Here is a 72,089-nt window from a genome sequence, read left to right on the forward strand (position 1 = left end):
CCACCATTTTTTGTAAATATTGCATTCATGTTAGTGTAGGTGCATGGTAGTTACATGGATTACTCGGGGTTATCATCACTTGGAGTTGCGGTTGGAGTTTTGGAGGAAGTCTCATGGTTTAATTATGTTTGGGAGAGTCGATTTTTGAAGTGGACCGTCATTGGTAAATGTTTGATGCTTGAAACACAAGATATGCCCAAAGTGGATCTGAGCATGTAGACAGGCGGCCTGTCTAGGACAGGCTCAAAACCCGTTGGAACTTTTGGGCATAATTCAAGTAAGAAAGAAATGAAAAAAAAAGAGAGAAAAGGAGTCCCAGTCGGTTGACCGGTGGACGGTCCATTCCCGGCTGGGAAACTCCTGTATATTTGGTGAAGTTTTGATGGAAGAAAATGAGGAAGGACTTGTTGGAATATGTGTCCTTCGACAATAATGCAATCACAACTGTCGATCATGATGATCACATGTTTAAATCTCATTTTTAAGAATACATGTGGGATGTAATATTTTACAGTCAACTGGTCCACACATATCGGTAATGATTGGCTGACTAGAGTTTGACATTACTGTCGTGCGACGGTGGTGATCAGTTGATCCCCTTAGGTCATACCTAAAGGGTAACACTCTTAATTGAATATTTAATTGATCGTATGACAATACGAGTTAATTAAATTACTTAAAATTGACGGACGATTTGGAAGTAATATTTACGTGTCTCATTGTAATTTGATTAAATAAGTTACGGTCTAAGTGATCGAATTGTTTTATTACTTAGATGAAATTATTGTTTACAGAAACAATTGAAACTGAATGAATAATTTATTATAAATACAAGATGTTGTGATTTATAATTGGTAAACCGTTTTAGTACAAGTAATTATGAATTACTAAGTCGATTTTGTACATGACGTATTTTTATTAATACGTTGATTTTAATATGTTAAATATGCATGACAATTTTACATGACTTGTGACATGTGACAATTGATAAATTTACAAAGATAAAATGGAACCCATTTTATCTTATATGGACCGAAATAATGGAGGGAGTATGAGGATTAATATTGTGTTTTTTATTTTAAATAGGAACATGATTATTACCTCTAGGGACTAGCCTTGCATGCCTATATTCTTGGTTAGAGAATCAAGCCCATGCATAGGGCACCCTTCCCACACCCACCGGTTTTTCCCTCCAAGAGAATCAAATGGGTTCTTTCATTATTCATTCATATACAATTCTAATTTTCTAGTGTAAGAAATAGAATTTTCTCTCAACATCTTATGAAAAACTAGAGAAATAAAATCTCCAAAATCCTTCCCTCTTGGCCGATTTTATTCAAGAGAACATACAAATTTTTGGGTCAATTTTAGTAAGATTAATATTGTTCTAGTTCAAATAATGTTAGTCTCTTAAGAGGTTATCTTGGGTATTCATCTTTGGGAGGGATTCTAAGCTTGAATCTTTGTTCATCCATATAAAGAAAGCTCAAGAACAAGTAAGAAAGAGATCTTACTTGTGCCCTTTGTCCGAAGTTTTATAGTAAGGAAAACGATTTCTTCTCTATTCTTATTCATGTTTGCATGCATAAGATCTAGATTTAATTTTATGACTAAATTAAATGTCACATATATGAATATGTTAAATAATGAGATTCATATTTCTAACAAACGGTATCAAGAGCCTTAGGTTGTTTGCATGCAAATCGGTTATTGTTTTTCCGAGTTATACGATTAACAAATAAAACTTATAAATTAGTGTTTATTATGATATATCACGAAATTTATTTGCATGTTAAAGTTTCTGGTCCTAAAATGTATTTAGGATATTTGGGTTTATTTATGGATTTTATTGTTCATTTTATATAATAATGACATTAAAATGTGATTTTTATGATAAAAATGTCATTTTTGGACTAAAAATAGCTAAACTTTATTTGTTCCAATGGTTTTTGGATATGTTTTCTCATATATTATCTACTGATGGCCTGTAAATTTTCATAATAAAATGAGTTGTTATGCTCGAGATATGGATTTTTCAAGATTAAATCGTATTTAAATGGGAAAATAGGTTAATATGAGTTATATTTCGAAACACTAAACCTGTCTAACAAAAATGTACGAAATAAGAATAATAAGGAAAGAGAGGAAAAGGGGGAGGGGAATTATACTAAATATGAACTAGTACTCTTGAATTAAAAGATAATTTGAAGTTGGATTTTAAAAGATTAGATCCGGAGGCTAATTAATAGCTAAATTTTAATCTAAACTAAACACATGCAAAAAAAAAAGGAAAATCCCATAAGAGAGGAGGACTTTCTACTTTTCTATACTAATAGTCTACTATCTTCTGTCAATCGTTGCCTCTCCCTTCCCTAGTATCCCCTTTCATTTCCATAAAAACCCGAAACCAAAACGAAGCACTTCTTTTGGCAAATCCCAGGGCCATCATGGTCTTTAGTGGCACGTGAAAGTTCCTATGAAATGCCAACAAGATGGCATTATCCATTTTGCATGTGAAAACTAAAGTCTAATACACGTGTATGTTGGCTAAGGGGTATACAATTAGTTAGCTGCATTGTTATTTCTTTGGGTTAAAAATGATTTTGCTTCCATGGTCTTACTTGATTCATTCTTGACTTGACACGTGCATTATAAAACAACAAAAAATAGTATGAACCTCTCAAAAAATACAGATTATTCGTAATAATTATAATAAAACTAATAACTTCTAATTAAATAGTAAAATGAGTTATTTAATCACTTAATCGCACAAGACCGAGTAAAATAAAGGATAAAATCATGGGTAAAATTAGCGGTATTAAAATTATACTCATCAATGTTACAAATAATTATAAAGAGGACGAAGCATCAATCAAACCAGAAGTAATAAAGGACGATTCTTATAGATACTACAGTCCATCATGTCTGTCACATGCTCCAACTTCTTCGCCGTACAATGATCCTAAATAGTAGTTACAATACAACCATCACATAATTATGAGGCTGAAATATGGCCACAAGTAAGACGTGAGACATAAAGAACTCGGTGAAGAGTTAACTAATTACTAAGTTTAACCGTCCCAATTTTTTAGGCAATAACTTTCTCAGCATCCGGGAGGCTGACAGTGTAATATAAGACATTTTCTAAGTCGGATAAAGCAGATAATAAGCATCGGTGGCATGATTGGAACAACCTGTGACAATTATCCATTTACCATGAAACCTAACTATCAAAGTGTTAAAGGAACCGCAATCGACGGATGATCCATTGGTGAGTGAAAAGCGCAAACTTGGCAGTAGTATTTATATAATCAAGAGTGGTGTGGGTTGCACAGGTTAAAGCACCTATGGCATATTCAAATGGGGTGTTGGAGGTGGTTTTTTTCATGTTTGGTCACAACATTCTTAACGTCAGTCACATCATACCTCTCACTATACCATAGCACCAGCCACACAATACCTCGTAATGTACCACCAAGGGATGTCATATTATTCGAAGCAAGGGTGGTGTCGTGTCTTGATTTATTGCAATGGGTGCATGTAATTTTTTTTTCCTTAATAGATAAACGCTGCTGGAAGCATAGTGATGTCTGAATAATGAACCCCATAACCTTGGGGGCTCATCTTTTACACGCATAATACCCCCAAACCAGTTCCTCTTAAGAATATGTCTGAAACGCATGATTTAATGTCGGTAATGGGTCATAAGATAACAAAGGGGACCATAATGACGCATAACATCAGAATTGAGACCAAGTAGAAACTAATGTAAGCGGTCTTTCTTACGACAAGTATGTAGACATGCCACGCGCACGCCAAACTATGGACGTACAACGGTTTAAAGCCACCTCTGGGGGCGTAAATGCTTTGACCCGATGTTTTAGATCGGTTGGTTTCGTTCTCGATGAAGGTTTCGAGACGAGATTTGCGATTCTATGGAGTCTCCACCAAGCAATTATGGGTTGCTTGAAAACCGTTCGAATCCACTCTATTCCTTGGTCAAACAAAACACAAAGCAGTGCTGACATAAATACTAAAGACAAGGACTCTTCTTCCTTGGCATTCTATGTTTAGAATGACTCTCGTTTTGCCATGGATACGATCGTCCACTATTCAGAAATCCGACTAAGGGGCAAGGGTATGTATTGAGAAGCTCTTTAATTGAACACCCAATCCCGCCCGCTCCAGTGGCCCCTACTAGTCAATCGTGGTGTTAAGTGCAAGAGTTGATAAAATGGGTTAAATGCATGAAAGCGCATCCATCAGTACTTTAACCTAACATATGAATTTGATTAAGTCGGTTGTTTTATGCATGTATAAGAGGTTGATCTTCGACATGGGATTTACATTGATTTGCATGTGAAACGGAAATTAAATATTCATTTACCAAGTTGGGTTATGATGCTTAACATGATATATTTATTATTCAAATGAGTAAAAGAATGAAAGAATAAAAATAATAAAATGTATAAAAGAATAATAAAATGTAAAAGTGTGTGCTCGTTCATTTAGTCCGCGATATGTTCGAATTTGACCATAATCGGAAACGTCTTAAACGAGTGTCAAAAGAAGAGAACAAAGGTATATGACATCCTATAGATGTGCGGGCCATGCTGCACCACAATGCCTCTGGTCAATGTTGGAAAGAGTGAAAGAGGCACGGGCTACCACGCTTGACAAGGGGTGTCTTTTGTTTCTCGAAAAGTTGTAGAATGTGGAGGTGCTTAAAATGGACGAATCCGAATGTTGTTTGCATGGCTCGGGATAATCGTTATTGTATAAGCAATATCCGATTTCAAGCTTTGAATTAAGTCGTTGATTTGCAAGCTTGATAAAAATAGTTTGAAATATTGACATTTTCTGATCTTAAAATAAAACCGTCTAAAAAACCCAACTCTAACCCTATTATCATCTATCAAGCTGCGATTTTAATCCCTCTTACTACTAAGAGAATAAAAACTCTTAGTAGTTGTCCTGCCTAAAAGAATAACTCTCAAATGGGCCTCTTTAACTGGATACTCACTTGGAATGAGATAAGGAATGAGATTATTAACATCCCACTATATTGAATTTCAATTATCACGTTAAGCAAGTGCCCAGAACTATATATGGAAACAATAACAAATTTATATTCATTTATATTTTACCTCTTTTACAAAAAACAATCACTATCCATAATTTATTATACAATCATTTATATTTCCATAAATATTATTCTTTATCAGTCGCACTCTAAAATTACGTAAATATGCTTCTTATATTATCCTTCATCAGTTACACTCTAAATATGGTGTATTTTTTAAAGAATGTAACAATTTTTATGTATTTTTTATTAGAAATAAAAAAAATATTAGTTTAATTATTCGTAAATCGTCTTTTCAAATGCGTGGTATACTGTTTTTACCTATTTCCGTTACAAGGTTAATACGCGTTTTAATTAGATTTTACATCACTTAATTGTATTTTTATGTCATAAATTAGTTTCATGCAAAGTAAAGTAAAAATAGTTTAAGACAAAAATAACTTAACTTATAAAGTGTCTTTTGATGATAATAAACTTTCATTTTCTATCTCTTACTAAGATTATATTAGTATATTATAACATCAAACTACAAGTACGGTTAATTTATGCAATTAATTTAATGAGAATATCTCTTTATAAAACAAAACTAAAAAATAAAAAATACCGTACCGTAGCGTGCGATGGTAACCGTGCAAGTTGCAGTTGGGTTTTGGCACCAACCACGAAGTAAAACAGAATTACCCATTTGGACAAATTGGCTCAACATCAAAATATCAAAATAAAATACAAAGTACACCATTCCCAATTCCCATTTAAGTCTGCCCCTCTCAATCATTTCCATTAAAACCATCCTCTTCCCTCATCAGTCATCTCTTCCCAAACCCAAAAAAAGCAATAATCAACGATGGCATCCTTCCTCCATCACCACCGCCACCTAACCAAATCCAAATCCCTAACCAACTTACTCCGTCCAATCACCACCACCCCTTTCCATCAAATCTCATCCACATCTTCCGAAACCCTAGAAATCGAAACTAGTATCCCTTTCAAATCCCACATCATCGAACCACCTTCCACCACCGTCTCCACCTCCGCTTCCGAACTCATGACTTTCTTCAAAGACATGGCTCTTATGCGTCGTATGGAGATCGCCGCCGATTCCCTTTACAAGGCTAAACTCATTCGTGGTTTCTGTCATCTCTACGACGGCCAGGAGGCCGTCGCTGTTGGTATGGAAGCCGCTATTACTAAGACTGATAACATCATTACCGCCTACCGCGATCATTGTATCTATTTGGCGCGTGGGGGTACCCTTGTTAGCGCGTTTGCTGAGTTGATGGGTAGGCAGGATGGGTGTTCCCGTGGGAAAGGTGGGTCTATGCATTTTTATAGGAAGGATTTCGGGTTTTTCGGAGGACATGGGATTGTTGGGGCGCAGGTTCCGTTGGGGATTGGATTGGCTTTTGCGCAGAAGTATAATAAGGAAGAGGCTGTTAGTTTTGCATTGTATGGTGATGGTGCTGCCAATCAGGGACAGTTGTTTGAGGCTCTTAATATGGCTGCTCTTTGGGATCTTCCTGCTATTTTGGTCTGCGAGAATAATCATTGTATGCTTCATTTCTTGAGTTTTTTGTTTGGTTAGTTGAGTATATGCTTTTGCTGTTTTCTTATGTTTTGATGCTTTTAGATGCTCATCATGTTAGTCACTCCAAATCATTTATGGATTATGAGTTTTTTTTTTTTTTTTTTTTTTTTTTTTTTTTTTTTTTTTTAATGAAAACTCGTTTGAGAGTTATGATTGGATTGGATTTTTTTGTCACGATTCGCAACTATGGCTCTCATCAGGCTTTGTATGTGAATGTTACTTTTGCTTTACTGAATGAACGGTGAATTATTATCGAATTTGAATTTGTAAGCAATTCTATAAAGGAACAAAGACTCACTATTGTCTGGTTTTGGATGAGGGTGAACTAAATCAAAATGACTCATTAGACTCTATTTGTTTCTTGTACGGTGGAGCAACAGCAGCTTGATTGTGCTACCCTTGATTAATCATCATTATTGGGTGTTGTGAAAAGAGTGTCGCGGTGTTTCCTTACATAGTGGTAAGGTTTTGCATATTTGACCCCTCTTATCCATCCTCAGGCAAAACCCTTTTCATTAGGGCAATTTTGCTGTATACTAGTTTGTGAACCTCAAAGTAGTTTTTCTTTCTTTCATTTTATTTCCTTTTTTAGGCTTAATAGGTTGGTCTGGTGGTGTTTTAAATGGAAATTTTGTTTCACTTCTCGTGGTCCATGGCCCATGGGGTCACATTTCTCTGCATAGTTCATCGACTAATATTCGGTTACCCCTGAATTTTTCATTGATGCGTGACTTCTCCTTTCAATTTAGATGGAATGGGGACTGCAGAATGGAGAGCTGCAAAGAGCCCAGCCTACTACAAGCGTGGAGATTATGTTCCTGGGTTGAAGGTACAGTATTTGATTTGGATTTCCAAGCGTTACTTGATTGGGATGTTTTGTAATCAGAATTGGTTAGTCGTATTTCATTGAAGGTGTTAGGACTTCATTAATGTATTATTATCAGGAGTCATCTGTTTTCTTCTCCCTGCAAAATGGTTTTGTATTATTTGCCTAAACCTCAACTTGTACATCGACGGTTCCATATGATGATTTTTGTGATTCAACACCAAATCATTTTTGGGCTAACACTTAATTGTTACTAAATCTCAGCTTTTAGAAACTTTCGGAAGCTGATAATATTTTGCACACAAGTTGGGACTAGTTCAACAAGTATACGTTTTTTTTTTAGAAAATCACTGGCAGCATTTAGCCGTTTTCAAGGGAGTGGCTTAGTAGGATTTAGAAAAGCATGTGCTGTGTGTGATTGCAATTACGTATTTGGAAGTTGTAGGGTTTGCCCTTCAGAGAAAAAAAGAATGAGGCTTTGATTCACACTGGAGGGTTTTGAAGCATTAGTTGTGATGTGAGTTTAATTTATATTTTTTTCTTCATTAATTTTAGACTGAAAGGCAAGTTGGGATGGGCAAAATATAAGTTTTATGACAAAAAGGCTCTACTCGTCCGCTGTTTTGGCCATTCATTTAGGAAATGAGCTTATTATATTCTTTTATGTGTTTTACGTGATATATTTTTGGAGAGGAGATATTTTGTTACATGGGACAAGTAAACTTTACGTAAAATTGGAATGCCGTTGCAGGTTGATGGTATGGATGTACTGGCAGTTAAGCAAGCGTGCGCATACGCCAAGGATTATGTCTTGAAGAATGGGCCTATTGTAAGTAAATTTCTATATCAGGAGTTTGTTTAGAAAACGTTTCTTTACCAACTGCACAGTGATACATGATTATTTTCAGTATTTATTACCATGATAGATGTAATATTCACCTTTCTTTTCTTTCTGTTCTAATGTCCATTAGATCCTTGAGATGGACACTTATAGGTACCATGGTCACTCCATGTCTGACCCTGGAAGCACCTATCGAACACGTGATGAGATATCTGGTATAAGACAGGTAACGAAGCTGTTTTGGGTTTGTGACTTTCCGAACTACATATTCACTTAAGGCCTTATCTGATTTGTTGATGTTCTTTCTCAGGAACGCGACCCCATTGAGAGAGTGAAGAAACTGTTATTGGCTCATGATATTGCAACAGAAAAGGAACTGAAGGTAAAAGTTTCTTACACTGCTAAGTTATACTCCCTCAATCCCAATCATTTGTTTACCATTTATACTCTTTGTAAAGGGGGTATTTTAATCAAAGGTAACAAATAATTAGGACGCAGGGAGTAGTTATTACAAATAACTTGTGTTGTTTCTCCACATCATATTGACTTCTCTTATCCTTTTTTCTTTTGAAATCTTTTCGGTTAACTTTTGTTTGCTAACAAATCTCATCATAACTTCTCCTCAAAAGTAAACTAAGGCAGGAAATATATGTGCTGTAACGTGGAAACGTTTTTCTAAAGAAAATATTTTGCTTTTCAATGTAAGGCTATGCATGACTTATTTCTTGTTCTCATAGGATTACGAAAAAGTAGTCAGGAAAGAAGTAGATGAAGCTATTGCTAAGGCCAAGGTAAGCAATTTATTCCCCACAGTGGGACCAAGAGAAGTTCTCTCTCTCTCTCTCTCTCTCTCTCTCTCTCTCTTTTTTTTTTATTATTATAATTTTTTTTTCTCTGCTCCACATTATGGTCCTGAGATCCAAAACTTTCTGTTACTTTTTTCAGGAGAGTCCAATGCCTGATACTAAGGAGCTTTTTACGAACATATATGTGAAAGGTTATGGGGCTGAGGTAATATGATTGTACATTTTTCCGTTCATGTTGATAAACTGTAGGACAGTTAAATCGCCACTCTTTCCCTTGCTAAATGAATTTGGTAATTAGATGTGACAAGATGTGAGGTGTTTGACCCAAGTCTCATTAGTCAGTAGGAGGCAATGGTTGCAAATATGACCCCTTTTTTTTGCTTATAAATGATAATCTGTTGGGCTCTAACACCCAAATTGATTTGTCAATGATCTAATATGATCTGTTGAGATGGTTGATCTTGAGCGAGAAATTGAGCTGTATTATCAAATGGCTTACCACTCATCTAGTTGGATCTTGTTAATAGTTGGTAGGAAGGTTCCACTGCAAAACATTTGGTTCTTCGTGTAAAATAGCACTTTAGAAGACAGGTGATTGTTGTGGCATAGGTCCTCAAAGGTTGCTTTTTCCTCCCACCACCGGCAATTTCAGTAGGTGGGTTGCCAAAGAATTGTAATCGTAAATATTAATGCGGTTTACGGGAATTAGAGTGAATTTAAGTGAGGCTGTAGAGGAATATAAGTCTCAAGAAAGATACTTTTTATTGTTTTTGAAACGTTCTTAGGAATCAACACTATTGGCATTAAAGTTTCCGTTGGATTGAATTGTACTATTTGCTTGTGATGATAAAGGTGGAGCCTTTGGCGCTCAAGTCCATAGGATACAAAGTGTGGATGATAGATAAGGAAGAGATGGATGGAGATTGGAGGGTAGTGGGACTAAATCCGAGATATAGGATTGAGAGTCCCTTACACTAGTTTTTTTTTTTGAATATCCATACTTAGGTACCCTAGTTTCGTTCCAAAATATTTCCGACCTATTTGAGGGAACAAAGATTGGAACCCGTTGAGAGCCACCAAAGCTAACTCATAGTTCATCAGCATAGATACTGCTAGGTAATAGCTAGATTAAGGCTCACTCTTAGCATCTAAGAACGCTATTACACATGGGACTTTGATCAATGAATTCTCCTAACATTCTTTCGGACTTGTAAAATAATTGCGTAACAATTAAGCTGGAATAACTTCTCAGCCTGGGTCTGTTTGGAGACACCTTTTTAGCTCAACTTCCCTGACTGGCTCGAAATGTGCCAAACTCAAAACTCAACAAAGCAACCCGGCCAAAATCGATCCAACAGATGGAACTCGCCAGTTTACACCTCTACTTTGGGGAGCACTCTATTAAGGAATCTAGTGCTACTGAGGGTGAATGAGTGTAGTACGCTTTAGTGATTATGTGAATGGATTGTGGGTTACTTTGCTTTTAGTGAAGCCACGGTATGTTGTTCAATACTTGGCAAAGTTATGGTTGTCCTAGGATAGTATATCTATTTTTTTTTTTTGGTACAAGGGATAATATATCTATTGGCATGGTTTTCTATTGCACACTACTTATTGTGCGAGTCATAACCCCAAATTTACTTGATAAAAATGTTATTTTAATTGAGTAAGTATTTGACCTATACTATCGATCCATTGGTTTTTTTAACACTTTCGTATTTGAGTTGTTTAATTGGATTCTGTATACTTATATTTATGCAAACAATTGAGTGTGATCACATAAGGTATATATATTGTCACCCGTTTACACCCTCTTTTACCAAATAAAGTGTAAAGACTAAAGAGAATTCCTTGGATAGAGGAAATAATTGGTAAAATATGTTCAAGAATAAGACAATCCCTAGACTATTTTCTCTGTTTTTTTTTGAGATCATTTTCTCATTTGTTCTTATCATGTACCTGAATTTTCTTGTTCCTTTTCCTTCATTTGTGTGTTTGTGTACCAGTGAGTAATGCACTCCTATTTCTTGCAAACCACTTGTTCAAAAATGCACCCTGTTTCTTTTCATTTTATTACGTTTTCAATGATTCCAGGGGTAGATTAGGTGAACCTTTAGCTCTTAGTTTTAAAAAAACATACCTTGAGTGCGCCTAAGGCGCGCCTTGGATGAGGCACTAGCCAAAATGCCTTGGTGCATTTTAGGTGCGCCTTTTAGACTAGGCTCACCTAACAAGGCTAACTAGTATGCACTTTCCATATGATTTAGACAAGGCTCACCATTTCTTTTCCCCATTATTCCCAGCTTTACTCCTTAACATGTTAACCCACTTGAAAACTCTTAAAAAGGCTATTGTTGCCCAAAGTTTTATTTGGAAATTACAAATTTGTTCTAAAAAATAAGGCGGCACGCGCGTTCGCCTTGTGCTTCCAAGATTCTTTAACAAGAAAGACACAAAATTTCATCTATGGTTTGTTATGCTTATGGTTCTTCTGAGAGAGCTACCATAAGCAAAAGAGCAGATGCACTTGATCATATTTCCTTACGGAGTAAGAAAGAGATAGATATAGAGAAAGAAAGGCCTACACATAATTTATCATAAAACCTTTTCCTTTTAGCAGTGTTTGTTTACTGTTTTGCTTGTAATTTAAGTTTTTATAACCCCTCATTTTGCTATTATTTGCAGTCATTTGGTGCTGACAGGAAAGAACTTAGAACTACTCTACCGTGAGCCAATTGTTTTTTCCCAAGAGCATATGACATTTGAAGAGAAGATCAAAATCTGAAATAAAAAAAGGTTTTAACCCGATTTTTTTACCGGCGAGTGCAACTTTGGAAGTGCTGTGTAGGTTTTTATGTGGCTGCTGGCTTTGTTTATTATCATCTTATGTGTTGATATAAGGAACTTCATTTCATTGATTGAAGCTTCACTTTGCTTGTGCCACTACTTGCTATGGTCTTAGCTTCACCCAACATAATGCGATTAGCATATAGTAATGGAATTAGTTTTGCTAATTTTGAAGTACACAAAAACGAAATTCAAAATCTTTTATGAAGCAACAAATTGTGGTGATTGTTTCTTAGTCGCTTTGCAGTATGCCTTTCTTTCTTGTTTTACTTTGTGGATAATATGCGAAATTATACTGTGCAAATGAGTTTAATATATTGGTCGAGTTTAAGCCTTAGGAATGTAGACGTGTTAAAACATAGGGGGTTGTCATTCTTTCTGGATTTGAATTCTGATTAATATCTGATGATTTAAGCTAAAACAAAAGTGGAATGTATGACAAACGTGAAACCCCACCAATTATTTTATATTTTAGATTTTCCACCAATTATTCAATTTACTTTTCACCTGTTTGTTGTTCCAAATATGTGAATAGAACTTTAAACAGATGCATGGAATTGAATTGAATGGAGGGGTAGATATTAAGAGAGTAAATCAAATATATCTAAGAGCGATAGTTAAAAAAAGTAGTCGGGTTTCTTTTAATTTGTTCTCTCAAAAGGAAAGGGGTCATCAAATATATGTAAGAGCGATAGTTAAAAAAAGTCGACGAGTTTCTTTTAATATGCTCTCTCAAAAGGAAAGGGGTTAGGTGGTTGGGTGTGTGCAAGAGATTGTTGGTGTGGGGAAGGGGTTTGAGATGGCAAGAGGCGGGCATTTGAGGTGGTCGATGACAATGGTGAGTGGGAGTTTGTAGGGAGGCGCGCACGTGTAGGGTGGTGGCACGGACGCCGTCTATCGAGGAGGGGGTGGTCGGCAGCAAGAGAGTGGCCAGTGGGTGAGGGAGGGATCCTGACCACCTGGACCTGGGCGGCGTGTCAATCAATGGGGCAGAGGAGGGGCGGTGGGGAAGGTGATTGGGTGGTGGTTGAAAGGCGGAGTAATAATAATTAACATGAGAATACAAAAAAGAAGGGTTAAAATGGGAAGGGTAAATAAAAGAAGGGTTAAAATGGGAAGGGTAAATTGGGAAATTGCGTATACATTAAAGTGCATAAGCCAGTAAAATCTCATTTGTATAATAATAAAATAACGGAATTACTTTTTCACATACGAACTTTACTCTTTCACATACACTTTTTCATTAATTTTCCATATCATATCCTTTTTTCCTAAATCTAACCAAATTATATCTCATATGTACTTTTTTTTTTTCTAAATTCGAATCTAATGTTTTACAAACTTGAATCTATATATATCAATACTATATATTAAATCCAGAAACCAAGGGATTTCAATGTAATTAAAGAAAGTTATACAAATTAATTATACTATATAGTTTTAAATCAATAAGATCTAGTGTGATGAATAGATTAAGGGATCTCAATGCAAATATTATATAATTTGGGTTAAAATTAAATTATATAGAAGCTTGATAATTTTCCTAAACATTTGAAACATGGTCAATTTTCTTAAAATAAAATAATTAATTAAGATGATCAATTTCCTTAAAATAAAATAATTAATTAAAATGGTCAATTTCAAGGAGAAGATGCTTGGTAACTTTCTTAAATATTTATAGAAGACTAGAAGATGGTCAATTTCCTTAAAATAAAATAATTAATTAGTATAAACATGCACACTTATGGTATTAATTATTATCATCATAAAATTATATACTAAATTTAAAATCTATGCAATTTTATTAAACTTTATAGTTTATTAGATGTATAGAGATGTTAATTATTTAACATACCAAAATATAATAAGTAGGTTATAAATAATTCAAGTTAGATTCCATAATATATAATATTGCATAATTTTTTCGATTTGATTTAATGCATATATGTATTATATTTATATAAATATATAATCCTCTTAAAATTGCATGTCTAAGTAGTAAAAGTAATTTCTTCAGTAAAGAAAAGAATTGTAATAACATTGGATATAGTTATATGATAGTAATCACTCATTTGAATAGTAAAAGTAACAATATTATCAGCGAGATTAGTGAAAGTGGTAGAAACAACAATGGGAGTAGTGAAGTAATCAATATTAATACGACAATAGTGAAAGTAACAATAATTACGGCAGGAGTAGTGAAATTATCAATATTAATGCGGCAGTAGTGACAGTAACAATAATTACGGCGGGAGTAATGAAAGTAACAATGATTACGGACAAGTAGTGAAATGTGAAATTATCAATATTAATGCGGCAGTAGTGACAGTAACAATAATTACGGCGGGAATAGTGAAAGTAACAATGATTACAGGCAAGTAGTGAAATGTTATTACTATTGTTTCATTAATAAGAGTAAAATATTAATAGCGGGAGACCGGGAGTAGTGAATTTGTCTCAAAATTTATTTCATCGTAATTTTAGTATATGTCGTAGAAAAATATATTAATGATAAATTTATGGGTTATGCAACTTTAAGTAATTTTATTTAATGGAAAAAAAAAATTAATGGTAAGTAGAGGTAGCCCGGGCGAAGCCGGGCACCAATACTAGTATATAAAAGAGAGTTTTTTCGAGCGATTTGAGAGCGTCCACATCATCAAAAATCAATTTAGGAAAGTATAATTTTTGATGTAAAAAATAAAGTGGAAAATCTTTTAATTATTATAATATGTATATTTCCTAAATTATATTCAAGTGATATTTCCAATTTTTATATCAAACTTTTACATTTCATTTGGCAAAAAAATATCGTTAAAAAAATTATGAAAATAATATAATTAGCTTTGTGTTAAAAAATGCTATCATTAGAGTATAAATTTCATATTATTTGCACATATTAAAGATGGTGTACTTCTTAATACGTAAAATTGTGTACTTTTTAGTATGTTTTGTCCCACATTGAAAAATAAGTAGGTGTGGTGAATATACTACATATAAATAGTATAATTGTCCCACATCGAAAGATTAGTATAAGGTCATGTGATCCTATGATTATAAATAGGATGCATATTTGGAACTTATGTATCCACCCAAAATTTTTTGAGTCTCATAAATATTATTTTAAAGAGCTCTTAAGATTTTCTATCATTATCTACGATATGATATAAAAAATAAAGTGGAAATCGTTGGGAACTACCCGGGAAAGAGTTAAGAACATGAACAAGAAAATAAAAAAACTAAAGATTTTACTAATGGTTGTCTTCTGAATGCAGTAATAGAGCGTTAATGAGTCGTTACATGTACGATGTAGAGATCCATATCTAATGATCGAGACTAAGTGATTTTACCTTCAAAGAAAAATAATATGTATACAATAGTGGTTTTTTTTAAGAAGAGACATATATTTCTTGGTATGTTATATCTTTCACATTGAAAAATAATGTACGCATTATGAACATACTACGTCTAAATAATTAAATTATGTATCTCACATTGAAATAATAGTATACGGTAGGGTGATTCTATAAATATAAATAGGAGGCATCCTTGAAACTTATGTATTAATCCAAAATTTTTTGATTTTTTGATATAAAAGATTTAGACTTTTTAGTATGTTATATGTCCCACATTGAAAAATAATGTAGGTGTTGTGAATATATTATGTATAAATAATAGAAATGTCCCCTATATATACATTTTCTATATTATATTAAAGTGATGTTTATAATTTTGATATAAAAACTTTATATTTCATTTGAAAAAAAAGTCTCGTATGAAAATTATATAATTAGATTGTGACAAAAAAAATGCTATTATTAGAGTGTATATTGTATTGTATTTTCTCATTATTAAATGGGGTTGATGTCAAAGTAGGTGCCAAAAAAAATGGTGTACTTAGTATGTTATTTGTCCTACATTGAAAAGTAACGTAAGTGTGGTGAATATACTATGTATAAATATTAGAATTGTCTCACATCGGAATATTACCGTAAGGCATGGTGATCTTATGATTATAAATAGAAGTCATAACCCAAAATCTTTTGATTCCCTTAAGTATTGTCAGAGATAACTCTTAAAAGAGTTTGTATTACTGTCTCTGCAATAATGGTTTCTAATCTAAGTTAATGTTTGGAAAATCTTTTAGTTATTATAATATATACTATGTATTTCTTATTTTATATTCAAGTAATGTTTTTAATTTTTATAGAAAAACTTTTAAATTTCATTTGACAAAATCATGTAGGTAAAAAAATTATGAAAATAATATTATTCGATTCATGGTAAGAAATGCTATCATTAGAGTATATATAGATTTCATATAATTTGCACATATTAAAGATGGTGTATTTCATAGTATGTTATATCTCCCACATTGAAAAATAATATAGGTGTGATAAATATACTACATATAAAAAATAGAATTTTCCCACATCAAAATAGAGCATAAGGTTGGTGATTCTATGAGCATCCTTGGAACTTAAAAGATCAACCCAAAATCTTTTGAATCGCTTAAGTATTGTCTTGGAGAGCTCTTAAAAGTTTATATCATTATATTTTCTACCTATAGATTTTATATGTCCCATATTGAAAAATAATGTAGGTGTGGTAATAAATATACTATGTTTAAATAATATAATTAGAATTGTGTTAAAAAATATTCTATCATTAGAGTATAGGTTCTTATCATTTGCACATATTTTAATTATGATAAAAAAAAAAATAGAAAACAAACGTCCATGGTAGCATGTGTAATCTATCAAAGTTCAAGGTTATCATGAGAAATTTCCAATATTATAATGATATAGTTAATTAAATTTGCTTTTGAAAGAGAGATATCCGTACCAATAAAACAATAAAGGGGGTATTATTTTTTAATTGTTATTTTATTGTCACGCCATCAAACTTAACGTCCATTTAACAACCTTTACATTATGGGGTACCATGGGCAAAAAAATGGAACCTCAAGGGTACCATAGGCAGATTTTTAAAAGTAGGGGTAACATGGAAAATCTAACAAAATTAAGGGGTACCACGAGAAATTTTCGTATCTCAACTATGTTAATTTTTTTTTGAAGAAAAATAACGTACAAATATTAATGGAGAGTACTTGATCATAATATTAAATTTAAATATAACTATTAGATATAATAAGTAGCAATTGTCTGTAGTTGGTATTCGAGATCTGGTTGGATGTCGAACTAAGTGCAGAAAAAGATGGAGTAATTCTGAGTATGTTATTTGTCCCACATTGAAAAATAATGCAGGTTTGATAAATATATATTACGTATAAATATTAGAATTGTCCCATATCAGAAAAAAAATCCAATTTTTGTGAATATTACTTATAAATAGTAGAATTGTCCCACATCGAAAGATTAGTATAAGGTGGGGTGATTATATGATTATAAATAAGAGTTAACCCACGTATATATTAATCTTTTATTTTTTTTGAAAGAGAGATTTTAATAATATGTAAACAAATCATTAGACATATAATGTAAACATTAAACGCTTATAACATTTTTTTTTTTGCATTATAAATAAGCTAATTACCCCGTTGCAACGCACGGACATTCAAACTAGTAATGCATTATAATCCTCCATTGTTTCACCCTTCTAAATAATTTCCAATTATAATTGATTCCATTGCCAGTACTGAACAATAACTCGACTCATCATAGTTACAACCATTGCCATCTACGCATTATTGAACAAAAGTAATTCAGCCATTGCCGTCTACGCATTATTGAACAAAAGTGAGGAAAACATGATGCTAGAATTCAAGTGTAGTACCAATTTACCAAACAACTTGCTTGGAAAATTTCAAGTGTAGCAGAAACAATTAATTAGATGAGAAACCACTGAATTAATTATTTTTTTTGCTGCAAGTGCAGTACCAAACAAATTGCTAGGGAACGCAGGTCTGGGGAGAGAGGGTCGGGGAAGGACGAGAAATGGGTGGTCGTCAGAGGGAGCGGGGTGTCGGACATGGGGTGGTCAGACAAGAGTATGGTCGGCCGAAGCACAGGTCATCGGAGGGAGGTGAAGGGAAGGGAGTTGAAAAAAATCAATTGTGTGATGGAAAAAAATGACAAGGGTATAATTGTAAAAACCGTGTATAAAAGAGTAAAATCCGTATGTGAAAAAACATAACCCTAAAATAATGCCACAAAAAATTTATCAAATTTGCATTGTTGTAATTGGTCATTTTGTTGGATGATTCTGACTATCAACAACTCCGAATCCTAACTAACAAAGCCTTCTAATATAAGTATATAACCATTACTTAAAACTAATCATTTATTGTGCTCTCATTTTATAGCAATAACAATAGAAGAACTCTATATTAAGATTTTCTCCCGCCATGTCATATTTCTTCATTCCCAATATTTAAGAACTTTAATCCACAATAGATGGACGTTTTTTTCCTTGAAAATGGACAAAGTTTAAAGATATCTCACATTTTTTATGTCATGATCAATGATCATTGGTCATCACATTTCCGTAGGCTTACAAACCCAGTTATTATTTTAGACCTAGACCTTGGTTCTTAAAATTAAAGAACAAACTTTATTATTACCTCATATCCAATCCATTGGTAACATTTACTTTTGGCTGATCTTCGAGGTAATACTTTGACATTATTTTTCTTCATTTATACGACTTTTTTTTTTTTTTTTTTTTTTACAAAAAATATATTTTTTGTGATAAGACTTTTCATTGTAAATCCAAATATGTCAGTTTCTTTCAAAGTTTCGAAACAGTCAAAATTTTCTAAGTTTGACCTTCAAAAAGTAGATGTTACCAATAAATTGGATAGAAGTATTTTGCGAAAGTGGCGATTAGAACCCTTAAGTTTAGCTAATGGTAAAATTAAACCCCCTAACTTTTTTATGTAGCAATTAACCCCCTTAAGTTTAATTAGATGTGAAATTTAACCCCAAATCTATTTCTCCTCAAAATCTCATGAGAAAATCAACCACTACTTTATACTCCTATAATAATTAAACCGCGAATGTGGCAATTATAACCCTTAAGTTTAACTAATGGTGAAATTAAACCCCCTAACTTCTCTATGTAGTAATTATCCCCCTTAAGTCTAATTAAACGTGAAATTCAACCCCAACTCAATTTATCCTCAAAATCTCATAAGAATGTCAATATCTCGTCAATATCTCATCGTATTTTCATCATTGAAAACTAATAACACACATGTTAGATAATAAAAAAATATGAATTCTCCATGACAATACGGGGAATATTTTTCACTATAACCTCTTTTTCATCCTCTTCTAAAACTATTTCTTTTGCAATTATCTTTGTGATTCACTGTTAACTTCTTTTGTTCAAGGTAATTCAGTATACTATTCTCTTACTTTATTCATTCAAGCAACAAGTTTCTTCATAAACAAAATCATGTACAGTCGCTACCTACAAGATTGATGACTAATGCAAACATCATCAATTAATTGAGACATGAAGATATGAGTTTTTACCCAAATATTTGTTGAAATTTACGTTTCTATCGCCATTTGATTTTGATCTCGATTAATATTATATACTAGAGAAATTGTAGTTATTTAATCAAGCACATGAAATATATGTAGTGGTTTTGATAAATAAATAGGATATTGACAAAGACGAAATTGCAGGTGTATCGAAATGGGACTAATGGGTGGGATTGCTTCGTTTTTTTTCTGAAGAAAATGATTTGCATTGTTTAATTATCGCGAAAGTGGCGATTAGAACCCTTAAGTTTAGCTAATGGTGAAATTAAACCCCCTAACTTTTTTATGTAGCAATTAACCCCCTTAAGTTTAATTAAATGTGAAATTCTACCCCAAATCTATTTCTCCTCAAAATCTCATGAGAAAATCAACTACTACTTTATACTCCTATAGTAATTAAACAATGCAAATCATTTTCTTCAGAAAAAAACGAAACAATCTCACCCATTAGTCCCATTTCGATACACCTGCAATTTGATCTTTGTCAATATCCTATTTATTTATAAAAATCACTACATATATTTCATGTGCTTGATTAAATAACTACAATTTCTCTAGTATATAATATTAATCGAGATCAAAATCAAATGGCGATAGAAACGTAAATTTCAACAAATATTTGGGTAAAAGCTCATATCTTCATGTCTCAATTAATTGATGATGTTTGCATTAATCATCAATCTTGTGGGTAGCGACTGTACATGAGTTTGTTTATGAAGAAACTTGGTGCTTGAATGAATAAAGTAAGAGAATAGTAGACTGAATTACCTTGAACAAAAGAAGTTAACAGTGAATCATAGAGATAACTGCAAGAGAAATAGTTATAGAAGAGGATGATAAAGAGGTTACAGTGATAAAAGTATTCCCCGTATTGTCATGGAGAATTCATATTTTTTAATTATCTTACATGCGTGTTATTAGTTTTCAATGATGAAAATACGATGAGATATTGACAAGATATTGCCATTCTTATGATATTTTGAGGATAAATTTAGTGGGGTTGAATTTCACGTTTAATTAGACTTAAGAGGGTTAATTACTACATAGAGAAGTTAGGGGGTTTAATTTCACCATTAGTTAAACTTAAGGGTTCTAATCGCCACATTCGCGAGTATCTAATAGATGAACTTTTAAAATAAAATTATTGATGACAATCTCAAAACTAATACTTAACTAGTATTGTAATGCTCTTAGGTAGTAAACAATGGGAGCAACCTACGACTATTACCGAGGCCAAAATCGGATGGTACTTGTACAACTTGAACTACTTGTTATCTACTCCGCAATCCGTTCCGGTCAATTGTTATCCTTTGATTTTGTTACAAAGATCAAGAGAAGAGGAGGGGACCAATTATAAAATGACAAGTGTACCTGATGAGTAGTATTTTAGTCGCTTTTTACCCCGCATTTATATCTTATTCCGACTCGATTTTGCGTGCTTAATTGTTTAATTAGCTCATTTATCTACTAATTTATAATAATTAGTCGTATTAGTTATATTTAATAATTAGTCGTATTGTTATTATAATATTGGTATTATTACTATTACTTTATTAATATATTTAATATAATTTGTAAGCAAGGCGAAATAATACGGAGATCGGGAGAATAAAGACGGGTTAAGGCAAGGTGGAATAATGAGACGGAAGCATGAACCAAGTTGAGTGAAGACGGAATTTGAGGAAGGGTCAAGGCAAGAAAATAAAGTGGAAGTCAACCATTGACTTATCAATTGACCATCATCTTCAGTCGTCACCCAGTACTTTTCATCATCCCCTACTGCTTATACATTGCTTCACCATTCACGAATTCGAACTCGGAATCGAAATCCGAGTTGATTCGTGCAATCATCATGCACCTCGTCACCACCATTCATTCATCACCAACTCTAGCAACAGCAATAGTAGCAACGACCATGGCGCGAAACCCGACACCCGCGCATTCATCATCAACATCCCCTTCATCACCATTAAACTCGACAACCACCATTCCGCCATTACCTGCACCAACCCCGACAACACCATACAACCTCCATCACCATCACCTGCATCTGCAACCGTCATTCACCTCCGTCATCCTGCGCACAACACCATTCTAGCAACAACATCGACAACCCGTCCCCTATGCTTGACCATGTCCCTTAATCTCCTCCACCAGAAGCAAACCGCCACGATTCTAATCACCTTCACTTTACCACACTTCAATCACCACCAATCAGCTGCCCATCATCACCAACGGCAGCAACATCCCCACCAGGCGACAACCACCATCATTGATGCGTACATTTTATATAGACTTTTTGTACCGTATTTGCACGCATTTCTATAAATATTTCGTAGTATTAAGCTACAAATGTCCCCCGAATTGTCTACTTTGGTTTCTCTTGTCCTATTTGCAGGAATGAACCAAAGAGAAGCGGAATCAAGCTTAGAATATGTCCCTATGCATGCATTTAGGAGATGAGTTGAGTCGGAGCTTGGAAACTACTATTTGGTGATGCGTGTAGAAGTAAAGAAGCTAGGCGAGCAAAAGAAGAGCTTCAAATTACTAGTGCCTACTTTGAAGAGCCATATCTCGAGTTCTACAACTGATATTCAAGTGATTCCAACTGGAGGTAAAATCTTATCCTCTTATCTTCCCAACGCCACAAAAATCGCTTGTTTCGGACAAGTTACGAAGAAATGGCGGCCGTATGAAGTTCAGTGCGCGAAGTAGGAATTACGCGCTGAAACTACTCGATCGAGTACTTTTTGTACTCGATCGAGCACTTTGGATCTCTCGATCGACTACCTTGATTCTTACAGTACTCGATCGAGTGCTTTTGTGCTCGATCGAGAGCTTTTGAGGAAGAAATACTCGATCGACCAACTTTATGTTACTCGATCGAGTAAAACCAAGTCTGACGCGCAGGATTTATGTCGAGACTTATTATATTTAGCGATATTATATTATTAGTTAATAAAATCTCTTACTATATAAGAGAAAAACATTCATTAGGTTAAGGGTTTAGAACTTTTCACTGCTTGAACCTCTATTACGTTGCTTTGTTCTCTTATTTTCCGGATCTTAAATTCTGTAATTTCTCTTCCTTTCTCTTATTCCCTTAATTTCTCTTCCTATAATCTCTTTGTTGATTTAGTTTATGTTATTTAGTTTCTTCCCTCTTTTTATTATGTTGTTATTGATTATTGCTTTAGTTGTTATTAGTTTTGTTAATTTCATTATGCATAGCTAATTCCCTCGCTAGGATTTAGGGGAACCAAGAATGAATGATGGTAGTTAAATAGGTTTGCAGATCTGATGCTTGTTCCATGTCTTTGTTGTTATAAGTAGCTTTTAATGATGATTAGACGGTTAATGCGCATAATTGTTCTAGTTATTTTTGGCAAACTCTAACCTAGATCGGAAGATTGAAAGGAGTGAGACCTGCTACAATTCTTTAGGTTACTCTAATGTGGACGGAAGCTAAGTTAGTAGTATTTTAGGGTGAATAGCAGACCGGAAGGACCTTTTCATTACCCCTTAGACCGACGCATGTGACTAATCTGCGATCTAGACTACGACCATAGAACATTCATTGGTGACCCGACAATCCTAGTTCCCTTTCTCTCTATTGTTAGATTTATTTACTTCTCGTTGTTTAGTTAGATTAGTTAGTTATAAATTCAACCAAAAACCCCCAATTGTGACATCTGACAGACTTAGTTGAGCAAGTAGACACAATAGCCTCCCAGTGGATTCGACCCCGACTTCCCTAGCTGCATTAGTTAGAGACCTTTCGGGTTTATCTTTGATAGGATTGCGACAGCCGTGTCAAACTTTGGCGCCGTTGCCTGGGAGGCGACGCTTTTTACTTGTTTTATTTGCGTTTGTCTTTAGCCTCAAGGAATTTATTCCTTGAGGCAATTCTTATCTTCTTTTCTAGTGCTGTTTTGATAGGTCCTACAGGTCTAGCTGAACAGGATTATTGGGAGAAGATTATCATAAGGAAGGCTTGAGTACCTTTGATCTTCTACTTATGTTCCATCCCATGGCGCAGCAGGTGGCATTTTGTGAGAGATGTGGTTCTGCGGGGCACAATGCTGTTACTTGTTATGCGGAGAATGATCGAGTCTATGCTTATCAGCAGTATAGACAAGGTCGTTATGGTTCTCAAAGTGGGGGTTACCCAAAATATTCTCCACTTCCGCCGCAGAATTACTATGTGCCGCCACATCCGTTTCAGCAACAAGGCTCTCAAAAGCCTCCATTTGTTTGGCCACCGCAACAACAAATCCCTTCTGTAATACCCTGTAATTTGATAGAAGTTATATTTATGATTCGAACATTTTTTTATAGTTAATTATGACGTTATAATTAATAATTGTGAGTAAGACGGAATAGTTTAATAAAATAAGAATAATATAATAAAATAAGAATTTAGGTCGGAAAGGTGTTATGAGCCATGTGGACCTCGGATACGTACTCGGATTTCCGAGTAGTAATATAATAATTATAGCTATAGTAATAATAATAAAAAATAATAGTAATACCAATATTAATAGTAGAATACATATTATTTATTAGTAAGTTTCCTAATTAGGAAATACATGTCCTTAACCTAGCCTATAAATACAAATTAATGGTGTCTAACCTAGTTTATATATTCATCAAATCTGAAAATAATTCACAAAAGAGAGAGAGAATAAGAAGGTGAATAGCAAGGAAGTTATCGTCTTTTATTATCGTCTCAAGGTAAGACCGTCTTATTATATAATATATTGATTTTTGTAACAATTATAATACGCACCCTAGATACCCGTATGAATTGCCTTGACCATGACCTCAACCCAAGACCACCGTGACTGACCCCGGACTTATTTTGACCACCGTTGACCGGCTGGGGTTAGGGTTTTATAGGGTGATTGTTGTGGTTGCGGTTTCGGTGGCAACCGAGGGTTATACACGGGTTTAGACCTTTCCTCGCCTATTTTAAGACCAAACCTGGGTTGAGGTTGGTCCGTGGTGGTGCGTCTACCTCGGTGGGTAGTCGGGGGCTGTCAAGCTGGTGGTTTGCGTGGTGTTGGCCGGAAATTCGAAGGGTGTCGAGTTGTTGTTTGGTAATGTTAGGGCTGCGGTTTGCTTGTGTTTTGGTAGTGTCGCAGGTGTGGTTTTGGGCTGCTGCACCACCGTGTCTGGGCATGGTGAGGTGGTAGTCCACGGTGGTGAAGCTTGGGTGGTCTTAATGTCGAGCATTGAGGGCGAGTGGTAGTACTCTGTTTTAGCGCCGTCTCGGCGAAGGTTCATGGTTGTCGGCTGGGTTGTGTTGTATGGTGTCGGGGTCGATGGTTGCTGTTTTTGTCGTGTTGGTGGGCTCGTTTGGGAGTGTCATTGGTGCTAGGTTGGAGTGATGGTGGCTCACGGTGGTGGTGAGTGAGTGGTGGTGTTGGTGTCGTGTGGTGTGCTGTGTGCAGGCCGCTGTTGTTGTTGCTTCTGCGGATTGTTTTTGAGACGGTTGCGGGGGTGTCGGGTGAAGGTGGTCCTGGTCAGGGGGCCACCGTGGCTGGGTGGTTCACGGTGAAGCTCGTGCAAGGAGGGGGCTGCCGAGAGGGTGTGTATGTGTGTCTCATTAAGTCGTGTACGGGTTTGTTGTTTTATCAGTTAGTCTTAATTAAGTTAGTTAGGAGTGTGTTAGTTTGTGAGGGAGTGAGTTTTTATACTTTCCATAAAATATAAAGTGTTTTTAAAGCATGAGAAAAAGAATCAAGTCCAAATCTCGAATAATCAATTTATAAAGATTTTTACAATTCAGTGGGTCGAAACAAAACCGATCAGCAAAATGTTAAAAATTTTAGGTCAACTTGTAAAAATCACTATTAATTGTCAAAAATTCACCTTACAACGTGGCTTTTCAATTTGAAAACATATTTGAGTCCTTTAAATAGTGGAGTTGGAATTAGGTAAAAATATTATGTACAAATTAAATGAGAAATTTTACAAAATCGTTTGTCGAAAACTTCACTGTACAGGAACTTTCTGGCCACTGTCCACTAAATTATTTATTTCTCCCAACCCATTAAACTTTTAAACATGAGACCAACGGCATTGGTAAGCTAACTCACTAGGTTATCACTCATAAAAATATCAACCTTGTATGATAAACGGAGGTGAAATGGAAACTAAATCAAATAGGGGTAAAATTTGACGAAATAAAGTTCAGCTCTAGGTTCCTTTTTACTAGGTCACAAGCCTTTATTAACACCCTCCTACTTCTATATCAACACAACTTGGTCAATAAACTTTCACACACGACTATTATATACTCTAAAGCATTCATATCACAAGCTTAATCATTTCATAATATATTTTAAATAACATGGCTTTGGGATTCACACAACCGCATATCACTAGACATGATACTACTATCACACAACATCCAACCACATAATCAATACAAATTCGACAATTACTTTCATGCTCATGATCAAAACAGTTCAACATCAAAGCCTTATTTCATCCATACCACTCTTCTTAAAAATCAAGGTTACGTCCCGTAACCTCGGTCATCGGCGAAAACAATACATATCCAAGGCAACAACGACTCCTAAGAAAATAAATAACATTCATTTTAAATTTACCCACTCTTCATTATCTCTCAAGGTAACCGGTTCAAAACCGGAAGGGCCGGGGTTCGGAGTGAGGGTACCTTCTCATCCTAAGCCAAAAAGGGCTCCTAACAGTTTCTACCCGGGTTCATTTTATTAGACACATCCTACATTCATTATTAGATTCATTGGTTAGGCCTGAGGATCGTTTTGCTCTGATACCACTTTGTAATTCCAACTCCACTGTTTAAAAGATTCACATATATTTTCAAATTGATAAGCCACGTTGCAAGGTGAATTTTTTTACAATTAATAGTGATTTTTACAACTTGACTATAGTTTTTGACAAATTGTTGATTAGTTTCTGTTTCGACCCACTGAATTGTAAAAATCTTTATAAAATGATTATTCGAAATTTGGACTTAATCCTTTTTCTCATGCTTTAAAAATTCTTTATATTCTCTGAAAAGTATAAAAACTCAATGTAAAATGTAAGGTTGTTTAATGGTGATTTTTGAAAGTTACAGCTTAACTTTGATTTCTGAAAACGCGAGTTTTACCGAAAGTTTAATATAAATGTTTTATCAGTTATTAACCTATGATAATTGGGAGGTGAGAGTGATGATAGGAGGACCTATGGAGGGGGTAATAAAGGATAGAATTGATCAGACCTTATCTTTGTAAGTATAGAATATTTAAAATGTTAAGCCATCTTTACTCGGGTAGAAACTTATGTTGTCTTGTTTTACTTTTATAGAACCATGCCTCCAAAGAGATCTACACCTACACCCTCTACCATGTCCCAAGAGGAGATTGACCGTTTGATATCTATGAATGAGGCTTTTGACTGCGCTCACGAAGGCTAAAGGGTCAGTTCAGGATCCAGCAAAGATGAGTGCTAATATTGCAAGACATAACCCGACGAAGTACGATGGATTAGGTGAACCATCCTTACTAGGATATTGGCATAGGGAGTTTGATAACCTTTTTGAGTTGCTAGGATGTCCTGCGGAGCTGCAAGTAGACCAAGCTGCTTACTATTTGAGGGGAAAAGCGGGTTTGTGGTGGAATCGTAGTAAGGAGGTATTAAGGGAAGCTTGGAGGGAGAGTGATGAACCTTTTATCACTTGGAAGGGTTTTAAGGAGACTATGAGAGCTGTATTTGTACCAGAACTATTAGGAGTAAGATGAGAGCTGAATTTGATTCTTTCAAGATGACTGAGGAGATGACAGTAGAGACTTATTATAACAGGTTTATGGAATTGTCAGAATATGTAGCTGATTTGAATTTTAGTGATGAGATGTTGGCACTCAGGTTTGAGAAAGGATTAACAACTACTATTAAGAAGAGGCTTGCAGCTGGTCAGCCAAGTACCATGGATGTTGTTTACCAGAGAGCTGGGCATGCAGAGAGGATTGCAGATATGTTAAAGGAGGAGAAGAAGGAGAAGGAAGGGAAGAAGGAAAAGGGGGAGAAAAGGAAGACTGAAGCTGTGGGTGATGAGGGAAGTAAAAAGATATATGGTGGATTTGGGTATGGTGGGAGCGTGGGAGCTGTTTGTGGAGGTGGTAACTTGATGTTTCAGGCATGCTACTCTTGTGGCAAATACGGACACAAGGCAGGGGAATGCAGATTGAAGGCAAAGTCTAGTAATGGAAGGGGAAGCTATGACAATGGTAATCGTGATGGAGGTTACTATACTCCTATGTCAGGTTATGGGAGCAATCAAAAGTCAGCAGGTTGGAGTAACCAGAGAAGCCATGACAATATACAAGGCAATAGAGGTGACCAGAGTAGTGGTGGAAAGGCATTTGGAATAGCTAGTACGGTACAAGGGAATGAGGAGAAGGATAACTAGTATTTGTTGAGAGACTTAAAGTTTTATCACTTAAAAAGTATTTAAGTTGTTGGTAGTTTTAGTAAGTAGTAGTAGTTCCGAAACTTCGGGACGAAATTTATTTTTAGGAGGGTGGAATGTGATAGTACAATTATTTTGAGTTACTAAACTTTGCTTATGTGATTTTATACGGATTTTATCAATGCTTTATATATTATACATGTGCGATTGTCCTTATAAAGTAAGTGTGTGATGATAGCATTTCTGTTGAAGTGTATGGAGTTAATGTTTTGGGTAGTCTCGGAGAACTTCGAGGACGAAGTTCTTTTTAAGGAGGGAAGACTGTAATACCCTGTAATTTGATGGAAGTTATATTTATGTTTCGAGCATTTTTTTATAGTTAATTATGACGTTATAATTAATAATTGTGAGTAAGACGGAATAATTTAATAAAATAAGAATAATATAATAAAATAAGAATTTAGGTCGGAAAGGTGTTATGAGCCATGTGGACCTCGGATACGTACTCGGATTTCCGAGTAGTAATATAATAATTATAGCTATAGTAATAATAATAAAAAATAATAGTAATACCAATATTAATAGTAGAATACATATTATTTATTAGTAAGTTTCCTAATTAGGAAATACATGTCCTTAGCCTATAAATACAAATTAATGGTGTCTAACCTAGTTTATATATTCATCAAATCTGAAAATAATTCACAAAAGAGAGAGAGAATAAGAAGGTGAATAGCAAGAAAGTTATCGTCTTTTATTATCGTCTCAAGGTTAGACCGTCTTATTATATAATATATTGATTTTTGTAACAATTATAATACGCACACTAGATACCCGTATGAATTGCCTTGACCATGACCTCAACCCAAGACCACCGTGACTGACCCCAGACTTATTTTGACCACCGTTGACCGGCTGGGGTTAGGGTTTTCTAGGGTGATTGTTGTGGTTGCGGTTTCGGTGGCAACCGAGGGTTATACACGGGTTTAGACCTTGCCTCGCCTATTTTAAGACCAAACTTGGGTTGGGGTTGGTCCGTGGTGGTGTGTCTACCTCGATGGGTAGTCGGGGGCTGTCAAGCTGGTGGTTTGCGTGGTGGTGGCCGGAAATTTGAAGGGTGTCGAGTTGTTGCTTGGTAATGTTAGGGCTGCGGTTTGTTTGTGTTTTGATAGTATCGCAGGTGCGGTTTTGGGCTGCTGCACCACCGTGTCTGGGCATGGTGAGGTGGTAGTCCACGGTGGTGAAGCTTGGGTGGTCTTGATGTCGAGCATTGAGGGCGAGTGGTAGTACTCTGTTTTAGCGCCGTCTCGGCGAAGGTTCATGGTTGTCGGCTGGGTTGTGTTGTATGGTGTCGGGGTCGATGGTTGCTGTTTTTGTCGTGTTGGTGGGCTCGTTTGGGAGTGTCATTGGTGCTAGGTTGGAGTGATGGTGGCTCACGGCGGTGGTGAGTGAGTGGTGGTGTTGGTGTCGTGCTGTGTGCAGGCCGCTGTTGTTGTTGCTTCTGCGGATTGTTGTTGAGACGGTTGCAGGGGGTGTCGGGTGAAGGTGGTCATGGTCAGGGGGCCACCGTGGCTGGGTGGTTCACGGTGAAGCTCGTGCAAGGAGGGGGCTGCCGAGAGGGTGTGTACGTGTGTCTCATTAAGTTGTGTACGGGTTTGTTGTTTTATCTGTTAGTCTTAATTAAGTTAGTTAGGAGTGTGTTAGTTTGTGAGGGAGTGAGTTTTGATTTTATGAGTTAGTTATGCGTTAATTAGTTTTATCAATTAGTTTTAGTTATGGTTCGGGATTTAAGTTGGGTTTGAGACGGTATAATTAATATAACTAGTTTATAATTGATTTAATTATTTTATAATTTGTTTAGCTAGTAATTGTGAATTATTATTTGTATTAGGTGACGGTGTTATTGAGGAACTTTATTTGTTGATTGGATTACATTATTGGAATGCGTAATTGGAGTATTTGCTTGTCAGGTAGGATAACTACTCAACTCGTTTTCTTTTGTGGGATTGACTGGATGCGTAAATTATTATTGTTGGATTATTGTGGTTGTTTATTATTGGATTGGATTATTCGTATTGGCATACTATTTTATCGGTTATCCTCTGTCTCGGACTGAGACGACATTTGTGTTTATATTGCGGGACATGAAATTGTTATGAGATTATCCTCAGTCTCGGACTGGGACGACAATGAGTTATGAGATTATCCTCAGTCTCGGACTGGGGACGACAATTGTGCTTATCCGGGCCGGGGAGTTGGCGGGACGTCGGTGTGGTGGAGCCTCGGTCACGGACCGGGACGACTAGTGTGGATATGATGGGAATCGGTGGTGGTATTTATTCCACGTGCTTACATCTATTAAGTTTGTATATTTAATGTTGTGTGATTATCCTACTCAATCTCGAGGTTGACAGTGTATTCGTGAACACCTGTGATGAACCATAACGGGGAGCAGATTTGACAGGTACTAAAGATTAGCTGACTTGGGAGCATTGGGATGTGAGCTCGACTTGGACCATAGTTGCTGTCTAGATCACTTAGTTGACTTATACAACTTTATTTATGTAATTTCATTGCGTAGTAAATTGTAATGTTAAGGTTTAAATTTAATCGGTTGGCAATGTAATAAGATCGTTACTTCAGTTAAAGTTATTAAAGTACTTTGGTTTGTTTTAATTTGTATCATTTACCTCGGGCAACCGAGATGGTAACAGTCCTATTTATTGGGAATGTCTTGCTAAAGACTCCTAAATAAATGGGGGTGTTACACCTTCCCCTGCTAAAAATAATGGAGAGATTGTTGAATTGACATCTATAGTGAAGACACTTGTACTGCAAGCGCAAGAGATTATGCAATCTAGAGAAGCTTATTTCAGCTATTTAAGTCTGGAATAGCTCAAGTAGTTGCCGAGTTGGATTTTAGGCAATCAGAGACGGTATATGCTATCTATACAGAAAGCGGTCTTTCCTATGAAGGACCTAAGTTGCCTATTGACGATGATGACATGTATGACTTGGGTGCTGACTTCGCTGTGCAAACTGACTCGCCTTTCGAAGACTCAAGTGCTGCCACACGAGAGAAACTCGATCGAGTACATAAGGATGGTCGATCGAACATTACAGCCGCAGAAACACTCGATCGAGTGGAAATTGGTGCTCGATCGAGCACTTTGCACGAGGAGCAACTCGATCGAGCAGCTATGTTTGATCGATCGACCAGTATTCACAAGGAAAGAATTCGATCGAGTGCCATTTTTGCTCGATCGAATACAATGGCCACGGAGAGCAATGCTACGTCATCTAGGTCCGTTTCGGATGACGATATGAAGGAAGACAATGGTTATGGTGAATCTCCCATTTGGAAAGCCGAGCTGGATGCTTTAGAGGCTGCAATATATGAGACAGAACCCATAAAGGAGGGGAACGAGAAGGTAGATGAGTCAGTGAATACACCTAGCACGGTAGAGGTAATATACTCTTTTGCCACTAATTTTGACATTTGAAGTAGCAGGTCTCCCGACCGATCTGAGGTAATTACTGACGATAACTTCATAATTATTGGTATGGCGGATAGTAAACTACCTCATGTGACTTCTACTTTATGTTTCGATGCTCCACCCTCTCCCGGTTGGACGAATAATTTAATAATGTTTCACCATACTTCTCATCGGCAATTTCTTAAGTTGAGACGGTATTTCATATTGCCCTTATATGCTACTTTTGTATTTTGGTGCTACTTATGCTTTTGTGTAGCACATGCGCAGATTAATGATCTATTGCTAAGAGCTTTGAATTGCTTTGATTGTGACCAACTAGAGTAATTGAGATGAAGACAAAAAGAGGTCGTGCGGGACCTATCTGAAACCAGCGCTGACCGGGAGGCAACCCGGATTTTCATGTTTTGTTTAGATTTCTTAGACATTCTTTTATTTAGTTTTGTGTGCTTAATAATTAGTTTTCTTGACTATAGATTGCGGAACATTTTAGATTTGTTCTTGGTAGTATTTTTGGGGCGCTATTTGCGTAAATGCAGGTACACCTGCATTCTTTTCGCGAATTGAGTTGATCCGGTGCTGCTTGCTACGACCTCCCATGTTGCTGGCTGGTTTAGGGAGGTCCGTCTATGTCACGCTATTTTGTGAGTTTCTTGCTCTTTACCTTCTTTATTTCCTTTAGTTTGCATTTTCCCTTTCCCAATATAATTGCTGCTGCTGCTAGCTGTTGTGTACAATGAGGGTATTGTACAGTTTGGTTTGGGGAGGGTATATCCATCCATATCTGTGTCTGCATACTGTTTTTATTGCATTTCAGTTTGCACGATTATTTTCGCATGAATTGTTTATTTTAATTTCAAAAAGAAAATTGAAATTTTTTTTTAAATTTTTTTTTAAAATTTCATGTTTATTTTTGCATATAGGTTGAGTCGGAACGGTAGATTTCAATGATGAAATTGCACTACACTTAGTCATTTTGCTTAAGCCTTGCAGTTTTAACATCTTTTAGCATAGTCATATTGCATAATCTACGAGTTTATGTTGAAATTTAGCTGAACGAATAGACTTGACCTGAAATTTTGGCAACCTACTCATAATTTCTAAGTTTTAGAGCCTTAAAACTGGTGTCATTCATGACCAGTTCATGTAGGATTGTGAGTAGTTACTCCTTGCATAACATGTATCATTAATTTGCACAAGTATCAAATTCAATTGCTTATTGCCTGCATAGATTCGGGTTAGTGGTTGGTGTCACATGCAGGGAGGTGTTTATATTCCCTTTTCTTCCGTTTTTACCCGTTAACTCCACATTTAGCCAAATTTGCCTTTTGACCCCTTAACTACACCCAAACTTAGCCTTCCTTGTCGAGCTAGTTTAGTTTGTTTTTGTGGGTATATTGTTTATCATGCCAAATTTGGTTTGTATTGAAAGTTGAAAGTTGGTATTTTGGAAGTTGATAAATGAAAAAAAAGAAAAAGAAAAAGAAAAAAATTGAAAAAGAGTTTGAATGATATCGGTTTTACTCCTATGCTATCATTTTATCTTATGTGGAGTTGTTTGATATTTGGTTTATTGAGCTTTTATGCCAAACAAAGGCATTTGTGCTTATTTTTGATGGTCTTGAAGCGGGTTTGGTTCATTTGTTTTTGTTAGGATACTAGTTTGGCTTATACCCTCACATTCCCAAAATGTTTTGCCCCTTCTTACCCATTACCTCACTATTCCATACTTTTGTAAGCCCTCGGCTGTGACAGGACCTTGTTTGGTTGGAATGTATGTGTACGGTAGCTATAATTGTCTATCATACTATATTGCATGCATGCTTATGTAGGTCGTAGTCTAGGTGAGCGACTTCTTATTCCTTCTCTCTTACATATACTTGCTTACCCTTTGCTTCATATGAGAAGAGTGACCCGTGAGAGTCCATTTTCAAAGGTCTTGCAAGGTCGATGGTTCCGCTACTTCTATAGACGTCTCTATAACTCGCCTGCATTTGACAATTTAGCTACTAGTGTTAATTCATTTGCATTAAATTGGTTTAGGTGGACGATTTGTAGCTAGCTCTTTGCTTTACTCCGTTCCATTAGTTAGTTTCATATAGTTTGCTTGGGGACAAGCAAAGGTTTGGTTTGGGGAGGTTTGATGCGTGCATTTTATATAGACTTTTTGTACCGTATTTGCACGCATTTCTATGCATATTTCGTAGTATTAAGCTACAAATGTCCCTCGAATTGTCTACTTTGGTTTCTCTTGTCCTATTTGCAGGAATGAACCAAAGAGAAGCGGAATAAAGCTTAGAACATGTCCCTATGCATGGATTTAGGAGATGAATTGAGTCGGAGCTTGGAAACTACTATTTGGTGATGCGTGTAGAAGTAAAGAAGCTAGGCGAGTAAAAGAAGAGCATCAAATTACTAGTGCCTACTTTAAAGAGCCATATCTCGAGTTCTAAAACTGATATTCAATTGATTACAACTGAAGGTGAAAGCTTATCCTCTTAGTTTTCCAACACCATGAAAATCGCTTGCTTCGGACAAGTAACGAAGAAATGGCGGCCGTTTTAAGTTCAGTGCGCGAAGTAGGAATTACGCGCTGAAACTACTCGATCGAGTACAATAGTGCTTGATCGAGTACTTTTTGTGCTCGATCGAGTACTTTGGATCTCTCGATCGACTACCTTGATTCTTACTGTACTCGATCCAGTGCTTTTGTGCTCGATCGAGAGCTTTTGAGGAAGAAATACTCGATCGACCAACTTTATGTTACTCGATCGAGTAAAACCAAGGATGACGCGTAGGATTTATGTCGAGACTTATTATATTTAGCGATATTGTATTATTAGTTAATAAAATCTCTTACTATATAAGAGAAAAATATTCATTAGGTTAAGGGTTCAGAACTTTTCACTGCTTGAACCTCTATTACGTTGCTTTGTTGTCCTATTTTCCGGATCTTAAATTCTGTAATTTCTCTTCCTTTCTCTTATTCCCTTAATTTCTTTTCCTTTAATCTCTTTGTTGATTTAGTTTATGTTATTTAGTTTCTTCCCTTTTTTTATTATGTTGTTATTGATTATTGCTTTAGTTGTTATTAGTTTCGTTAATTTCATTATGCATAGCTAATTCCCTCGCTAGGATTTAGGGGAACCAAGAATGAATGATGCTAGTTAAATAGGTTTGCAGATCTGATGCTTGTTCCATGTCTTTGTTGTTATAAGTAGATTTTAATGACGATTAAACGGTTAATGCGCATAATTGTTCTAGTTGTTTTTGGCAAACTCTGACCTAGATCGGAAGATTGAAAGGAGTGAGACTTGCTACAATTCTTAAGGATACTCTAATGAGGGCGGAAGCTAAGTTAGTAGTATTTTAGGTAAATAGCGGACCGAAAGGACCTTTTGATTACCCCTTAGACCGACGCATGTGACTAATCTGCGATGTAGACTACGACCATAGGACATTCATTGGTGACCCGACAATCCTAGTTCCCTTTCTCTCTATTGTTAGATTTATTTACTTCTCGTTGTTTAGTTAGATTAGTTAGTTATAAATTCAACCAAAAACCCCCAATTGTGATATCTGACAGACTTAGTTGAGCAAGTAGACACAATAGCCTCCCTGTGGATTCGACCTCGACTTCCCTAGCTGCATTAGTTAGAGACCTTTCGGGTTTATCATTGATAGGGTTGCGTCAGCCGTGTCAAACTTTGGCGCCGTTGCCTGGGAGGCGACGCTTTTTACTTGTTTTATTTGAGTTTGTCTTTAGCTTCAAGGAATTTATTCCTTGAGGCAATTCTTATCTTCTTTTCTAGTGCTGTTTTGATAGGTCCTACAGGTCTAGCTGTACAGGATTATTGGGAGAAGATTATCAAAGGGAAGGCTTGAGTACCTTTGATCTTCTACCTATGTTCCATCCCATGGCGCAGCAGGTGGCATTTTGTGAGAGATGTGGTTCTGCGGGGCACGATGCTGTTACTTGTTATGCGGAGAATGATCGAGTCTATTCTTATCAGCAGTATAGACAAGGTTGTTATGGTTCTCAAAGTGGGGGTTACCCAAACTATTCTCTACTTCCGCCGCAGAATTACTATGTGCCGCCACATCCATTTCAGCAACAAGGCTATCAAAAGCCTCCATTTGTTTGGCCACCGCAACAACAAATCCCTTCCCCTGCTAAAAATAATGGAGAGATTGTTGAATTGACATCTATAGTGAAGACACTTGTACTGCAAGCGCTAGAGATTATGCAATCTAGAGAAGCTTATTTTAGCTATTTAAGTCTGGAATAGCTCAAGTAGTTGCCGAGTTGGATTTTAGGCAATCAGAGACGGTATATGCTATCTATACCGAAAGCGGTCTTTCCTATGAAGGACCTGAGTTGCCTATTGACGATGATGACATGTATGACTCGGGTGCTGACTTCGCTGTGCAAACTGACTCGTCTTTCGAAGACTCAATTGCTGCCACACGAGAGAAACTCGATCGAGTACATAAGGATGGTCGATCAAACATTACAGCCGCAGAAACACTCGATCGAGTGGAAATTGGTGCTCGATCGAGCACTTTGCACGAGGAGCAACTCGATCGAGCAGCTATGTTTGATCGATCGACCAATATTCACAAGGAAAAAATTCGATCGAGTGCCATTTTTGCTCGATCGAATAAAATGGCCATGGAGAGCAATGCTACGTTATCTAGGTCCATTTCGGATGACCATATGAAGGAAGACAATGGTTATGGTGAATCTCCCATTTGGAAAGCCGAGCTGGATGCTTTAGAGGCTGCAATATATGAGACAGAACCCATAAAGGAGGGGAACGAGAAGGTAGATGAGTCAGTGAATACACCTAGCACGGTAGAGGTAATATACACTTTTGCCACTAATTTTGACATTTGGAGTAGCAGGTCTCCCGACCGATCTGAGGTAATTACTGACGATAACTTCATAATTATTGGTATGGTGGATAGTAAACTACCTCATGTGACTTCTACTTTATGTTTCGATGCTCCACCCTCTCCCGGTTGGACGAATAATTTAATAATGTTTCACCATACTTGTCATCGGTAATTTCTTAAGTTGAGACAGTATTTCATATTGCTCTTATATGCTACTTTTGTATTTTGGTGCTACTTATGCTTTTGTGTAGCACATGCGCAGATTTATGATCGATTGCTAAGAGCTTTGAGTTCCTTTGATTGTGACCAACTGGAGTAATTGAGATGAAGACAAAAAGAGGTCGTGCGGGACCTTTCTGAAACCAGCGCTGACCGGGAGGCAACCCGGATTTTCATGTTTTGTTTGGATTTCTTAGACATTCTTTTATTTAGTTTTGTGTGCTTAATAATTAGTTTTCTCGACTATAGATTGCGGAACATTTTAGATTTGGTCTTGGTAGTATTTTTGGGGCGCTATTTGCGTAAATGCAGGTACACCTGCATTCTTTTCGCGAATTGAGTTGATCCGGTGCTGCTTGCTACGACCTCCCATGTTGCTGGCTGGTTTAGGGAGGTCCGTCTATGTCACGCTATTTTGCGAGTTTCTTGCTCTTTACCTTCTTTATTTCCTTTAGTTTTCATTTTCCCTTTCCCAATATAATTGCTGCTGTTGCTAGCTGTTGTGTACAATGAGGGCATTGTACAGTTTGGTTTGGGGAGGGTATATGCATCCATATCTGTGTCTGCATACTATTTTTATTGCATCTCAGTTTGCACGATTATTTTCGCATGCAATGTTTATTTTAATTTCAAAAAGAAAATTGAATTTTTTTTTAATTTTTTTTAAAAAATTTCATGTTTCTTTTTGCATATAGGTTGAGTCGGAACGGTAGATTTCAATGATGAAATTGCACTACACTTAGTCATTTTGCTTAAGCCTTGCAGTTTTAACATCTTTTAGCATAGTCATATTGCATAATCTACGAGTTTATGTTGAAATTTAGCTGAACGAATAGACTTGACCTGAAATTTTGGCAACCTACTTATAATTTCTAAGTTTTAGAGCCTTAAAACTGGTGTCATTCATGACCAGTTCATGTAGGATTGTGAGTAGTTACTCCTTGCATAACATGTATCATTAATGAAATTCAATTGATTATTGCCTGCATACATTCGGGTTAGTGGTTGGTGTCACATGCAGGGAGGTGTCTATATTCCCTTTTCTTCCGTTTTTACCCGTTAACTCCACATTTAGCCAAATTTGCCTTTTGACCCCTTAACTTCACCCAAACTTAGCCTTCCTTGTCGAGCTAGTTTAGTTTGTTTTTGCGGGTATATTGTTTATCATGCCAAATTTGGTTTGTATTGAAAGTTGAGAGTTGGTATTTTGGAAGTTGATAAATGAAAAAAAAAGAAAAAGAAAAAGAAAAAAAAAAGAAAAGAAAACACAAAAAAAAAAAAATCGAGAAAAAGAAAGAAAAAAATTGAAAAAGAGTTTGAATGATATCGGTTTTACTCCTCTGCTATCATTTTATCTTATGAGGAGTTGTTTGATATTTGGTTTAGTGAGCTTTTATGCCAAACAAAGGCATGTGTGCTTATTTTTGATGGTCTTGAAGCGGGTTTGGTTCATTTGTTTTTGTTAGGATACTAGCTTGGCTTATACCCTCACATTCCCAAAGTGTTTTGCCCCTTCTTACCCATTACCTCACTATTCCATACTTTTGTAAGCCCTCGGTTGTGACGGGACCTTGTTTGGTTGGAATGTATGTGTACGGTAGCTATAATTGTCTATCATACTATATTGCATGCATGCTTATGTAGGTCGTAGTCTAGGTGAGCGACTTCTTATTCCTTCTCTCTTACATATTCTTGCTTACCCTTTGCTTCATGAGAGAAGAGTGACCCGTGAGAGTCCATTTTCAAAGGTCTTGCAAGGTCGATGGTTCAGCTACTTCTTTAGACGTCTCTATAACTCGTCTGCATTTGACAATTTAGCTACTAGTGTTAATTCATTTGCATTAAATTGGTTTAGGTGGATGATTTGTAGCTAGTTCTTTGCTTTACTCCGTTCCATTAGTTAGTTGCATATAGTTTTCTTGGGGACAAGCAAAGATTTGGTTTGGGGAGGTTTGATGCGTGCATTTTATATAGACTTTTTGTACCGTATTTGCACGCATTTCTATGCATATTTCGTAGTATTAAGCTACAAATTTCCCCCGAATTGTCTACTTTGGTTTCTCTTGTCTTATTTGCAGGAATGAACCAAATAGAAGCGGAAAAAAGCTTAGAACATGTCCCTATGCATGGATTTAGGAGATGAGTTGAGTCGGAGCTTGGAAACTACTATTTGGTGATGCGTGTAGAAGTAAAGAAGCTAGGCGAGCAAAAGAAGAGCTTCAAATTACTAGTGCCTACTTTGAAGAGCCATATCTCGAGTTCTACAACTGATATTCAAGTGATTACAACTGGAGGTGAAAGCTTATCCTCTTAGTTTTCCAACACCATGAAAATCGCTTGTTTCGGACAAGTAACGAAAAAATGGCGGCCGTTTGAAGTTCAGTGCGTGAAGCCTGAATTACGCGCTGAAACTACTCGATCGAGTACTATAGTGCTCGATCGAGTACTTTTTGTGCTCGATCGAGTACTTTGGATCTCTCGATCGATTACCTTGATTCTTACTGTACTCGATCGAGTGCTTTTGTGCTCGATCGAGAGCTTTTGAGGAAGAAATACTCGATCGACCAACTTTATGTTACTCGATCGAGTAAAACCAAGTCTGACGCGCAGGATTTTTGTCGAGACTTATTATATTATTAGTTAATAAAATCAATATATATAACTAAAGGAGGCTTTTTTTTCTAATTATACTATTAGCATTAGAATTAGGAGATAGTTAATTATTTACAATTTTTCTATTATACTTAGGAATATAATTTTCCTATTAGAAATGAGAATTAATTAATTATTTTAGAATTTTCCTATTAGAAATAGGAAATAAATTAACAATTTATTAAGGCTTATGTTTCCTAATTATACTATTAGAATTAGGAGATAATAATTATTTAAAATTTTCTATTATAATTAGGAATATGATTTTCCTATTAGAAATGAGAATTAATTAATTTTACAATTTTCTTATTTGAAACAAGAAATAAATTAATTATCTACAATTTATTAAAATTAAAAAATTATTCATTTATATCTGTCCACTTTTTATTGAATTAGAAGGCAAAAAAACACTGATATATTTATAATATTCAATTTTATAACAACTTTCGATAAAAAAATGAGGTATTATGAGGCTAAAAGGCTCTAGGCCGAACTAGGTTGTGACAAGTATGAATGCATAATATGTACTACATGGAATTTACTCATGTAAAGAGTAAAATGAACGCTGAAATATGCTCCTACGTCTTTTGTTATTGCTAATGTCATATTTAGTTATACATAATACGAAGTTTATTTTTCAAATGTCATATGTATTTCTCCTACTAATTTTAAAGTTATTTCTCTCACAATACACTTCAACTTCTATCGATAATTTTTTATTATATTATTTACATTCATTTATCATTATATAAAACTATATTAATCAAAATTTAAATAAGATATTCACAAATTATTGATAAGTAAAAAGTTCGATATCTATTTTTTAAGGAGTATTAAAAGATAAAGAAAGTTCTTTGCTAATTTGCAAATCGAAATATCATATTATGACAAATGAGTAAATGTTTTGAAAAACTTTATTGTGCGATTGTTTTACAATTTAAAGTAAAAATGGTACCACGAGTAATAAAATAGATTTGAATGAGGCTTGAGGTAAATTAGATACACTTATTATAGAAATAGTATAAGGTTATGATTCAAATTATCAGATACATTATAAAAAGTCATGAAAAACACATAAAAGGGTAAGTGTAGTCTTTCCCTAATATAGTGAAGACCGTTTCTCTCAAACTTTTCTTCTGACAAATTTACATGCATAAAAAACGGTACTATTCAATTATATGGAGCAAACTAATTATTGTTGACGCTATATTTTTTTTTTTTTTTTTTTTTTTTTGTAAATTGAGCACATCATCAGTATAATTTAGGGAGAGATACAAATTGGGAAGGGTGAGACATATTCGTCATGCATAATACAATGCTTTAACCACCTTTAGGCAAAAATATAAAAATAAATGAAAAATTTAAACCTAAAAGGCGGTCACGTACTTGCCAACTCTTCTATACTTCTCTACCGTCTTAATATTCTCATGAAGTTTATGACATTTATTTCATATTAATAAAAAAAATGATTATACAGCTTCGTACAATGTGTGATTTATAACTTTTAGCTAACTTATATGAACTTGCTTAAATTTATATATTTTAAGTGAAGAATATTAATTATAAATATGATATAGATAAAGTTTCATCTTTAATTTCCTCAGAGATAAAAAAAATTCAATTTTTATTGTCTTATAATATACTCCGTACTAATTAAAGATCATAATGTAAAACAGTAAATTACACCACAATCTACTATTTCAATATATCGATGATCAACACTCAAAACAGCACATTTGTTATTTAAATAGTGCAAAAACTCTCAAAATGCTAAAAAAAATGTTCAATTTGTCGTTATCAAACAAAACCTAAGTTTCTGCATTTTTTTTTATGTTCAACTTAAGCTTTACGGGATGTAAAAATGATGAAGTTCATAAAGTAGCGATTAGGTTTCTGTTAGTTAGATGGACTTTTCAAGAGAGAGATGAAAGCTTTGCATGTTAGACCGTTTTATGTGTGAATCGAAGGGATTAAGTAGTGGGCTAAAGGTTGTTTCGAGTGGGAATGAGGTTCATTGCTATGAGTTGGTTGACTAAAGTTTTTCCTTACTAGATTTAGAAAGGGGATAATAATTATGAGATAATAAAATTTGAATAAAAAAAGACAATAAAAATGAGATGGAGATAGTAAGATTTAATTATGCAATATGAAATAAATAACAAAGTTCGTGTATATATACAATATTCAAACTTATTCAGTTTACAAACATAGTACCTAAACAATTTGTTTGAGTATCTGGAATTGAGGTAGGGGAGAGGACGAGAAAACGACTAGGAAGGGAAAAGGAGAGAGATAAGAGGGAATATTGCTTCTTAAACTTTTCTTTGTTGAAGGAGAAATAAATTGTCTTCGATAAGGAAGACGATGATCCATATTTTTATGGAGGTGAATGTGATTTATGACTTCTTAGATGTAAAACGTGGCAGAAAGGTAGTGATAGTGGTAGTGGATTGAAGGTTGTTTCAAGTAGTAAAAACTAATCACAGTGAGTGATGTTTTATTTTGCGCGTAAATTAGTGGGGTGGAGGGAGGGTGCATTTGTGGAGGGTGGTGAGTTCAACGAGGATAGTGATAATAAATAAGGTTATTTATCCGCAAAATATCGCTTGCATTAAAACATATAGGTAACAAGAATAATAACAATAAACCTCAAAAGATCATACTGATAAATTTAATCTTAACCCCATCAATCCAAATTAAATTAAATATTAATTCTAAACATATTTTCTAGAGCAAGGGTTAGTTTCCATTGGATTGTGGATTTTTCTAGAAGTAAGGGTTTAGTTTTTCACTTGGTTGGATAAATTTGAGAGAAATTTCGAAGACAAAGATTGATCTTTCAAGGGATGAGATCAGATTGTTTTAGATCACGTGTGTGAATAGGGAAGAAAAAGAGGGGTCTGCGTGAAGGTTTTTGTTTCAAATGAGAAGATGGGGGAAAAACTATTGTTATAGGGGGGTGTCATAAGCAGACCCAGCCATGTAGTATTGCATTGGAATTTGGTTCACATTCAAAGGTACGTCTATAGTTTGACCGGGAGATAAAACATTTAACTACCTGTAAATGTTTTTACGTAAATACCATTTGACCCAACAATGACTAAATTATGGTTGTTATTCTAAATAAGGATATTTGTTGCATTATTAAGTTGATTATGCAAAGTAGATATTATTGTTTTCCTTGACCAATTGAAAAACAAACAAGTATTAATGAACAAAATCTAAAAACTCTCAGTCCCAAGTATCATATATATAAACTTCATATTGGTTTTATTTTCCTAAAAAAATAACAACATTGTCGAGAGTAAGAGTTAATTTCTATTGGATGGTGGATTTTTCTAGAAGTAGGGGTTTAGTTTAGTTTTTCACTTGATTGGATAAATATGAGATAAGTTTCGGAGACAATGATCGATCTTTCAAGGGATGAGATTGTTTTAGATCATGTGTGTGAATAGGGAAGAAAAATCGGGGTCTGTGTGAAATATTGTGTTTCAAATGAGAAGATGGGGGCCAAGACTATTGCTATAGAGAGGGAGTGTCATAAGCAGCCCTAGGCATGTAGTATTGCGTCGGAATTTGGTTCACATTCAAACGTACTTCTATACTTTGACCGGGAGATATAACATTCTAACTACCTCTAAATGTTTTTACATAATTACAATTTGATACAGCAATGATTAAATTATGGTTGTTATTCGAAAGAAGGAGGTTTGTAGCATCATTAACTTGATTATGCAAAGTAGATATTATTGTTTTCCTTGACCAATTGAAAAACAAACAGGTATTAATGAACAACTTTTAAAACTATCAGTCCAAGTATCATATATAAAAACTTCATATTGGTTTTATTTTCCTAAAAAAAGTATTTTATTAATCAAACACTCTTTTATTCTTATTTCAATATTATGTTAACGGGAATTATTTGTTGGTCATGCGGCATACATAAAATCTTAGACATGAACAATGTACTATATGTCTATATTCCATTTTATTATGAAATTTATCACATATTATTTTAATATCCGTGCAACGCACGGGCAAGAAAACTAGTCTCTTACTATATAAGAGAAAAACATTCATTAGGTTAAGGGTTCAGAACTTTTCACTGCTTGAACCTCTATTACGTTGCTTTGTTGTCCTATTTTCCGGATCTTAAATTCTGTAATTTCTCTTCCTTTGTCTTATTCCCTTAATTTCTCTTCCTTTAATCTCTTTGTTGATTTAGTTTATGTTATTTAGTTTCTTCCCTCTTTTTATTATGTTATTGATTATTGCTTTAGTTGTTATTAGTTTCGTTAATTTCATTATGCATAGCTAATTCCCTCGCTAGGATTTAGGGGAACCAAGAATGAATGATGGTAGTTAAATAGGTTTGCAGATCTGATGCTTGTTCCATGTCTTTCTTGTTATAAGTAGCTTTTAATGACGATTAGACGGTTAGTGCACATAATTGTTCTAGTTGTTTTTGGCAAACTCTGACCTAGATCGGAAGATTAAAAGGAGTGAGACCTGCTACAATTCTTTAGGATACTCTAATAAGGGCGGAAGCTAAGTTAGTATTATTTTAGGGTGAATAGCGGACCGGAATGACCTTTTCATTACCCCTTAGACCGACGCATGTGACTAATCCGCGATCTAGACTACGACCATAGGACATTAATTGGTGACCCGACAATCCCAGTTCCCTTTCTCTCTATTGTTAGATTTATTTACTTCTCGTTGTTTAGTTAGATTAGTTAGTTATAAATTCAACCAAAAACCCCCAATTGTGACATCTGACAGACTTAGTTGAGCAAGTAGACACAATAGCCTCCCTGTGGATTTGACCTCGACTTCCCTAGCTGCATTAGTTAGAGACCTTTCGGGTTTATCTTTGATAGAGCTGCGACAGCCGTGTCAATCATCACCACACCCAACATCCATCTCGCATCATCATACCAAGTGTATCCCCAGCCGGGTCACCGGCTGCCGCCCTCACTACCGGCTGGGAATACATGCAATTTCTCTCCATTTTGCAGAGAACTCCCAACCGGCCATGTCACCGGTGGCCGGCCAACCGCCTCGCAACACCACTCCCTCATCCCACATCAATCAAATTGCTCTCCTAGCCGGGCCCCGGCTGTCGCCCCCACTACCGGCTCCCACTACCACCAAATCACTCATTTCCTTCAAGAGACCTTCCAGCCAGTGCCACCACTGGCGGCCGGTGGGCCGGCTCCCGCACCTCTGCTATGTGTTCCCCTTCCCTCATTTTTGTTTTCAATTGTTTATGTGTCGTGGGCATGTCTTCTTTTGCGAGGATTAATAAGATTATTATTATTATTATTATTATTATTATTATTATTATTATTATTATTATTATTATTATTATTATTATTATTATTATTATTATTATTATTATTATTATTATTATTATTATTATTATTATTATTATTATTATTATTATTATTATTATTATTATTATTATTATTATTATTATTATTATTATTATTATTATTATTATTATTATTATTATTATTATTATTATTATTATTATTATTATTATTATTATTATTATTATTATTATTATTATTATTATTATTATTATTATTATTATTATTATTATTATTATTATTATTATTATTATTATTATTATTATTATTATTATTATTATTATTATTATTATTATTATTATTATTATTATTATTATTATTATTATTATTATTATTATTATTATTATTATTATTATTATTATTATTATTATTATTATTATTATTATTATGGATGCGTGACTTTCATTAATAGAAAAACAAAAATTTACATGAAATTGGTGGGAGGAGAAACAAGTGGGCTCCCACACCCTTAGCAACAACAAAGCTAAGTCTAGTAAAAATGTAAGCGGCCACCCGAGCCCCGCATCCCGAGATCCGAGAATTTCGGATCCGCTTGAGCAAGGCAACAAGATCCGAACCCAACTCCCCAAGTGATGAGAAAGAGAAAGGAAGGAAACCATAGTTACATTGCCGCGCACAAATCCCCATACTTAGCACACTTCGGCCGAGCAAAGATCAAGAACAACCCGCCAGGCACAAAATTCGTCATCGTCCCGAGTCAAAGGAGAGGACCCGGTCAAGTCAACGCACACATCACGCCCCATGTCCCAAGAATAAAGCAGCAAATCCGCAGGACGAAGAGAACCCCCATGTCCGTCAACCAAACCAACATCAACCTCCTTTCCGCAGAAATACGGATCTATAGCGGATGTCGAAAAGAGTGTCACGGACGAGGTTATCCGATGTTTAACGCCCACGATACAGTACAAGAAACAGCGTGGTCCTCAAAAACATCATCAGCAAAATCCCGAGAGCAAGCTGGACAGGGCCTAGAGATTATTATTATTATTATTATTATTATTATTATTATTATTATTATTATTATTATTATTATTATTATTATTATTATTATTATTATTATTATTATTATTATTATTATTATTATTATTATTATTATTATTATTATTATTATTATTATTATTATTATTATTATTATTATTATTATTATTATTATTATTATTATTATTATTATTATTATTATTATTATTATTATTATTATTATTATTATTATTATTATTATTATTATTATTATTATTATTATTATTATTATTATTATTATTAGTACTGTTATTATTGTTATTATTATTATTATTATTATTATTATTATTATTACTATTGCTGTTATTACTGTTATTATTACTATTACTATTTTGTTATTCTTTGTTATTATTACTATTCTTTTGTTATTCTTTGTTATTATTATTCTTTGTTATTACTTTTGTTATTATTATTACTATTACTGTTATTATTATTATTATTATTATTATTATTATTATTATTATTATTATTATTATTATTATTATTATTATTATTATTATTATTATTATTATTATTATTATTATTATTATTATTATTGTTATTATTATTGTTGTTGTTATTGTTGTTATTGTTATTATTGTTGTTATTGTTATTATTGTTATTATTATTATTATTATTATTATTATTATTATTATTATTATTATTATTATTATTATTATTATTATTATTATTGTTATTATTATTATTATTGTTATTATTATTATTATTATTATTATTATTATTATTATTATTATAATTTTTTTTTTTTATAATAAAATGCGCACAGCTTTCATTATAATAAAAACAATATTATAATTATTATTTTTATTATTATTATTATTATTATTCTAAAAGACATATCCCATCAATTAGACCATATACAGTTTTACTACCTTAGACTATCAATTAGAATAGCTTAGTTTATTTTCCTCTCAACATTTTTTAGAACCCTAATATTTCCTCTCTCAATATTTATTCAATAAAAGTTGTAATCTTTCTTTAATATTAGTTTAATCGATCTCTAGTTTATGCAAGTTCTTCATTTCTTAATAGTTTACAATTGTTCATTAGGTTGTAATTGGAAAACAAGAAGAAATTCATCTTCCATTATTATTCAAGTTTGTTACTTTCATCTTTGTGGGTACAATTTCTCATCTTTTCCTTACATTTATTTTCATTAGTTTACACTTCTTATCTTGTTTAATTATTATTCATCCAAAGTAGTAAACTTTACCATGTTCACCATGTTTGGTTGTATTTTGTTCCATCTTATTGTTGGTTTTTCGTTGCTAAACATGTGTGAGTATTTCTCATCTAGGGCTTAGGAGATTCTTGGGTCTATAATGAGTATGATTTTGGGTCAGAATTATAAAGATTTGGGCGTCTTAATGGTTGTCACTTTCATGCATATGAAGTGTGTGTAGAATTTCTCCTATGAAAGTTTGAGTATTTTCTCACATGTTTGGTTATCTTGGTGTCTATACTAGTGGATGAACAATCTTGGTGTGTAGACTATTGGATGATCCTTGTGTATGTGTGTGACGAGTTTTAGTTAATCACATGAAAGTTGGTTAATGAATTCTAGGTGTCCTAAGAAATTAGGTATAATTCCTTGACTATTTGCATCACCCATTTCCCATGTTTACCTTGTTTCATGCCCAATAATCCAAGTGAACCCGAAAGCTCTAGTCTTTCTCGTATTGATCAATTATACTTTCATTTTAGCATACTTCTATATCTTATTTGCACCTTAGTTTATAATCAACCAATCTTACTTTTGTTTGACTAAAATAAGATTTAAACCAACTAAGTATACACCCCCGCCATCTTTGTGTTCGACCCTGATTAAATACTACTTTAATTGGGTTACTCTATAAATGTTTTTTTGATTCGGAAATGATGACAAATCCGACTATCAAAGTGGCGCCGTTGCCGGGGATGGCGTTAGGTTATACTTAGTTAGTTAGTGTCTTAGCTTTAGTTTTAGTGTAGTTGTTTAATTGTTTGCGTAGTTTGGGTGCTTCTTGTAGAGTGTGTGTGATTTTTGCCTTACCCTAGTGTGTAAAAAGCACTAGGAGACTTACGGTTTGTCAAGTTGCATGCCTAGGAGGAACCATCAAGCTTTGCTCTTTGACTCTGACCCCGAAAGGCTTTTTATAGCCTTAAGGAATATGACCATTGAAAGGGTTAGAACCTCTTCTCAAGCAACCATAAACCAAGCAAATTCACCCATCCAACCTCTCATTGAAAACACAACACAACAACAACCAAACAACACCATTGATCCTCTACTAGAAAATCCTTTCCACAATTTCCAACTCCTAAATACTCCACCCTAAACACCCCCTCATATACCAAACCCACCACCACAAATGGCTTTATGTGATCACAATCGCCCTAACCATAATGCTGCTTGTAATCCAATTAATTTCGGCACCTTGGCTCCAAACAATTTCGCGATGCATCCCGCCCAAGTGGGCTTGATCGAAAGCTTGATCGAAAAGGATTGTTTCGGTGGGCATATTGATGAAGATGCTCATGCCCACCTAAGGAAGTTCAAGAATAAGGTGGCAATGATGAAAAAGAATGGAGTGTCTGAAGAAACTTTAAGATTGATGCTATTCCCATTTTCTCTAACGGACAAGGCGGATCGTTGGTTAAATGTGCACCCTCCGAACACATTCACTACATGGGATACTTTAGCCAAGGCGTTCCTAGCCAAGTATTACCCGTCATCGAAGACCGTCATGCTCCAAAACAAGATCCATACATTCCAACAAGAGGATGGAGAGTCCTTGGGAGAAGCACGGGATAGGTACCAAGACTTGATTGCTAGTTGTCCTCACCATGGAATACCGGCTTGGTATATCACTCAAACATTTTTCCAAACTCTATTGCCAAGAACAAAAGAAATGGTGAATGCCTCCGCGGGAGGGGGCTTCTATCATTTGGGTGATGAAGAGGGCACGACTCTAATCAAGAAAATGGTAGACTCCGAGGCAAATTATGGCACAAGAGGGAATATCTTAAGAAGAAATAAGCACCCTCCCGAATTCTTAGTGAATGTGGATACCAATGCTAAGCTTGATATGCTCACCAAGAAGCTTGATGAGTTGAGTAAGAAGAAGCAAGTGAGCCAAGTAAATCAAACTACCACTTCTCATGGACCATCCATGGAGGAAGTGACGCAAAGATCAACATGTGAGTCATGTGGAGGGATGGGTCACACTTATGAAGTGTGTGCAAATAACCATTATAACAACTATGATGGGAACAATGTGCAAGAGGTGAGTGCTTTCCAAGCATTTAACAACTTTTCCAACCGTCCACCTAGGCCCTCATTCTACAACAACCAAGGATCCAACCAAAACTTTGCCAACCAACCTTAAGCATACCAAGATTATGGGGGTAACCAAGGGAACCAAGGTAATCAAAACTTTTACCAAGGAAACCAAGCCAACCAAGCCAACCAAGGGTTTGGTCAAGGGTTCAATCATGGATACAACAATTACCAAAAGTACGACCAGGGGCAAAATCACGGGTTTAACCAAGGTTACCAAGGGAACAACCAAACTTCCAACTTTAGAGATTAAGGATATGGCTTTTCTCTTCCAATTTCCAACCAACTTTTCACCCAAGAGCTACCACCCCAAGCAAGTAATACCATGGAAGATGCTAAATATGACAACTTGGTGAATCTAATAGGGGATTTGGCAAGTAATACCCAACAACAAATCAAGAATCTTGAAGCTAAAGTGGCTTCTCAAGCGTTCATAAATCCCCAAAGACCACCGAGTGGATTTCAAGGACAAGGGAAAAATGCAAGGGATCCTATGAAGGCAAAGGAAGTCAATGCTATCATGATGGGAGTTGAAGAGGAAATAGAAGAGTCATATGGTTTGCCAAGTCAGATGAGTTATCATACACTACTACCTTTTCCATGGCTATGGAAACATTCCAAGAAGTTGATCATGAGCCCGAAAAAAGGAGCATTGGAGGCTATGTGCTTGAGCAAATAATGACAATTCATGGTACAAACTTGGATGTTGAAGTCGACCCGGATCAGGGAGAGATGGTTATGACTACACCAACCACTATGAATGAAGAATTTGTGCTTGAGGAAATTGTGGAAGCACCAAATGTAAAGTTATAAGTTGAGAGGAACCCGAAAAAAGAAGAGATAATCATGGTGGAAGAACACTCTTTAGCCAAGCAAGAAGGGGCCAATGATACTTCAAGGTATGACAAGTTTATGGACTTGGTAATGAAAATAGAGACCTCCAATCAACCTTTGGTGGAGATGCCTCATTACTCCGAATTCCTTGAAGAAGTCATTTCTAGACGAGTGGACATTGGTGGCCATGAGCTTGATACCTCAAGTGAGGAGTGCAATGTGGTCAAATCTAAAGAAATCCTCGTCAAACTTGATGACCCCGGGAGTTTCTCAATTCCATGTACCATTGGTGACCAAAAAGTGGATAGTGCTTTGTGTGACTTAGGGTCAAGTGTGAGTGTCATACCACTTACCCTTGTGAAGAGGTTGAATATTACAAGCCTAGCCCGCACTTCTATTACAATCAAACTTGCCGACGGGACAATCAAATCTCAAATTGGGATTCTCAAGGATATCATGGTTCAAATTGGCAAGCTTTCAATTCCAACCGATTTTGTTGTGTTGGACATCCCTATGGGAGGACGCTCTCGTATCATTCTTGGTAGGCCATTCTTGGCCACGAGAGGAGCCGTCATAGATGTCAAAGAGGGACGATTGTCATTCAAAGTCGGGAAGGAAAAGTTGAATTCAAGCTACCACATGCTTCAAAGAAAACCGTGGTTCAAAACATGTTTTCCGTGGAAACATTAGAACTCCATGAGAATGAAGATGAGGACATGGAACTCTTAGTTACTTGTGAGCCGAAAGTTGATAATGAGTCCCCGGCTAAGTTCCTTGAAGAAGAAGCGAATGTTAAAGATAAGCGTGGGGAAGAGGGCAAGACTTAGGAAATGGAAGTCGATGAATTTGAACTTGCCATATTTTGGGAGTTGAGGAGCGGTGAGAAAAACTATGATGTTCATGGTTTTGACACAAGCTTGGAAGAAATCGAAAATATTCTCTTGGAAAATGGTTCTATCCATATGGAGGATCAAGAAAGGAAGGACAAAAATGACAACATCATGAACCTCAATGTTGAGATGCTTGATGACCTCCTAGCCCAAGAGACCCCAAAGAAGATTGATGCAGTGTCGATGATTGATGATGACAAAAGTGAGAGAGAGTTGAACATTGGGGTTGGAGATGCTCACCTCGATATCCTCCCTCCCGGGTTTGTTCCATGCACCTATTTTCCCCCAAAGAAAGTGCCCAAATCCTAAAAGAAGAAACCAAAAAGATGGAGGAAGAGATCGAAAGGAAAGTGGGTATGTGACCCTAATGTTGACAAAGACAAGAAGAAGCTTGAGGAAGAGGTGGAGCGAAAATGGCAAGAGGTTCAACATGCCATGTGTAGGTTACATGATGTGATGACAAGGGTTAAAGGCTCTTGTTTTGTTGGTAGTTAAAATGGTGGAAGGTTGGTGGGATCTCGGGATGTTGACCCGGTTGATTGAAGCCTCCTTAATGAAGAGGTTTGGTGGAGTCACTTAAGAACCACCACAATGTATATATTCTTCTTCTCTTTAATTAAGTTTTTACCGCATTTTGCATTTAGTGACATGATCCGAATAGGAGTTAATCTAAATTAGCTCTCTTTGCATTCATATAGTATAGTTGCATCACATTTCAATTCCGCATATAGAATAGATCATGCATTGCATAACTATTTGAAAATCACAAAAAAATGGAAAATTTGAAAAATTTGAAAAATATATATTTACTTTTCCAATATCCTCCACACATTTATTTCCATCAAGAATTATATAAATAAATAAGTGTGGGGAGGACATTCTCATATTTTAAAAATACAAAAACATGTTATTTATTTTCAAATATTTAAACTAAAAAAATATGTTATTTATTTTTTCTATTATCTCCCTATACTTTGTTCTATTGAGGACAATGTAAATTTCAAGTGTAGGGAGAGGAATATCCACTTTGTGCATATTGTTTATATTTATATATATTTACTTGTTAATTTGAGAAAATTACAAAAAATCCCTAAAAATTGAAAATTTTCAAAAATTCCAAAAATATTGCATTGTTTATATTATATATATTGCATTTGTCCTAACCATTTTGATAGGCAACACACGAATCATCGGAGAAGACACTTGGTAAAATTCTTCCAATCCTTTCTCCCTTATCCTTCCTTTTCTCTTTGTATATATAAGCATAGAGGAGGACGAGATTTATGATGTGGGTGTTCCTTTTGGGAACCGTTTTGGATATTCTTATGTTGTTGGTGTGTTGTTAGGATTAGAACTTGTATGCATTTAGATTAGACATGTATATATGTATTCACTCTTGCATTCACATAACTTGTTCATATGTTTAGTTGCATTTCATACATTTTGCATCTTGTTTGTAAATATTTGCATAAGAAGTCTAAATGTGGAGGGCATATGTTGTCAATGATGATAATTTATTTTGCCCGTGTCATGTCCCTTTTGATAGCTCGTACCTCTTGAGGACACATGTTAGGGTTTTTACTTGCAAAACCCAGAAGTCTAGCTTAACAACCAAGTTGCGACCACCTTGTGAGACCGTATTAGGCTCGAGACTTGACCTAAGTTTGACATAGCTACTAAAATGTGAGGATAGAGCCTCCATATGGTCGGTCCATCAAACCGGTCCCGTTTAGGTCATGAGAGTAGTTCTCATTGTGTGGTATGTCATGTCAAAACGCACAAGTATGGCGCTCATTCCTTACCGTAGAAGTGTCGATGTGCATGTTGAAACAATTTTGTTCAAATAAAGTAGCCTCTCATAGCCAAATAAGCTTATTTTCCACCCATTTGATAATCTTTCCCTTTTTTTTACCCAATTTGTGCCTAAGCCTTGTCATTTCATTTGCCAATAAAATAACTACATTCCATAAACATCTCACCTTTGTTGAGTAGTTCGTCTTTGTAGTTGTTTTGAGAATTATAATTGGGTAGGAAATTTGATTTTTATTGAGGTGAACGGTCCGAAATATCACAAAAGTGAAATGAAGCTTGATGGTTGACCTTTTTTTGTTTTCATTATTAGGAGGGTTAAGAGTGAATGAAAGAGAAAGAAAAAAATTGAAGAAGAAAAACAAATAGAAAAACAGAAAAAAAAGAAAAGAATGCATATTTTTGTGTCAAATAAAAGGGTTAGTAATATTGCAAATTGAATTTGTTTTGAAGAGGATTGAATACTTTTTGAAAATGGCAATCTTGCCATATTTTGTGAAAGAATTCATTTGCATGGGTAGGGTTTAGTGGATTGGTTAGATGTGACGACTACTTAACTGATAGCCTCACATGTCTTAAAACGGTGCTTGCACCAACTCCTTTTCACCGAACCCGAACCCCATTACAACCCGATTGTCTCTTGCTTGTGCACCATTTAGCATTTTTCTTACGGATATTGGATATGGTACCATATTAGATTGCGGGTATGCTTCGCAAGTCGAGTTTAGAAGAGTGATTTTGGCTACTTTTTGTCACAAAAATCACCTCGTTCTTTCATTTGAGTGACTAGTGAAACCCGTGAGAGTCGGGCTTGGGTCTCCATTAGTTAAGGTTTTGATACAGAGTCGAATCTTGTGTGTGTTATATCATTATTGGGAGTATAGCGAAGTACTTTCCCTTTCCCGTCTAGAATTTGTTTCTTAGGTACCGCGTGTGTAACACCCCTAATTTCCGTAATATAATTCTTTAATTTTATTATATTTCATATTTTATTTTCTGGGAAAATATCCGTCTCATGTCTTTTTAGCCGTTGGGTTTGAAAACGGTGAAGACCTATTCTTTTCTTGGGTTTCACGTGATTTTTGGTGTTCATAGGTGAATTTTGGGCCTAAGCTTAGAATAAACCCATGAGCTTCTCTATAAATAAGAAGGGAAACCAAACCCTTGCTTTTCTTTTCTCAAAACCCTAAACCTAATTCTCTCCTCCTCTTTCCTCCCTTGGTGCCGAGAGATCCACCCTCTCTAGGGTTTCATGCCGCACCTCTTTCCTCCTCCCTTCATCGTCTTTCGTGCTTAAATCGATCCTACTCCTTGGATCTATCTATCTTCTTCGTAAGTTTTATGTTTTTCGCGTAGGTTTTATAGTTTTTATATATATATATATATATATATATATATATATATATATATATATATATATATATATATATATATATATATATATATATATATATATATATAGTTAGTATATTTATTAGTTTCGTTATCTTTGGCACGTGGATGATTTTATAAAGGCGTGGAAACTGCACCTGGAGAAGACATCTATATCGTGGAAGACGATCTCTAGGGTTTAATTCGCTAATATGGTAACTAGGTGTTTTCTTTTAATTGTGTTTATGCCAATTGATGTAATTTACATGATTTAATAATTGACTTGTGTAATTAGAACGTGTTTGATTGTTTATTTTCATGTTTAATTGTGTTTGTGTGTTTACGTGTATGTTTTATTGTTTAAATTACATAACGTATCTTGTCTATGCTCCGTTTGGGTATTTGGGGCGTGCGGCTAGGGTTCCCAATGGAAACCCTAGTGGCGGCTTGGTGGTGAATTATGTGAAGGCCTTGAGTTATGGCTAAACAAGTATAACCTTGAGATTATGGCTCAATGTTATAGCTGGGTTGGTACAACTCTGAGGTTGTGATAAAGTTATAGGTGGAGCCGTATAACTTTGAGATTATAGCTCGATGTTATAGCTGGGCTACTATAACTTAAGTCTGATGTGACCATAATTAGAGCATATTTAGTCCCCGAATTAGCCTTGTTCCCATGCTTTTTAGTGCATATTTGGGTCATTTATTGTCTTCAGTTCTTTGTTTTGCATATTCTTTGAGGTTTTGTGTCCTTGGTAGGAAAGGAGTGCAAACCTTGCATTTTCATGGCAAAATGAGGCTAAATTGATTGAATTCAATGACCAAGCATCAAGGAGAGACAAGATTATAAGGCCTTTGTACATACTATAGTAGATGGGCAATGATGAGAAAAGATCCTTGCATCCCCGAGGAAATCCTCAAGGATTTTATGAAGAAAAAGGAAGAAAAGAAGAAGGAACGAGACTGCCTAACAATCCGTGCGTCTTCCCCTGAAGACGCCCGTCCCTCACCCACAATCCGAGCGTCTTCCTCCAGAAGACGCCCGGGCAGAATCTCCAGAAGACGCCCGTCTTCACCCCCTGGACGCCCGTCCAGAAGCTGCCAAATCCGCCCGTCTCGTGCTAAAGACGCCCGGATTCCCAGACAGTCCCATTTCGTCTTCTACAAGCTTCAAGGAAGGATACACATCTTTTTCTAGAGACCGGAGTCTCCCTAGAGACCGGAGTCTCCCTAAGAGACCGGCGATTCCTTAACAAGGGACTTAATCGTCATTTAAGCCCTTAGTTAACCCTAATTCATGCACCTAATCCCCACTATAAATACCCCATTAGTCTAATAAGAAGAGCATGTTCTTCTTAGAAATCTTTAGAGTAGTTAATATCAATCAAATCTCTCTTTAATCTTGTAATCAACATTTAATCAAGTTTTAATACAAGTTTTATTTCCTTAATCTCTCTCTTGTTCATCCTTTATTTTGGGTAATTGAAGATTATTTGGGTTATTATTGGGAGATTGACAACCTTCCAATCAAGCATCAAGTACTTCTTTTATTCTTTGCTTTATTATTGGAATCATTAGTAGGTATAATTCTCTTAATCTCTTTTTAATTATTGTTAATCACTTTCATTTATTCATCATGTTTCACTTTGTTGGTATGATTGACAACCTTGCTAGCATGTTCAACATGATAATGAGTGAGTAGTTTCCTTAGCTAGGGTTAATGGGTAATTAGGGGAAACCAACATGGGGAATGATTCATGCTTAAATTAATATGCTTTCATAGTTTATTTGCTTGCTTGTTGTGATCTCAACTTATGCACATGTTATGTTTGATGAAATACTAAGCCTATGAATCCTTGCATTTACTACCATCACCTATCTTTTCAATGAGACTTGTAAGACATAAACCAACTCGTGTCTCATTAGACCATGCATATTGTTGAGTAGGGAAGATTAAGTCGACTTGTAGGTGTTGTACAATCTAATCGATTCGGCTCCGGGACCCAAACTTTTCTAGGATTGTAAGATATAAACCAACTCGATCCATCACAACAATAATTGCTTGCTTATAACTTGAGAATATGTTTGTATGATCAATTCCCATGAATCCCCTATGACCCCATGACACCCTAGTGCCTTTTATCAATTGTTTACATCCCTTTTAATCCATCTTGCTTGTTTGCTTTCATTGCTATTTAGTTTAGTGATCTTCTACTTCAAACCCCAATTGTGACACCCTTAGACACCACTAGTTGCAATAGAAATCTCATCTCAATTCCCGTCCCTTGGGATCCGACCTTTACTTGCCTCTTTACTAATTGTAGAGTTGTTGGTGAAGTTATAAATTGTGTTTTGGTCTAGGTGCTCCTAACGACAAGTACTGAAAACTAAACCCCACGAGGGAACACGACCAAAAATGGCGCCGTTGCCGGGGACGGTGTTAACTTGATTTAGCTTTTCTTACATTGTTATTAGTTGTGTCTTTCTTTGCCTTGGGGAAGTAAAACTCCTCAAGGTTTGTTCTAATTATTTTCGAGTTGTTTGATATTTTGCATGCCTAGAAGGTCACAAGGTGACTTATTTCCTTTTTCTCTAATTGGCACCGCAAAACAATGGTTGAAAGGCCTTGATAAGGCTACTCTCGGAATTGATTCTTGGAAAAAGTTGGCTCTAGCTTTCTACAAAAAGTTCTATCCACCGGAAAAGACTAACATGCTAAGAGCTCAAATTACGGGCTTTAAGCAAAGGGATGAAGAATCTTTGTATGAAGCTTGGGAGAGATTCAAGGGAATTTGTCGCTCATGTCCTCATCATGGACTTAGCGAGTGGTTCTTGGTACAACAATTTTGGAACGGTCTTTATGAAGATTCAAGGAACATTCTCAACTTGGGATCAAATGGAATGTTCACCGAAGTTGATGACAATCAAACTTGGAACAAAATTGAGGAAATGGCGGTCCATAGCTCACAATATAGTAGACCTCGCAAGGCTACTAGAGGAGGAAAGCATGAAGTGGACTCTATTACTCAATTGGGTGCTCAACTTAGTGCTCACATTGATACCATCAATTTGAAGTTTGAAAAAGCTATGGCTAGACTTGAAGAAGCCTCAAAATCACCAAAGCATCATGTTAATGCCATGACGGCATCTTCATCAATCCTAAGTGGGATATGTGAGAATTGTGGTACTTTGGGACATGACCAAAGTGAATGTAGGGGAATAAATGAACAAGTGAATGCTTTCCAAACATACAAGAGTGGCACCCCTTATTCAAACTGATGGGGCATATTCTGCACCGCTGACCAAGTCAACATATTGAGCAAGGTCAAAGATATCCACAGCAAGTCAACGACTTAGACGACCTAGCCGATGCGGCCCATCGGCCTGCCAACCTGGGTCCCGGCATGACAACCTGCCAGCCGGAACACATACCCGCGTACTCATATCCAAGACCCCTCGGCGGTGAGTCACCGGGGCTGCTGGCCGGCCAGCCATAGGTCCTCGGCCGAGGGGTAGATCGATCTTTCCACTGCTAGCCACTTGGCCACTTGGCCACTACGTGACAAAAGGTGAAGTCTATAAATACTCCTCAACCTTCATTGAGGAAAGGATCCAATCCAGAAATACACAACTTAACCTAAATACACTATTCATCTGGTATAATCTTCCTTATCTCTCTACAATATATCCCTAGCCAATTAGCATACAACTTATACATCTAAGTTTACTGACTTGGGCGTCGGAGTGGGTACGCTTGGCTCAAAGCCAAGCCCTCAGTTCGTTCATTGTTGCAGGAGAGGCCGAGAGGAACGATTAAGACCAAGGGAGAATCCAACTCAAGACATCATTCAACAAGCCACGGGTGGTAACTATACTTGCTCTGGAATTACACCCGGAACACAAACTATTACAATGAAAACACCAAATTCCATCCAAATCTCTCATACAAAAGCCAAAATGTTCAAAACCCTCAACCAACATACACCCCACCTCCCATGAGAAACCAAAATCAAATACCCTTTTACAACCAAAACCAAGGTTACCAAAATCAAACTCCATACAATCAACAAAATGACCAAGGTTTTAATGTTCAAAAACGGTCCTCCAAATGCAAAAGAATCAACAAGAGTTTTTCACTCAAATGCAAAAAGATAGTCAAGCAAAGGAAATCACCATCAACAACATCCTAGCTCACACCAAAATGTTGGAAACCCAATTGACTCAACTAGCATCTTCAAGCTCACAAAGACAAAATGGGCAATTACCACCTCAAAGTAATCCCCCAAGACATGAAACGGTTAGTGCCATTCACTTGAGGAGTGGTACAAGGTATGAAGCACCGAAGAAGCTAGTTGAGGATGAAGTTGTGGAAGCTAGTGACAAAGAAGAAATTGTGCAAAACTCCAAGGATGGAGAACCATCAAAAGAAGAAATTTTAAAGAAAAATGAAGACAAGGTCAAGGAGAAGGAGCCCATTGTGATTAGACTTCCTTTTCCAAGTTATCAAGCCAAGCCCAAATTTGATGACCAACTTGGAAAATTTATGGAAATTGTGAAGAATTTGGAAGTCTCGATTCCTTTCACGGAATTAATCAATCATGTGCCGGCCTATGCAAAATACATGAAAGACATCCTCACGAAGAAGAAGTCGATCCGGAAGCTTGAGACTATCGCCTTTACTAAGGTGAGTAGTGCAATATTTCAAGGGAGTTCACCTCCAAAACTCAAAGATCCGGGAAGCTTCTCAATACCATGTACCATTGGCGACACCACGATCAACAAAGCCTTATGTGATCTAGGGGCTAGTGTGAGTGTTATGCCGTACTCGGTGAGTAAAAGGTTAGGAATGGGAGAGCTTAAAGGCACCAATATCACACTCCAAATGGCCGATAGATCGACGAAGACACCATTAGGGATATGGGAAGATGTTCCCGTAAGAGTTGGGAAATTTTTCATCCCGGTGGACTTTGTCATTGTTGACATGGAAGAAGACTCCAACATTCCAATCATTCTAGGAAGACCTTTCTTACACACCGCGGGTGCGGTGATTGATGTGAAGCATGGAGAGCTCACTCTAGAAGTGGGAGATGAGAGCATAACTTTCAATCTTGACAAGACCATGAGAGCTCCCCGTTTGCATGAACCATGTTTTATGGTTGATCATTATAGCCGGAAGGATGATAGGAAGAAGTCGGAATTCCAATGGAAGAAGAAAATTGAAGATGCTACATTCAAAGAGAGCTTGAAAAGCTCACCAAAGTCGAGCAATGAAGAGGATGGCCTCATTGGCCAAGACAAGAAAGTGAGAGAGTTGTCTCTATCAACTCAAGAGATCTTTAGTGATCAAGTAGATGAAGTTTGTGGTCTTTGGGACGCTGAGTTTGAAGGGATTTTCAATCCCTATAATGGTAATGCTATCGATCAAGACCGACAACAAGGGCAAAGGTCTATTGAAGATCTTTATCACGATAATGAACACGCTTTTGACTACTTTTTCAAGGTGTTGAGCAACATCAACAACACCTTGGACATGCCCCCATGACATCTCACTAAGGATGAGAGTTTGGTGGAGTCCTCCCTAAACCACCATTTGTAAATATTTCTAACTCCCTAACTCGTATTTTAATTCTTACATTGCATTTTTGTCATTTTTGGATCTTTATGCCTTGATCAAGATAATTATCATTTTTGAGAGAAGTGAGGGAGGGACTAATGATTCAATTGATGTGTAGTGATTTAGCTTAGTGTGGGGATAGCAATTGCCTAGGCTATTCATGCCTTAGTAGTGCCCCTACAATGAAGAACACGGGATTTGAAGAATGAAAAATGACAAGGGATATGCAAGTGCACGGATGGAACGGAATCCGGGTAAAACAGGGAGAATCCGAGCGTCTTCATGGGAATCCTCTCGTCTTCAGGAAAGACGCCCGTCTTTGCCTGAATTCGCCCGTCCATTTTTAACTGAGAATTTGAAATTTTGGGACTGTCGAAGAATCCGAGCGTCCTGGTAGAGAAGACGCTCGTCTTCAGAAATCCGCCCGTCTTGGAAGGAAAGACGCCCGTCTTTTTGGCTGTGGAAAACAAGAAAAGCTCACTGTCTGAGAATCCGCCCGTCTTCAGCAGAAGACGCCCGTCCTGCAGTCGATAAATCCGAGCGTCTTTGCTGAAAGACGCCCGTCTTTAGGTGAGAATCACGAACCAAAAAGGCGAGAATCCAAGCGTCCCGAAGGAAAGACGCCCGTCTTCCCCTGCAGTTTTTGAAATTTTCGGGTATTTTAAATACCTCATCTCACATTCATTTCTTCATTCATTCATTCAAAACACTACCCATAAACCCCAAAACTCAAAACCCTCATCCTCTCCATCACCAAAACAAGATTTCCTCAACCAAATTCAACAAAATCAAATCCAAACTTCCTTTTAACAACAATTAATCACTCATATTCCAACAAAAATCAACCCAAGCACCAAAATCTTCAACCTTTGAGTCGATTTTTGAAATTATAAAGGCAAAGCCTTTCATCTTAAAATCGATTTGGGTATACTTGGAAATTGAAGATTTTCACTCTTTTCTTGGTATAATAATCAATGGCAAGGACAAAAGGAGCAACAAAGGCACCTAAGGCAAAAGCACTCTCAACAAGACAAAAATGTCTTCAAGCAAAGAAAGCCTCATTGGCTATGGTGGTAGCTAGTTCAAACTTGGAAGTTCAACAACAACAACCTCCCTTGGAAGCAACAACATCAACAACTCCGGAAATTGCTCAATTATCAAACTATCCGGAGGTAATTTTCATTTCTAACTCTCATAGGGATACATTTGCCAAGTATGCTAGAAAATCCTTTCTATCCACCAAATTTCATATGTGAAGATGCCTTGAACAAATTGGGTGTCCTTGAACAAACAAAAGCCTTATTTGAAGCCATGGGGTTGGGAAAATTGTTTGCTACAAGAGAATTGACATACCCCTCCCTTACCTTAGAATTCTTGAGTTCTTTGAAAGTTACTAAGGTAGAGACTAGAGAAAACATCGAGTTCCGCCTTGCTAATGTGAGTAGGCGCATCACCTTTGATGAATTGGGTAAAGCATTGGGTCTTAGTGATTGAACTAGTTATTACAAGAATCCCGAAAAGTATGACCCCGCTCCTCTTTGGGAGGCGATTTCCGGGAGGAAATTTGAGAACTATCATGCTAGTCGCGCTCTATTAGTCCACCATCCGGGCATTAGAGTGTGGCACAAGGTCATCGGGAATACTATCATTGCAAGAAAAGACACTAACCACTTTACCAAGCTCGATTGTGTTCTACTTGAGTCGGCCTTAAACATTGGAAGGGAATTCACCAAGCCTTACAATTCTCTAAGGCTTTTGGTGGAAAGATGGCTAAATGTTGATTGTGGAAAGCAAGGCACCAATTTTATTGTAAATGGAGGTCTAGTCACTCTTTTGGCTAAGTACTTTGATCCGAATTTCAACAAGGATAACAAGTATGTGGCGAAAAAGGGGGGTCATCTCATTGACATGGATGCCATGATTAACAAGTACAAGTGGGTTACCCATAATCCTATTGACACCAAATATGGGTGGCTCACCAATAAGGCTAGATCTTTTACTTTGCCTTCCAAGATATTCCGTTTGAGTGTCCATCGGACCAACTACCTTCTTCCCCTCTCAAAAGAAGCCGAATACATCATCCGTCAACAGAGGGGTGAAATTGAAATGCCCTCCTCCTCCATTGTCACACCACCTTATCCATTCAAGTATCAAGAGTTCAAACCCGAAGGTGTTAAAGCAAGCAATGACTACATGACTCTACTTATGCAAGAGATGCACAAACAAGCTTTTAAGGATCGGGAAGATGCATACTTAGCCCAATATCCACCCCTCTTTCATTTAGCTAGGCAAGGACTACTTGATCCTTCATGTCCTTTGCCTAGTTGGGCGGATAGGGAAGTCTTCTTTCCAAGTGCATCTAGGGGTGAGATTCCGGGTGACGATGAGGTTGTCGGTGATGAGGTTGTTGATGATAGCATTGATGAAGAGGCTAATGAAGAAGAAGAAGAGGATGATGAAGGAAGTGAGCAAGGAAGTGAAGAGGGAAGTGAAGATGAGTCCACTTCTATTGAGGAAGATGATGACAATGATGATATGGTGGAAGACTAGCAAGCTTTGGAGGCTCCTACCCTCTTGAGGTTTGTCTACTTCTTTCTTTGTTTTATTTATTTTATCTTGATCATGGTTAGAGAGTCCTAGCAACATAGAGGACTAACACCTCAGCCCCATTGAGGTGTTCTTATTTCATTGTTCCCACTTTTGAAAATCCAAAATGACAATTTAGTTACATGCATTGCATCTTGTGTGCATGAACTACTGCCAACTTTAGGACACTAGAAATAATGGCTATCTCGGTTTGGGGAAGTACATGCATACGCAACGGGAGGTAATCTAAATTACGCTCTCCGTCATAAACAAAAACCCATACATCATGTAGTGTAGTATAATATAACTTGCATTTAGTGTAGAATTCATGCATCATGTTTGCATGATTTCCCATCATTTTGGCCATTGAGGACAATGCCCATATTAGTGTCGGGATGGGGAATTCTAACTTAGCTTTTATTCAAAAATCCAAAAAAATCAAAAAATTTCGAAAAACCACAAAAATTTGAAAAATTTGAAAATCCAAAAACAAGTTTATTTCCTTTGTAGTGTAGTCATGTATATATTGTTGTATATATATTGTGTTTGTTTTATCCTTGTTCACATTGATTGACTACGCCACATCCGAGACATGAGGATATTGAAGACCGCATGGTATGATCTTTCCAATCTCCTTTTTCTTCTTTATGTTAATGACTATGTGGCTTTATTTTGATTGATGCGGTATAACAATGTGAACTTAGGACTTGCATTTAGTTTATATGTCATATTAGTTGGTAGAATCATTTGCATTAGGATGTTTATATGCTAGTTGCACCATGACATGTAGTTTGCATGTTAGAAAAATTTTGCGAAACCGTCTACTTGGGAAGCTTGACAAGTGTATATAGACTCTAGTAGATGCTTTTTCTTCTTAAGACTTTGCTTGTTAGAATACTTGTAAAAGACCCTAGGATGTGTCATGCTAGTATCCTTTGACCATGGATTAAGGCCTAGTCAAGAGTACCTTGTGGTGTGATAACTCCTTGGCTACCGTTTATTCCAAGGTGACCCTTGAAACCATGCATCCATCCATCATCCATGTTCTACCACATTTTTGTCATCAAAGGGAATGGGCACAAAAAGAAATCAATTTGAGTTCAATGAAATGAAAAGTGAAAGAAAGTTTGCAAAAATTGCATCAAGTGAAAAGAGGAGCAAAAATAGAACTCCTAAAGCTTCAAATATAAGGCATCCTCACTACATATGGGGTGACTTTGAAAATGTTCAAAATAAATGCAAAGAAAAGTTGAAAGTTGTCAAGTGTTGAAATGCCAAAAATCAAAAAAGAAATGGCAAGAAAGTGTTCTCAAATGTCAAATGCCACAAGAAATTGGGGGAAAAAAACAACAACAAAGCAAACTCCCAAAATGAAACTCAAATATCTATTAATCCCTTTATCCATCGTATCCATTTTTGTGCATGGTAGAGAGGGGACGACCCTTCTTCTTGTCTAGGCAAGAGGGGGAATTCCGCGATCCTCCAGTGTTTCTAACACCATAAGGAGCCTACTCTTGACAAAAGCATTTAACGATTGAGGACAAAGGTACCCTAGCTTGACACAACTTGGAGGTGATTTATTGGTATCCTTCTAGGCTTAGTAGTTTGAAGAAATTGCATCTATGAAGGAATGTGTACCCTTGAATTGCTTCCCTTGTAGATAATTTCCGCCCCTTAGATGAGGAAAGTCGCTATTCTTTTGTAGATGCATCCATTACTTGTTTTGTGTGCTTAATGTTTGGATGTGTCGCCATTTTGGCAAGACCCACCTTGCCTTGCAAGAAGGCATCCTACCTCATGGTTGTCTTGTTGTGAGTTGAAGGAGCGGAGTGAGACCCGCAAATTGTCTCATATCGGCTATGTTATTAGGTTAGTTTAAATAATGGTCCTAGTCTTTGTCAACTCTTTACTCGGGACGAGCAATGGTTTGGTTTGGGGATATTTGATGTGATAATAATTAGAGCATATTTAGTCCCCGAATTAGCCTTGTTCCCATGCTTTTTAGTGCATATTTGGGTCATTTATTGTCTTTAGTTCTTTGTTTTGCATATTCTTTGAGGTTTTGTGTCCTTGGTAGGAAATGAGTGCAAACCTTGCATTTTCATGGCAAAATGAGGCTAAATTGATTGAATTCAATGACCAAGCATCAAGGAGAGACAAGATTATAAGGCCTTTGTACATACTATAGTAGATGGGCAATGATGAGAAAAGATCCTTGCATCCCCGAGGAAATCCTCAAGGATTTTATGAAGAAAAAGGAAGAAAAGAAGAAGGAACGAGACTGCCTAACAATCCGTGCGTCTTCCCCTGAAGACGCCCGTCCCTCACCCACAATCCAAGCGTCTTCCTCCACAAGACGCCCGGGCAGAATCTCCAGAAGACGCCCGTCTTCACCCCCTGGACGCCCGTCCAGAAGCTGCCAAATCCGCCCGTCCCGTGCTAAAGACGCCCGGATTCCCAGACAGTCCCATTTCGTCTTCTACAAGCTTCAAGGAAAGATGCACATCTTTTTCTAGAGACCGGAGTCTCCCTAGAGACCGGAGTCTCCCTAGAGACCGGAGTCTCCCTAGAGACCGGAGTCTCCCTAAGAGACCGGCGATTCCTCAACAAGGGACTTAATCGTCATTTAAGCCCTTAGTTAACCCTAATTCATGCACCTAATCCCCACTATATATAAGAAGAGCATGTTCTTCTTAGCAATCTTTAGAGTAGTTAATATCAATCAAATCTCTCTTTAATCTTGTAATCAACATTTAATCAAGTTTTAATACAAATTTTATTTCCTTAATCTCTCTCTTGTTCATCCTTTATTTTGGGTAATTGAAGATTATTTGGGTTATTATTGGGAGATTGACAACCTTCCAATCAAGCATCAAGTACTTCTTTTATTCTTTGCTTTATTATTGGAATCATTAGTAGGTATAATTCTCTTAATCCCTTTTTAATTATTGTTAATCACTTTCATTTATTCATCATGTTTCACTTTGTTGGTATGATTGACAACCTTGCTAGCATGTTCAATATGATAATGAGTGGGTAGTTTCCTTAGCTAGGGTTAATGGGTAATTAGGGGAAACCAACATGGGGAATGATTCATGCTTAAATTAATATGCTTTCATAGTTTATTTGCTTGCTTGTTGTGATCTCAACTTATGCACATGTTATGTTTGATGAAATGCTAAGCCTATGAATCCTTGCATTTACTACCATCACCTATCTTTTCAATAAGACTTGTAAGACATAAACAACTCGAGTCTCATTAGACCATGCATATTGTTGAGTAGGGAAGATTAAGTCGACTTGTAGGTGTTGTACAATCTAATCGATTCGGCTCCGGGACCCAAACTTTCCTAGGATTGTAAGATATAAACCAACTCGATCCATCACAACAATAATTGCATGCTTATAACTTGAGAATATGTTTGTATGATCAATTCCCATGAATCCCCTATGACCCCATGACACCCTAGTGCCTTTTATCAATTGTTTACATCCCTTTTAATCCATCTTGCTTGTTTGCTTTCATTGCTATTTAGTTTAGTGATCTTTTAATTCAAACCCCAATTGTGACACCCTTAGACACCACTAGTTGCAATAGAAATCTCATCTTAATTCCCGTCCCTTGGGATCCGACCTTTACTTGCCTCTTTACTAATTGTAGAGTTGTTGGTGAAGTTGTAAATTGTGTTTTGGTCTAGGTGCTCCTAACGACAAGTACTGAAAACGAAACCCCACGAGGGAACACGACCAAAGTCACACATCGATGTTATAGCTAATGCTAATGTAACATTGGGCTAATGAAGTCAATGTTATAGCTGAGCTAATATAACGTTGAGTTACGAGGTAAGGATAATGTTTAAAGTTATAGCTGGAGTACTATAACATTGAATGGTTAATGCTAACATCATAGCTGGAGTACTATAACATTGGTTGCTTATACTTGTTTCAGATGTGGTGTTGTGTTCAGTTATTAAATGACATTGTGTTTGCATATATATTTGATTACTCTTGTTCATATGATAAGTAGGATGGTCAGTTATACTATCCTGTGAGTTGAGTCGTGATGTTGTTCACGCATGTTAGTACAGTCGGTCATATTGTACATTTGTTATTGGCTAGTTTGAATAGATTACGGTAGTTACGGTTATGTGCTATCGGAATGAACCAAAGCCACCCGTTGATGCGGGGTTTATTTGATCTATGTTCGGGATTGGGCAGAGGCAGTGGTTATACGCTCTGTTCCCCGAGTGTCGTTCGGTGTACGGTCATTGCACCGAGAGTCTGGCAAGGTCTTAAACACATAGGCAGTGGTTATACACTATACATAGTACCGATGGAGGCAGTGGTTATACGCTCCATCAGCTAGAGGCAGTGGTTATACGCTCTGGCAAGTTAGAGGCAGTGGTTATACGCTCTAACGGGCGTTCGCTCTATTTGCTACGCTTGATTGCTAGCTTTGTGCCCTCTGTTGCTGTAGATTGTGTGTTACCGTGTTTGCTATGCTTTAATGCTAGCTTTGTGTCTTAGGTTGTTGTGGGTCGTTTTTCGCTACTAGTCTTGTAAGTGTTCATGGTCTAGTGGTTGCATATGGTCTAGGTTTGCATGTTTGCATCCGTCTAAGATTGATTAGTCTCTGTAATTTTGTGTTGGGTTTCATGAGTGTAGATGATCTCACATGTTTACTTTTTATGCCTTTCAATTGTTATTGATTGTTGATTATGTTCAATTATTTTAAACATGACTGGGAGAGCATCTAGTTTCTCCCGACTGATTGTCGACCCCCATTCTCAGGTTGTTCAGATCGTCGTTGACCGGTTGATGCTTGCTTTGGAAAAAGTGTGGAGCGAGCTTAGTAAATTGTTTAGGAATTTTTTTTTCTGTTTTAGAACCCTTTCAATAATGTATTAGTTTGGTTTGGCTTTAGTAATGGTCCGGATTCGGTCAGGTGTTTCCGCCACCTAGGCCCATTTGTTATCACATACTCTGATAATATCTTTATGTCATATGTTTTTCCTTTGATTTATAATCCGGGTTGTTACAGTTGGTATAAGAGTGAACACGCTCCCAACTCTCTCTTAGTTAATGACTAAAATAAATGACCTAGTTAATGAGTGAGAGTAAATGGGGTAGAAACCAATAGGATTGGTTGGTTTTCTTATGTTTGTAAAGTGTATGAGTAGTTGTTTGGAGTGGTACTTAGGTTCTACCACTTATAACGGAATTTCGTTCTTGCAGATGGTGCGTAACGTGAATGGTGAGACTGATGCTGACTGCATCAGGAGACTTGAGGCCGCTCTAGCATCTATGGCCGAAGGTTTCACTAATCACCTCAATAACAACAATAACAACAACAACAACAACCATCCGCAACCGACTATGTTTGATCGCTTTGCTCGTCAATGTCCTCCGACTTATGATGGTGTAAATGATCCTACTGCTTTGGAGGCTTGGATTCAGGAGATCGAGAAGTTGTTCCTCGCTACTGGATGTCCTGAGGATCAGAAGGTGGATATCGCCACCTATTATCTGAAGGATGAGGCCGACAACTGGTGGGCTCTTGCTAGAGCTGGTCTTGAAGTTCAGCGAAGATATGGTTAGGCTGTTTTCTCTGAGGCTCTGAAGAAAAGGTTTGATCCCGAGGAGATGTGTTGGCAGAAGGAGCAGGAGTTCCTTCATCTACAGCAAGTTTCCATGATCGTTGAGGAGTACACCAACAAGTTCGTGAAGCTATCACGTTTCATTACTTCTGTGGCTATGGACGAGGTTTCGAGGACTCATCTCTACGAGAAGAATCTGGCTCCTAAAGTCCGGACTACTATGTCTGGTATTCCTTCAACTTCTTTCCAGCAGGCTTACGATTGTGCTCTTAGCATTTATGATTCGGTTCTTGCTGCCGAGGCTGAGGAGAGTGCAAAGAGTAAGTTCGTGAAGAGGCCTTATGTTGCTCCTAGTGCTCCCCATAAGAAGCAGAAGTTCGATGCTCGTCCGACTGCTTCCCGTGATCAGAACCAGTTCAAGAAAAATGAGTGGTGTTTTCATTGCTGAAAGGCTTACCACCCGGGTACGAGTTGTGCTCCTGGTACTTCTATCACATGTTTCACGTGCAAAGCTCCGGGACACAAGGCTGTTGATTGTCCCCAGAAGCCTAAGTTTGATGCTCCTAAGGTTGATGCTCCGAAGACTGGTCGTGTGTTCGTTATGAGTCGTGCTGAGGCAGATGCTAATCCAGACGTGGTTACGGGTACCTTTCTCGTTCACTCTTTATCTACTTTTGTTCTTTTCGATACGGGTGCGTCGATGTCTTTCGTATCAGAATCCTTTTCCGTCCATGATGGACTCACTTCTTCATCATCCATTCATACCTCCATATCCCTTCCTACGGGTGAGATTGTTTCTTGCTCCGTTCTTTTCAAGGATGTACCTGTCAGTATTGCAGAGGCGATTCTTCCTGCCGATCTTGTCCAATTCAAACTCGGAGAGTTTGATGTGATTTTGAGTATGGATTGGTTATCTCGCTATGACGCTAGGTTTCTGTGTCATGATCAGAAGATCGTGCTTAAGAGTCCTACAAGTTCAAGGGTTTCTTATCAGGGAGTTAAGGTTACACCTACAGTCAAGTGGGTTTCTGCTTTGAAGATGGTTAACATGGGTAGAAAGGTTCATCAGATCTATCTATGCAGTGTTCAGGGTGTTTCAGTTGAGCCTAAGTTAGAGGATATACCTGTGGTTAGGGAGTATCCCGATTTTTTTCCTAAGGATCTACCTGGTATTCCTCCTGAGCGAGATGTAGAATTCTCGATTGAGTTGCTGCCTGGAACTGGTCCCATTTCGAAAGATCCTTATCGTATGGCACCAGCTGAGTTACAGGAACTCAAGAAGCAACTTGAGGAAATGATCGCTAAGGGTTTTATCCGACCGAGTGCTTCGCCGTGGGGTGCTCATGTTTTGTTCGTTAAGAAGAAGGATGGTAGTATGCAGTTGTGCATTGACTACCGTGAGCTGAACAAGGTTATCATTAAGAATAAGTATCCTTTGCTGAGGATCGAGGACTTGTTTGATCAGCTCCGTGGTGCTAGTGTGTTCTCTAAGATCGATTTGAAGTCAGGTTACCATCAGATCCCAGTTAGGAATGAGGATATTCTTAAGACTGCTTTTCGTTCGAGGTATGGCCACTATGAGTTCGTGGTGATGCCGTTTGGGTTGACGAATGCACCTGCCATTTTTATGGATCAGATGAACCGTACTTTCAGCGAGTATTTGGATAAGTGTGTCGTGGTGTTCATAGACGACATACTAATTTACTCGAGAGACGAGGCTGAGCACGAGAGTCATCTTCATGTTATATTGCAGACTCTGCGTAAGCAGAAGTGGTATGCTAAGTTCTTAAAGTGCGAGTTTTGGCTAAGGGAAGTCACCTTCTTAGGTCATGTGATATCTGGCGATGGAGTTATGGTTGATCCATCGAAGATTCGAGCTGTGGTTGAGTGGGAATGTCTGAAGAATTTGAACGAGATTCAGAGTTTCCTTGGTCTTGCTGGGTATTATCATTGGTTTGTACATGATTTCTCTAAGATCACGAGACCGATGACTCATTTAATGAAGAAGGAATCCAAGTTCATTTGAACTGGGGCTTGTGAATCTGCCTTCCAGGAGTTGAAGAAAAGGTTGACTACCGCTCTTGTGTTGACTCTACCAGAAGAGGGCGTTGTGTTCGATGTTTTCTGCGATGCGCCGAAGTTTGGGTTGGGTTGTGTCTTGATGCAGAAGGGTAAAGTTGTGGCTTATGCTTCCCGCCAGTTGAAAGTTCACGAGATGAACTACCCGACTCACGATCTTGAGTTAGCAGCAGTGGTGTTTGCACTTAAGCTGTGGCGATACTATTTGTATGGGTCTCTTGCAACATTTATACGGATCATAAGAGCTTGAAGTATATCTTCACTCAGAGAGATCTTACCATGAGGCAGAGACGATGGTTGGAGCTGCTTAACGACTATAAGATTGAGCTGCAGTATCATGAGGGTAAGGCAAACATGGTTGCTGATGCTTTGAGTCGCAAGGTGTGTCATGCTATGAGATCTGTGTTGGTGTTTCCCTAAGACTTGAGTCGCGAGTTCCAGAAGATGAGCCTTGAGGTAGTTCTTCCTGGTACTTTAGATTTGAGTGCGATGGTTGCTGAACTCGAGATCTTTCATGAGATCCGAGTTAAGCAAAGAGAGGATGAATTCTTAGAAGGAGTTTGAGTCGCTATAAGAGAAGGACGTGCCAGAGACTTCGACGATGGACCTGATGATGGTCTGCGGTTCCAAGGCCATTGGTGTGTACCTAGCTGTGAGGTCTTAAAATGTAAGATTCTCAAGGAGGCTCATAGTACTCCCTATTCGGTTCATCCTGGTGGTGATAAGATGTACAAGGATCTGAAGCTACAGTTTTGGTGGCCGGGTATGAAGAAAGAGATCGCCGAGTTTGTGAGCCGTTGCCTGATCTGTCAGAAGGTCAAGTTCGAACATCAGAGAGCTGGTGGTCTACTACAACCGTTGGAGATTCCCACATGGAAATGGGATTCGATTTCGATGGACTTCGTTATGGGTTTACCGAGGTCGTCGAGAGGAATGAATGCGATTTGGGTAGTGGTTGATCGTTTTACTAAGGTCGCACATTTCATTCCAATGAAGGAGACTTGGAGTCTTGAGGAACTAGCGAATGCCTATCAGCGTGAGATCATTCATCTTTATGGGGTTCCTAAGGTTATCATCTCCGACCGTGGTCCGAGGTTTTGTTCTCAGTTTTGGAAGAAGCTGCAGTTGGCTTTGGGTAGTGAGCTTAAGATGAGTACGACTTTTCATGCGGCAACTGATGGTCAGACTGAGCGTACGATTCAGACGCTTGATAATATGTTGCGAGCTTGTGCTTTGGAGTTTCAAGTTAGTTGGGAGAAGAGTTTACCGCTTGTAGAGTTCTCCTACAACAACAGTTACCAAGCTAGTATTCAGATGGCTCCGTTTGAGGCACTTTATGGAACGAAGTGTCGTAGTCCTTTGTGTTGGGACGATTCTAGTGAGGCTGTCGTTCTTGGCCCAGAGTTGGTTCAAGAATCGATTGAGCAAGTGAGGTTGATCCGCGAGAAGCTTAAGGCAGCCCAGGATCGACAAAAGACGTAAGCAGACGTGCGGCGTAGGCCGATTGAGTTTGAGGTGGGCGATAAGGTTTTTCTTAAGGTTTCGCCGATGAAAGGTGTTAAGAGATTTGGGCTTAAGGGCAAGCTTAGTCCTAAGTACATTGGATCGTATGAGGTACTCGAGAGAGTTGGCGAGGTAGCCTATAGGTTGGCTTTACCTCCGAATCTGTTGAAGGTTCACGTTGTGTTCCATGTATCGCAGTTGCGTCGTTATCGCAGTGATCCTTCTCAAGTTCTACAGGCTGATGTTATCGAGGTTGAGACTAACCTGACATATGAGGAAAAACCCGTTCGTATTTTGGAACGTCAGGAGAAGAGGTTAAGAAATAAGGTTGTACTTTTGGTTCAGGTTCTGTGGAGGAGTCAGAAGTTCGAACAAGAGACTTGGGAAACCGAAGCGTCTATGCGAGAGAAGCATCCACATCGTTTCGAGTAATGTAGTTCTCTTATCAAGTTTCGAGGACGAAACTTCTTTTTAGGGGGTTGGATTGTAACACCCCTAATTTCCGTAATATAATTCTTTAATTTTATTTTCCCATATTTCATATTTTATTTTCTGGGAAAATATCCGTCTCTTGTCTTTTTAGCTGTTGGGTTCGAAAACGGTGAAGACCCATTATTTTCTTGGGTTTCACGTGATTTTTTGTGTTTATGGGTGAATTTTGGGCCTAAGCTTAGAATAAACCCATGAGTTTCTCTATAAATAAGAAGGGAAACCAAACCCTTACTTTTCTTTTCTCAAAACCCTAAACCTAATTCTCTCCTCCTCTTTCCTCCCTTGCTGGCGTGAGATCCACCCTCTCTAGGGTTTCGTGCCGCACCTCCTTCCTCCTCCCTTCATCATCTTTCGTGCTTAGATCGATCCTATTCCTTGGATC

General features: G+C 36.8%; 2 protein-coding genes and 2 non-coding genes across 4 annotated transcripts; 2 read left to right on the forward strand and 2 right to left on the reverse strand.

Moving 5' to 3' along the window:
• Positions 1-5,817: 5,817 nt before the first annotated feature.
• LOC141623687 (pyruvate dehydrogenase E1 component subunit alpha-1, mitochondrial-like) lies at positions 5,818-12,223 on the forward strand. The gene is made up of 8 exons (XM_074439835.1): positions 5,818-6,630; positions 7,418-7,497; positions 8,246-8,323; positions 8,466-8,561; positions 8,646-8,717; positions 9,073-9,126; positions 9,281-9,346; positions 11,827-12,223. Exons 1-8 carry the CDS (start codon positions 5,928-5,930, stop codon positions 11,869-11,871), a joined length of 1,194 nt encoding a protein of 397 aa, XP_074295936.1. The 5' UTR covers positions 5,818-5,927; the 3' UTR covers positions 11,872-12,223.
• Positions 12,224-48,339: 36,116 nt separating this feature from the next.
• Positions 48,340-48,446, reverse strand: LOC141625158 (small nucleolar RNA R71). The gene has a single exon (XR_012534953.1). It is a non-coding gene; the product is annotated as a small nucleolar RNA R71 (small nucleolar RNA).
• Positions 48,447-50,596: 2,150 nt separating this feature from the next.
• LOC141618606 (uncharacterized) lies at positions 50,597-69,659 on the forward strand. The gene is made up of 5 exons (XM_074435703.1): positions 50,597-50,881; positions 67,635-68,034; positions 68,146-68,270; positions 68,583-68,802; positions 69,322-69,659. The coding sequence occupies exons 1-5, from the start codon at positions 50,597-50,599 to the stop codon at positions 69,657-69,659; spliced, it is 1,368 nt and encodes a 455-aa protein (XP_074291804.1).
• Positions 56,549-56,655, reverse strand: LOC141626089 (small nucleolar RNA R71). Its single transcript, XR_012535815.1, has one exon. It is a non-coding gene; the product is annotated as a small nucleolar RNA R71 (small nucleolar RNA).
• Positions 69,660-72,089: the final 2,430 nt, after the last annotated feature.

The sequence above is a fragment of the Silene latifolia genome, chromosome X, assembly GCF_048544455.1.
Source record: "Silene latifolia isolate original U9 population chromosome X, ASM4854445v1, whole genome shotgun sequence".
Taxonomy (NCBI): domain Eukaryota; kingdom Viridiplantae; phylum Streptophyta; class Magnoliopsida; order Caryophyllales; family Caryophyllaceae; genus Silene; species Silene latifolia.

Excerpts from the sequence above, each read along its gene's own strand:
- LOC141623687 (XM_074439835.1), top strand. The coding sequence starts at position 5,928 with ATGGCATCCTTCCTCCATCACCACCGCCACCTAACCAAATCCAAATCC. Across the intron at positions 8,324-8,465 it reads TCTTGAAGAATGGGCCTATT|ATCCTTGAGATGGACACTTA; the intron begins GTAAGTAAATTT and ends AATGTCCATTAG. Across the intron at positions 8,562-8,645 it reads AGATATCTGGTATAAGACAG|GAACGCGACCCCATTGAGAG; the intron begins GTAACGAAGCTG and ends GTTCTTTCTCAG.
- LOC141618606 (XM_074435703.1), top strand. The coding sequence starts at position 50,597 with ATGGAAGTCGATGAATTTGAACTTGCCATATTTTGGGAGTTGAGGAGC. Across the intron at positions 68,035-68,145 it reads TGCTCGTCCGACTGCTTCCC|CTCCGGGACACAAGGCTGTT; the intron begins GTGATCAGAACC and ends TCACGTGCAAAG. Across the intron at positions 68,803-69,321 it reads TTTTCCTAAGGATCTACCTG|ACGACATACTAATTTACTCG; the intron begins GTATTCCTCCTG and ends TGGTGTTCATAG.